Consider the following 72,089-nt stretch of genomic DNA (forward strand, 5'->3'; position numbering starts at 1 on the left):
ACAAGAGCAGCCATTTTCCCTTGTTGCCATGGGAACGTTAGGAAGTGACGTAACTACGCGACGTGAACATCATCGGACATTTTTTTCTCTTTTTCATCAAAATGCATTTTTAGCAAGTTCCTGCAATTTCATCGCATAAAATTGCATAAATATCCTGCATATTCCATCGCATTTTTTAAGAAAAGGTGCTGCATAACCAAGGATTTTTGCCTGCAACAATCACAAAAACTTTTTCTGGAAGGACTGTTTAATTCAACATTATAATGCAGCACTGCTAGCTGTCTGTGCAATATGAGCCATCACTGGACAACATTCTCCCACATATAACGCCTGCCAAAGACAATAATAGTACACTTTAAATAAAGTACAATAGGCCTACTTCATTCTGAGATGTAGCGGAGTACTAAGTATAAAGTATGATAACATGGAAATACCTCTGAATTATAATCAAGTACAGCACATTAGTAAAGGTACTTAGTTACATTCAACGATTGCACTGGTATTATCTCGTCCTATTAAAGGACAAAGGGTAGAAACGCTTTTCTTTTATTCTGAAGGGCAAAGGAGTGTAGCGGAAGTTGTTTGTGTTTCCGGGTCCCGGAAGATGCTACGACCTCCGTCCCATTGTTGTTTATTTCACTGCGTGATGAGGACGGCGGAGTAAAAGGCGCCAGTGTTTTGTCTCCTAAAGAGAGGAACGTCACCAACTCCTGGACGTGGTGAAACGGAGCTACAAAGAGCAGGTCTGTTTTCTTTCTCCGACCGGAAACTCGTTTACTGCTGTTGTTGTTGCAGGGAGTCCGCGCGCTAAGCTAACGTTAGCCGCAGCTAGCTCCTGCTAACGTATGTTACCGGATATGTTGTGAGCTCCGTGTTTTTCCTCAAATGCAGCTCGGGGAGAAGTTGAGGAGAGACATTTCAACATGGACTCTGAGAGGAAACTGTCAGCTGGCCAGCAGAGAGGTGGGAGACGTTTAAAATGTTCTATATTCTTCTTTACTGTGTATTGATAAGTTCCATTGTTCTATGAACTGGCCCCTGGGGGGACATGGGCAAGGCAGGGCAGCTTTATTTGTACAGCACATTTCAACAACAAGGCAATTGAAAGTGCGTTACAGTGTTTTTTTTTTTTTTAGCAGTGCCTGGGGGGGGCATGAAACGAATCTGACACTTCCCTGCAACACAAACACATTTTATATATGAGGCATATTTGCAGTTGTGATTTAACTGTATTTTTGGAGTTACTCTATAGGCCAACTTTGCAAATAACAATAAGCCCACTATTAATTACATTATCTTAATGCAGTGTAGCTACTTCAGCGTGTAAATAATGCAGCGTGAAGCGCGTGTGCACTCTAACAAAGCAGCCCTATTTCTCATACCGTGGGGGGCCGCCACGTTCAAATCAACATAAAAGAAACACTGCGTTATATAAAAACATTAACCCTTGTGTTGTCTTCAGGGTATAGATAGATAGATATTGATCCCAAAAATGGGAAATGACAGTGTTACAGCAGCAAAATATCAGTCACACAGCACCGAATATACATGAAATACTAGGATACAATATACATGAAATAATAGGATATGATATACATACATGCAATATACATGAAATGAAATAATAACAAATAAAATGATTAATTTTGACATTTTTACCCAGTACTTTTGTTACATTTTTGTATTCCCCCCCCGTTTTTGAAGCTCTTTCCGACATTTTTGTCACTTTTTTTTTTCAATGTTCTTTTATAATTTTTTCATCAGATGCTATCAAATTGAACCCTCAAATTCAATGAAAGTAGTGAACTGATTTTTGTATATTTTATTTTAATTTTTTTTACCTGTGTAGAGCGTTGCATGGAACTATCCAGTTTTTTTTTTTTTTTTTTTAAAAAGCTGGTTGAAAGAAACCCAAAATTCTGATATAGAAACTTTGACCCGAGGACAACAGGAGGGTTAAGGAGCAGTTACGCCGCTAAAACTTAATAAACATACAGATGAAATACAAGAATTAAAGTTAGTGTAAGAAATGGCCAACTAATTCAAAGAAAGGCAGCATCGATTTACCCATAAATTTAAATGGACTGAGAGTTGCTGCAGTTTTCTGGGAGGTTGTTCCAGATATGCGTAGCATACAAACTCAACGCTACTTCACAGAATTACTGCAGAATTACGTCGTAACCTAGAGCGTGTAGGTGCAAGCTTCTCTGTCCTCTCTGCGCGTTTCCCAGAGAGCGGGGCTCAGCGCCGACCACGCCGAGGTGCGGCGCAGACGGAGGACGTTTGCTGCAATATAACACAATGGCGAGATCGCAGCGCAGTTAATGTCACACTTTCGTGACAGACAGGCGTTCTGTGTTGTCTTAGCAACCGGTAGCAACATGCTCGTTCATGACCTTTATCTCCTGTGTCTCTTACAAGTGGCGAACTCATGAACTCGCCGTTTTCTTTGTCTAAAATATTCACTAACGTTAAACATTATGTTTTTGTTGTTCCCGATCGTTTACATGCTTAGTTAAATAAACGATAGATGTATTTAGCTAGACAACCAAGGAGATTGAATTATGTCGTGCTACTAGCTAGCTAGCTAGCTAGCTACTAGCTAGCGCTAGCAGTTAGCCTGCAGTTTGGTGAACAGAGCTCATCCATGGCTTCATCTCTCATCCATGTTACAAGCTTTACAGCGTACAGCCCTCGGATGTATCATAAGAGAGAGCCAAGGCCATGTAATCACTATGTCTGTTGTAACGTTATGCAGGCGTGATCTTAATACAGCCATGCTAGCTAACCCTGATGTTAGCAGCTAGCTAGCTAGCCGAAAGCGCCGCCAGAAACGCTAATGACGTTACATCCACGTAACAGGCTTTACAACATACATACATCCCTTGGATGTATCATAACTTCATAAGATAATACCACGGACGTATTAATAGAACACATGGTGAATTACAACCATTAGCTATATCCATTATTACAGCTAGCTACATGAGCTCGGGAGAACAGTCATGTGAGCGGATGTGCGCAGTCCCATGGGTCTGCTCGCGTCCATTATGCACGTTCATCATTTCAAATTTGATAATTCTGGATTCGCTTCTAGTGAATGTCAAAAATGTTAAAAACGTAACGTTTTAAACATGACCCTTTTTAGTGTTCGGGCTGGTAGGTTGATATACCCTGAAACAAATTATCTGCTGAAATATAGACGTTTCTTTCGCGATGTAATGTCTATGTGAAAAGTCTTTCTGGGCCATGGGGTGGAGTACCACAGTTATCCGCTAAGCCCATGTTGGCATATAGACTTAGCGCTCCTCCTGGGGGCTTGGGCAGAAGCAGTCATTTGCCCTGGTGACAGACTGATAGGTTGAGTTTGTAGGGCAAGGTAACTTTATTGACATGAAAATAAAAAAAGGATACGAGACAAATAAAAGAAAAACAAGTTGTAGTGTAAGAAATTAATTATTTTTTCTATAATAGGTTGGAGGACCTGGTTTGGGAGGAGAGAGGGGTGCTGCTGTTATTAGGTCTAAAGAGGTTAGTTATACAGAAAAGAAGCCACTTGAGTTTACACATCATTTAAAGGTCTCATGACATGGTGCTCTTTGGATGCTTTTATATAGACCTTAGTGGTCCCCTAACACTGTATCTGAAGTCTCTTTTATATAGACCTTAGTGGTCCCCTAATACTGTATCTGAAGTCTCTGTTATATAGACCTTAGTGGTCCCCTAATACTGCATCTGAAGTCTCTTTTATATAGACCTTAGTGGTCCCCTAATACTGTATCTGAAGTCTCTTTTATATAGACCTTAGTGGTCCCCTAACACTGTATCTGAAGTCTCTTTTATATAGACCTTAGTGGTCCCCTAATACTGTATCTGAAGTCTCTTTTATATAGACCTTAGTGGTCCCCTAATACTGTATCTGAAGTCTCTTTTATATAGACCTTAGTGGTCCCCTAATACTGTATCTGAAGTCTCTTTTATATAGACCTTAGTGGTCCCCTAATACTGTATATGAAGTCTCTTTTACATAGACCTTAGTGGTCCCCTAATACTGATTTTAATGAAATTGATTTTAGAAAAAAGGTGACAGTCTTATTGTGATACAAGGGACAGCCACGTTGGCGCATGTACTGTGTGAAACCGCTCCGTGAACTAGATGTGACTAATCGCACAACAAAATGTAAATGTCCTCTCTTGCCAAGTTTCATCCACAATCAGACACCACACCCGTTATGATCCGAAAGTTTGTGAATCAGGGTAAGGACTCAACAGACCCGAAGTGCTTGTCTTCTCCACTTTAGTGCTTTTCTTTGGGTTGATGGACAAAAAAGATACCTGAGGAATACAAAAAACTAGACAAATGTACTAATGATAAAATAGCTTAAAGTGCCCATATTATGCTTTTTGGTGTAAAATGACATGTTCCCCACCCTCCAGGTCACTGCAGCAGTTACTTTAGACTTGTTTCAGCCAATCACAAGACACACCTCTGCACAAAACACAAGTTTGATGCCAGCTCCGATGCCGGCTCAGCAACGGTGCTCGGTTACTGCTCTGTCGGACGCGTGTCGGGCTCGGACAGAAAAAATTCGGCCCGATCCGCACTCTAGTGTGCGTGTTCTAGACACCTAAAAACCAGTCATTTTGACCTGCATAACAGAGGAGTCACTGCAGCTGACTCAATTGACTGTTCAAGTATTATCATTGGACTTCAGTGTTTAAAAAGGTTAAGAAGATTTACTGAAGTCAAACAATAACACAAACGAGCAGATTCAGGCAGCAGTAGGGCAACAACTATGTTCTGAAGTGGGGAAACTATTCTAAAAATAGTGTACACTTAAAGGATTTTTTGGAATTGTTTAAAATACATGTTGCTGCTGACTAGGCATGGGCCCGTATACGATTCTGACGGTATGATAACCTTCAGCAAAAATATCACGGTTCCGAAAATTTTTTCAATTAGCATAAAAAAAGCATATTTTTAGCTTTACGTAGTTGATTTCTCGCATAAAAAAAAGTCTCAGAATTGAATTTGGTAATGGAATAGCAGAGATCTGCGCGACCTAGATTCAGAAGACTAGTTGACCTCAGGTCAGTTGTGTAGCCTATGTAAATGTTGGGGCGTGACAAAGACTAGAGACTAGAGCCAGATGAGGAGGAGCTGCCAAGTTGACCGTAGAATTGAATTTTCCCGTTTTCAGAGGCAGTTTCAAATTGTGAGATTTGCAGAGGAAAGAGGTGTCAATGGGATTTTGAGGTTCTATGTATGTCATAGTTACTCTCCAAACTGTCATTTTTCAACTATGACATGGTAAAATTGGTTTTGCTTTCTATCACCCCTTTTAAAGCCACCAACAAAACGGAGGCATGGAAGGAGATCACGGATTCTGTGAAGTCTGTTTCTGGACAACGTCGCTCAATTTGAAGATGTAAAAAAGAAAATAGTTTGACTTAAAATCAGAGACCAAAAAAAATCCATTGCCAAACATAAGAGACATATGTTGACCACTGGTGGGGGGAAAGCAGGCCCTGAGTTATCTGAGATTGACCATTTTGGCCCTATAAATTGAAATGTTAGTGTTTCTTTGCATACTATGATTTTTTTTTTTTTCTTCAACAAATTATCAGAAATACGAATGACTTCTACAAACGACTGTAGAAATAAATAAAATGCAGTATCCAATTATCTGGAGCAAACTGTCATCACTCAAATGTGCGTCGTGCTCTTGAGTGTGCATAGATTTTGTTCTTAGCTAAGAACAATTCCAAGATAAGAAAACATTAGGCAATGTCAGAATCTTCGTTAAAAAAAGTGCCTAAGTGGGGTTTAAGAACACATTTCTTCGTGAGAACGGTTGGTGAACGAGGCCCAATCGCTCTAACCTTAGGTGTTAACGGACGATTCAGGCCCATTGGAGCACGATTAGAAATTAGCTTTGAAAGCCAAAATTTCTGTTTGTAGTGAGTGCACAACACATTTGAATAAAACATTCCTCTGAACTCAACAGTGCAGCACATAACCCTTCAACGTCTTTAGTGTTTTGTTGCAACAATGGCAGGTAATCATTTTTGCAACCTAACGTTACCGACACCGCCCGTTACCCTCCTCGTATGAGGCTACATTGCATAAAAAAACGATACTAACGATACTTTTTTCAATACCATATGTTTTAAAATCCATTTCAACATCAACAAAAATACATTGAACACAAATCTTTTATTTTCCAACTTACAACACTTATGAAAATGTAAAAATTCTGGTAACACTGCTCACTCAGAGTAACAGTAATAAAGTTTTCTTGCCTTACAAGCTCCGCCTGTCAGTCAGTCACCAGGGCAGAGAAACCACCGTTGTGGCTGCTTGCCTAGAGCTTAGAGGAAGTGTAAGGTCAACAGCACCGCGACCGCTTTCGGCTCGCCGTTTGGGTGAAGTTTTGAAAAACCGTAACGACACTTGAAAGCCCTTTATCGGCATTGCTGTGACTCACTATGACTTCACTAAAACTACAGAGCCAAAGACATAGTTTACTCTGTCCGCACCTCTCCGTGTAGGTGTGTGTGTCGGTTGGAGCTCTGCTCTCTGTCAGTATGCAGAGAGGACAGATAAGCTTGCCTTAAGCGTTCGGACGCTTTTGGAACCGAAATTTGGCACCGAAAAAGATTCATAATTTTTCAATACTCATAGGATCGCAACATTTTTTTCGGTGCCATAAAAGTATCGCCGTTCGGTGCCCAGCCCTAAATCTGATCATGGATTCCAAATTTTACATTGAAAAAGCCCAGTAATTGTCAATTTCTTTACATAATTGTGGTTGGTTTGTTTGTTTTTTAAATTTTTTATCTTTATTTGTCAGGGACCGTGCATATTACTAAACATTTCTGTAAATATGCCAGAATTGGCCAAAAGGCAATTCATTGCTAATAGTAGCTCCGGTCTTAAGGCGTGTGACTGTTAATTTTTGATTCTGTTTAGATGTGCCAAACTGTAAATATATCAGTGATTATTGGTCAGACTGTATATTTTTATTTTGTTTCAATAGTTAGTTGTTGGCACCCGACCCTAAACAAGTTCATTACAACAAAAATGACGAGGATGGATGCAGTTAGGAAAAATGTTATAATATAACAAAGGAGCGTTGTTTTCTTCATAGGCTGTTGTTTTTGTGTTAAGGCGCTGACACACCAACCCGATAATCGGTTTTCGGAACGTTCGGGCCAGGTCGGTGACTCGAGTCTGTTCGGTGTGTTCCGTGCCGTCGTCAGTCGGAGGAGCCGTCAGCGTTCATTTTGGCCGATTTGACTTGTTGAATCGGCCAGTAGGCAGTCAGACTCAATGACCAATCTGACTGGTGTAGTGCTAGCCCTTGACTAGCCAATCGGTGCACGAGAAAAACCGGAGCTGACGACGGCAGTATCTTCTTGTTACTAGCCATCGTATTTTCTTCCGTTCAGCGAGTAATGTCAACAAGGATACTTCTTGACTACTATCACCACACTCTCTGATGAAAATAATGACTGACGACAGCATGCTCTGTGTTTACGAGGTCTAGATAGATGTTCCGTCATTTCCGGTTTTCATTTTTATATACAACCAAAAGATGTATCCTGGGATTCATTCACAACTTTAAATTGTTTGCAAAAGTTATACATAAATAAATGTTTAAATTTGACTGAAAGAGACAGTTACATTGTTGATCGCAATTTATTTCTGAGACAGTTAATTGTACAGTAACATTTGGTATTGTAACAGCTCTAGAGTTAGCATGCAGAAAAAGACACAGGGTAACGTAAGCTTACTTGTAGCCTGCAGCTGCACTTTTTGAGACACCAAGGCCGCTGTCGGAGTCAGAGGTGACAGTGAAACAACAGAATTGAAAAAGCTTCTTTTTGTGACACCCTTAGTCCCCAGGGTGAAATGAGCTAATTAGCAAAGAATTGTTAAGATTCACATTAATTACTTATTTGTTTGTGTTTCACCTTTACCTTCAGATGTCCAGAAAGTGATTGTTGGCGAAAAACATCAGCAGGAGTGGAGCTCCAGTCTGGACCAGGAGGACACAAAGCCCCCACACATTAAAGAGGAACAGGAGGAACTCCGGATCAGTCAGGACGAAGAGCAGCTTCAACCGCTGGAGGAGGCTGATATCAAGTTCCCAATAACTCCTGTCCCTGTGAAGAGTGAAGACAATGAAGAAAAACCTATTTTCTCACAGCTTCATCAAAGACAAACTGAAGAGATAAAAACAGAAGTTGATGGAGAGGACTGTGGAGGACCAGAACCAGCCATGAACTCTCATCCAGATACAAATTTACAACCAGCTGATGAGGACTGTTCTGAACCTGAGACTGATGACAGTAATGATTGGAGGGAGACCAGAGAAACTCAGTCAGGTTTGAACTCTCGGAATAACAAAGTCTCTGATCTGAGATGTACCGGTGACAAACCATTTAGCTGCTCTAAATGTGGGAAACCATTCAGCACCAACGGACATCTGAAGAGACACATGAGATCTCATACAGGAGAGAAACCATTTTGCTGCTCAGTCTGCCAGAAATATTTTAAACAGAGTGAACATCTACAGACGCACATGAAAATCCACACGGGAGAGAAACAATTTAGCTGCTCACTCTGTAAGAAAGCTTTTATAGTGAGAGGAAATCTTCGGAAACACATGAGAATCCACACAGGAGAGAAACCGTTTAGCTGCACAGTCTGTAGAAAAGCTTTTACAGTGAGTGGGAATTTACAGAAACACATGAGAATCCACACAGGAGAGAAACCATTTAGCTGCTCAGTCTGTAAGAAGGCTTTTAGAGAGAGTGGACATTTACAGAAACACATGAGAATCCACACAGGAGAGAAACCATTTAGTCGTGTGGAGTCGGGCTCCAGTCTGGAAGGTAAAAATTATTTAAATGTGATGTATTCATTCTTTTCTGTATTTTCTGTCATATCTATAGTGTTATGTCGGATGTTCATGTTAAACGTTAGCCTGGGTAAACCCTGACGAACTTCCGGCAAATTTGAGATTTGCGCTGCAAGTCAGTCTGGCAAAGAGCCCATTCAAACCCCAAAATCGAGGCACCAATCACAACCGTGCAGGCGGGCTTTACGCGGCGACGATGGCGCGGCGACGATGGTGCGGCGACGATGGCGCGGCGACGGCGAGCAGCTTTTTGTTTACATTCAACATGACGGCTACCAGACCGTTGGTCTGATTGGATGAAGGACTATCCAATGCGCCCAGAGGCATTTGAGCGGCGTCCGTTGGTGACGCCCCTTTGGAAATGAACTGTCAATGAACCTTTCCCAGACCCACTCTCAGTTACATCTGAGAAGGGTCTGGTGTCAACCAGGTTAGTTAAACGTAGCAATGTTCAAATAATGAGGTAAACGTCCCAGGTAAAAAAGTAGTATACTTTAGTGTATTAGAAATATGAATGAAGTACATAAAGTATAAAACAAGTATGCTTCTACTTGTTGTCCTTTTATTTAAAGAGTATTTAATATGTACTTTTTAAAAGTATACTTCAAAATAAATGTAATTAAGTTCAACTTCAGAGTCCAAAAAGTAAGTATACTAATTTACCAGTAATCAAATTATTTTTTAAATGTACTTTTACAAAGTGTACTTTGTTTTTTAATGTATGTAAATTGTATAGAAGTTTATTTTTTTTAAGTGTATTAAATTTGACATACGTAGAGTGGCAATTCAGTGTACTTATGGGAAGTATATTTTTTGGGAAATTAATTGTTAGTATACTTTTTTAAAGTGTACTATGATCTCACTTCATTAGAAGTGTGACTTCTGTACACTTTATACAGTACACTCTAAAATAAGTGTATTTTTAGTGGCATATCAGAGTACTTTTATAAAATATGTTAAAATACAAAAATGTATAGTGGTAACTTAGTGTACTTATATTAACTACACTTATTTTTAATACAGTTAGTATCATTTTTGAAAGTGTACACTAATTTCTCTTCATCAGTAGTGTAATCTTAGTACACTGTAAACAAAGTGCACTAAATATAAGTGTACTTTTATTAGCATATCAAAGTACACGAAATAGCAGGTCTTTGAATTTACAAAAATGAATTTAGAATATGCTACGCAATTCATTTATATTCCTTTCAAGAACATGGTTCAATCATGTAGACTTCAGTTGTTTTTGTATAGATTCCTTTTGCGTTGATTGAAATTGATTGAATTGAACATTTTAAATGATCCAATTAAGTTTGGTCACTACCGGAAATGGTATATTTGAATCAAATGGCGCCAGGAAGTGTAGGTGGCACTTCCCGGGCACTGACACCAACCATGTATATACTGTCTATGCTGCCAACACAGGCTAACTGTTTCAACAAGGACATCGCCAAAACAAGAAAAATGTGAAGAAGAATGTTGAGCATGTGTTGACTGCGTGCAGGATTAATTCTACAGCAGCCATGTGTTGTCTCCTTCACGAAAAAGTAAGTTAACATCAATCAAAATGATTTTGTTCATGTTCATAATGTTTTTGTACTGCATGTAACAGTTACAAAAGTCCGTTCACTTGTTTGTGCATTCTATAAATATATCGGTTTTCTTGTAACTAAGTTAGCTAATAATACCATCACTAACTAGTAACTAGCCTACTTAGTTTAGCATTAATAATTGTGTTTCTCCCCCCTGACGGTCCTGCTCCTAACAACGGTATTTCAATGTAGCTAACGTAATGTTAATGGCAGCCGGTGAAGAGGAGCCAGTCAGCCTCATAAGAATGAGTGTTAAGTGGTCGGGTTTAGTTCGCAACATTTAGATTACATTGATGCTGTTGTAACGTTACTTTATGTAACAAAAAAAAGGTCCGTCGAGTTGTTTGGGCATAACGTTATATGTTGGTTTGCTAATAGCTAAGGTTAGCTAGCTAAGACCACAGGCTTACAAGTTCAATGTAACATTGGGTACGAATGAACGAGTGTTGTAGCTAAAGCTGTCGGTTATTCAGTCACAGACTTTGTGGGTGTGTGTTATATGCGGGAGGGTGCTGCTGACATGAAAATGTATCGGGGCAATTTAACGTTAGCACAGTGTATGGGAACCAGGCACGGCGCCAGGATTCCAGTTTTGGATGGGCCAGACCAATTGTGGGCCTTAAATTAAAAACGTTATATATATATATATATATATATATATATATATATATATATATATATATTAATATACTGTTATATTATATATATTATATGTGCTTACATAATAAAGATTGTAATAGCTTGATGCTCTTTAAATATGTTGTTGCATTGTAAAAAGTTTCGGTGCAAAGGACGGACCTATCCGCGATCGCTCTCCTTGGTTCTGCCCAAAAGAAGAGCGCTTTGGAATCTCCATTACGCACCATACCTGCCTGTGCTATAGCGCATCTCTCCTAACCTAAGGCCTATAGACTGTAAAAGTGGTCGGGAATCTAATATTTCCCCAAAACATAGTTTAGTTCTGCTCGTATAACATGGGGCCGAATATTTCACAATTCTTTTCAACTGTTTTAAGTTTTCAACAATACAGATCAACAACACTGCCCGACAGTTTCAATCAATACTCGGCCACAGAACGTGTTCATTGACAACATCATCTGTCATGTAAAACAAGACTCACGTTATTTCCTTACTTTAGTATGATGATTCATGTTATAAACATGTTTAACAAAAATAAATAAATCGCATTAATAACCCTAAAGCATTATTGGCCATAACAATAGAAAACCATGAGGGAACAACAACTTGACAACAGTAACAAGCTGTTATAGAAATAGAACTGCGCCTGCAGCTTCTGTAGCGGGTTATGAATTGATTATTTTAATCCATATATCTCATATAACGACATAATACAATACAGGCAGAGTAGCCTAGCATACCGACAAGCTACATCCGATCCGAACCTCACTGTCTGCTGAACTTGGGCAGAAACATAAAAATAGACATGACCAGTTTTTTTAAATTGTTTTTGAAAACTAAACATTTAGACAATTTTAGCACAAATTATGAGATTATTTGCCGATTTTTAATAATTCTTCACCAAATTATAATATATTCATTCATTAATTTTTTTTTGAGGAAATGTTTTGGGTGGGCCTGTTGAAAAGTGGGTGGGCCTAGGCCCGTCAGGCCCACCCATAACGCCGTGCCTGATGGGAACTCTTTGTTTATCATGTCATTTTCCTAAATCTCTCTCCACTCCTGCACACTAAAGAAGCCCTCCATATATCATTAAGTTTTCATATAAATGAAGCAGCGTTTTTAAGGTCGGACTCAAACTGGATTTTTAGCCCACCTTTGTGTCTTTGTTGTGTGCTTTATTTTTTGTGGTCTTTTAATTATTGAGTCAATGTGCTTGGTTCACCTCACTGAATCTAAATGTTTTCTTTCATAGGGTCCTATTTGAACAGCATATACAATCAAATGCTTTATAGTGGTAAGTGCTGTCATATTTCTTTTTTCTTTGTATATTTCCTAAAATAATTGAAAGTTACAGAGGGAAACATTTATTTGTTTCTCAATTGTTTACAAATGAAAATGGACCTACTCTCACAGATATCGCCATTTTAAACTTTAACAGTATCAGAAACATTAAAACACCAACTGGTTGTTTAGTGTTATTGCTTTTTTTGAAAAACATTAAGATTTTAGAATTGTGGAAAGGTTTTGTAAAATATTTTACATACCACAATTTATTGGCAAGAACGGCATACAAATACTATTTATTTTTCATCTTTCTTCTACTATATTCATCTTTTTGTCTCAGTTTTAACCTTTCCTCCATTTATTTTCTTACTTATATTCATATTTGTATCTTTCTTTGTCTTTACTGTCAATCTCTTTCCTACGTGATTTGGAGTTGACAGCAAGGCTAGTACCTTTGTAGTAACCATGTTGTAATATTCTTAGAGAAATATGTACCCATATGACAGTGTACACCAGTAGTTGACTTCAAAGTGTAGTGTGTTTTTAAAAGAACAATGCAATCCACATCTTTATTACAGTTAATAATAATTAAATAATATAAGTACTAAGTGTGGTAAAACATATTTTTGCAATCTGCACTTTAGTTTGTGATTTGTTTCTGACTTTCATATGAATGTTTACACCAAGCTTGGTCAGTGCTTGTGATTGAAGTAGATAAATAAAAGATGTCATTCATATAAATTCATGCATCACTTAATTTCATCATCACATACAGGCCTGGCTTCCAGGAAATAACAGTTTGTTTAATCTATCTAATCTTGTGTACTATACAAGGATGTATTACTTGTCTTTGTTGAATAATACAGAAGACAAAGAGCTTAAAAAATTATTGCATATTAAATTGCAATCACAATATTTGTGGAACAAAATCACAATTAGATTATTTTCTAAAATCCTTAGCCCTACTTACTATTCCCTTATGATTTAATACTTGTGTATTTGTTTCTCGATTGGTCTTATTGACTGCCTTTTTTTTTTTTTTTTTTTTAATAGGGAATGGATGAAGATGCCATTGAAGAAACCAGTGTTGGTATTTATGTTCTTAAAGAACATTCTTCAAGTGATGAACCAGGGGACATTAGTATTGTCCTTGAAGGCATCAAGATGTTGCAAGATCTTTATATTGTAGCATTACCTGTTGCTATGCAGTTTGGACTAATGTACAGTATGCCCTGAACTTCAGCTACCCTGCTCGCTCGATCCAAAAGATTTGCATGGAACTTGATGGAGGGAAACTTATCAACAAAGCACTTGCTCTAAAAAAAAACAGGCTCTTCCAGTGAAAGGGCCAGAGAGACTGCGCTGTCAACCAAACAGCGTAGTTGTCCCTAAAGGCATCGTTGGTATGGCTGTACTCTTTGGACTAGTTTTTTTTGTTTTGAATTAACTGGACAGGATTTGCATGGAGCTGCATGGAAATTTTGCAAACCAAGCAAAAGTTTTCTCTTTACAAAACAGACTCCTTCATTAAAGACCAACAGGCATCTTTGGTACTGCTATACCAGATGGAATTTTTCTATTTATTTTTTTTACACAGGGTTAACATTTTTTGTTATTTGAAAATCTTCTTTGAAAACAGAGTGCACAATTTAAAGGGTAACTTCGGGTTTTTCAACTTGGACCCTATGTTCCCCTGTTGTTGTTGTTACTGATGGGAACAACGATCTTTGACATTGGTCCAGTATAAAGCGAGTAGGCCTGTCACGATAACAAGTTTTGCTGGACGATAAATTGTCCCAGAAATTATTGTGATAAACTATAATCTTGTCGTCCTGAGACCATTTTCATCTTATATAATGATAATGGCATAATAATGCAGGTACACTTTTTCAAAGATAAATAAACTTTTATTTCTAAGGAATTTTTAACACTAGAACTGGAAGATATTTTAATATCCGCAATATGTCTTTGATCTCCTTTAGTAGGCTATGTCGTCTTTCACACTGTTGTACAGTTGTGGAATTGCCATTTGTGGCACGTATGTTCCCCCAGGCAATTGGTACTGACCGTCAAATGTTTGCATTATTCCTCGAGTGTTTGTGCGATAGACTGCAGACTCTGTACTGCTGTTAACAATTATTTATTAAAAACTAAATATTACATTTAAATAATAACCTAAATTATATCTATCTATGTGGCTATCTGCCACATGGCGAGTAAATATTTTTACCATAATAGTTCTGTTTTTCAGTCTTAATTTTGGTGAAGGTGCAGATACTTTCTTCTGCTCCTCTGCAGGTCGGAGCTTCGCGGGGGTGGGCCGACACACATGCGCGCGCACACAAACCCTGGCGCCACTTTCCTGGAACCGCTTGCAAGACATCGTCCACAGCGGCGTTTTTTTTTCTCGACGCTGCCTTAACTGTTCAAGGTTCCTGCTTTTGCCAATATCTGCTTTTGTGTTTTACTTTTGTGTCAATAATAAAGATCCTTTTCTGAAATGCAATTTATAATCTGTTGATGTAATGCACTTGAACTGAATTGTAATATAATACACTTGTAGTGTAATAGCAACATTCATGCTTAAGTATAACAAAATGGGGATAAGAGTACAGATAAATATACTTCAAACAATTTGTTTCTACCTAACACTATAATAACATTGCACTGAAAGTATGTGTTTATGATGTTTAGGTTGTAGTTGAGCTTCACTTCAAACACATTATTGTCATAGTGGGACACTTTAAAAGCACTAAATATAGTTATGAAGTGCATTTGTAGATCACTTGAAATATCACAGAGGCATACTAAATTAACAGTTTAAAGTAATTATAAGTATGATAGCAGTATGCACAAAATATACTTAAACACAACTATAAGTTGCGCTGCAGTGCCTTTTAAGTGTTTTTCAATAAGAATGGCAGTGCAATTGTACTGTAAGTGTGCTTAATTGCTCATGAACCTTGATTTTCATTAGTGTATTTTAGTGCAATTGAAGTTTAAAAAAAGTTGTTCCATTTTAGTATACTATTTACACTTGAAGTGTAGTCAAATAGATGTTAAGTTGAAGTTAATACATAATTGAATACACTTAACTATACTTGGATTTGACGAAAATAGTACAACATTTTGAAAATATACTTAGTACACTTTATTAAAGTATATTTTTAATAGAATTCTTTTTCACCTGGGGTATTTCTGAGAAATCCCTGTGAGCTAAAAACGTTCAGATTTCCAACTTTTTTAACCCCCACCCACGGTTTCAACAATTTTTTTTTCTACTCTCGGCTAGGTGTTACGTAACCCTTAGCCGCAATTTCCACCAACTGCGGAACGTCTGCGGATCGGCTCCGCGGCGGCGGCGTCATTAGGTTTCCATTGAAGCCAATGTATGTATTTTCAATGACTGCGGAACGGCCGCGTTCCGACTCCGTCTCAGCTCCGGCGGTCCGCAGCCCTCCGGAGCAGATACGCACGATTGTGTTTTTGCCGGATGCCAGAGAGCTCCCCAGCAATTCAGCACAGGTCCGATTGTGCGGGACAGGAAGTCGAACACACAGAAACAAAATAAAACCCCTGGTTAATTTTCAAAAATAAAATACACCGTGCTCATGGTGAATCATATTTCCCTGCGCCACACCTTGAAAACGTCTTAATGGGCGGAGGCAGGCCTGAAGTCAACAGTTCACCTTGTTGACACCATGGATGAGGAGATGCTGATTCTGGAAGTACGAAATCACCAAATCATTTATGCCCCGTCGCATCCTTTTTTATAAGGACAACCTTAAAAAGGATATGGTGTGGAAAACAGTAGCAGGAGTAATGGGCGTGGATGGTAAGTCACTAATTTTGTCCAAGAAATGCAGATAGAAAGCAAATAGTTTATTCATGTACTTGTAATGAGGAATTCTCTAGCTATACATGTTGAAAACCCATTAAAAACTTTGAATTAAGCAGCCATTGCAGGGTTGTTTGATTTGCATGAAGAACTTTATTAACACGTATTAGGTTATGTAATGAAGTAAGTTCCATTTGAGTTAAGCTATACATATATTAAGCTATATCTATAATTTAACCATTTATTTAATATTGTGTTTGACAACAAGTGACAAAAATAACAGTTAAATCTTTGCTGTGTTACAACAATACTGTTTAAGTTAAGTCTATTGTGGGGGGGATGTGCTGTAGAGACTAGTGATGGTCAAATGAAGCTTCGCGAACCAGTGTCTTTACTTTCTGAGCTCACTAGATGGTGCTGTCTGTTTTAACAAAGGGTTTGAAAACCCATTGAATTGCCATTCATTTAACCTTTTTTTTTAACAGAGAGCGCCATCTAGTGAGCTCAGAAAGTAAAGACTGGTTCGCAAAGCTTCATTTGACCATCACTAGTAGAGACTGCCTCACTGTTGGTGTACTGACCACAGGGCCATGTAGGTGGTACTTTCACACTTGCAAATGAGGGTGCTGAAAACAAGTGGCCAAACCAATGGTTTTTCAAACTTTTTATTTTCAATACAAATCACTCACAATTTACAGAACTTAACATTATTACAGTACAATACTTCACACCAGAAAAAAAACACTAAACATACACAATACAAATCTAAAGGGTTTCAGTCAACGGTAATGACAAGTCGTTTCACACCATTCTGTCCTGTCAGGACACACTGCCTTCGGGCGAGGTAAAGAAAGTGGCAAAGCTCTCCCTAATGGCCATTACGTACCAACCAGTCGGCGCCAACGCGTCACGTGGGTCTGGCTGCTGTTTCCGTATTTTGGATTTTTCAACCGACTCATTCAGAATCCAATCTCATATTCTACTAAAATAGTTCACCAAAACGTGTTTCTGAAAACATTTTAAGCGAGAAATAGGCCATGCAGTTGCTGAATCTGTCTTCATTTCAGATCGACAAAGGTCAGTTTAAAAGATTTTCGTCAGATTTTGAGAGGCTTATCCCACGGTTATCACGGTCATCCCACTTGCCATTTCCGGGTGAGTCCCGACTGCCCTGTCTCCAACTGAACATGTGAGGTCGGCCAAAAATGAAGCCCGACAGCTCCTCCAACGGACGATGGCATGCAACACACACAACAGACTCGAGTCACTGACCTCGCCACACTGTCCGACGGCCGATTATCGGCTCGGTGTGTAGTAGGCTTAACAGCACAGGCGTCTCGTGATGCCCTGTTTCCCCCCCATGTTTCTCACTGGCAGGATGCATGCTGCCACCACAAGTGTGTCCACATTTTTGGGGTACAGGTTAATCCTGCAATGAAAAGTCCTCCAACGTGACGGCAAAAATGCTGAAGGCATTTTCAACTACCATCCTTGCTCTCGAGAGTCTGTAGTTGAAAATCCTCTTCCTGTGGATGAGGTTCTGTCCTGGGTAGGGTCTCATTAGGGAATGCTGCGTCACCCACCATGACGTGGTACATCCCTGAGGTGAGCAGCACCAGGCAGAGAGTAATGTTCTCCATTTCCTTCCCCAAATCTGAACCTGCATACACCCCACCATCAGAGGTTCTTCCAAAGTCCCCCCGTCCCCCATCCCCCACCTGAATGCACCTGAACCGGTTGTCTACATCCCCAAGTGCCAAAAGCACGATGCAGAAAGTCTTTTTGTAATTAAAATTACTGACTTCCGGACAGGGGTGGTGCTTGAATCACAATGGGTTTCCCATCAACTGCTCCCAGGCAATTTGGGAAGTTCCATTTATCCCAGAAGCATTGTGCTACCTCCTTCAATGAGTCTGCAGTCGGCCGGGGCAAAAAATGTCTGCATCATGGCCTTTTAAATTGCAGCACACACCATATGCACAGAGTTCATCACTGTTGTGTGGCCAAGGCAGTAGTTAAATGCAAGGCTGATCAATGAGTCGCCAGAAGCCAAGTATCTGTGAAGCATATAAACAAAAAAAAAGATAAATGTGTGATTTATTATTTTAATCTGTCTCTCTTCTTTTTTCAGTTGATCTTTGCGAGGCAAAATGGCAGTCACTGAGGGAAAGTTTTTTAAAGAACAGAAAAAAATTGTTTGCCGGCGGCTCAGCAGGAGGATCACAAAAGGAAACGGACATCACGTCCTTTACTGTACCCGGGAAGGTCTGTATGAAATTATATAACAGTATTGATGACAATAAACCTCTTTAAATTCAATATCCACATTTCAAATAAAGTGATAGATAATTATTGTGTCATAAATGTTTCAGAAGGTCTAAACTTTGTGTTTTTTTTTTTTTTTTGTATTTCCAAAAGCAATTTGAGTGGTGTGTTACAGGCAGAAGAAGAAAGCTCTTCAACGCCACTGTCAATGTGTGGATCTGATGAGCCGGGTCCTTTGAGTGCATCAGTGCCACAGGACAGCCAGGGACCACAGACTGTTTCGCCATCACTATCCCCATCGGGGCCCACTACATCTGGGGTGAGAGACAGGCCCCACAGGTCCCGGAGCCCAAGGGAGAGGTGGCCTCAAGGCCGTGCTGTGACACACGAGGAGTTTTCGCAGACCGCAGACATCTGACGTGGAAGAACAGCTTCTGTCCATCTTACAGGAGCCGCTTCCCAGACCGGAATCTGAGCTTGATGAAAGTGAGCCTGGTTCCACTCCTCCATAGACTTGACCACAACAGGAGGCAGCAGGCCAAAATTGGTATTTCGAACCTGCTGCAACACATCGAGCGCAGCACAGCCTCAAGGCAAGAACCGGCAGCACATTCAAGTGTATTTTAAGGCCCGGACACATAGAGCCGATAATCGTCCGTCCAAGGGCCGTTGGCCTTCATTTTGGCCGATTTGACATGTATAATCGGCGGGGCGGGCACTGCCGGCAGTCGGACTCAAATGACCCATCTGATTGGTAGAGTGATAACCCGGAAATGGGGAGCGGAATGAGCGTGACTAGAGTCTCTCAAAATCTGATGAAAATCTTTTAAACTGACATTTGTTGATCTGAAATGAAGACAGATTCAGCAACTGCACGGCCTATTTCTCGCTTAAAATGTTTTCAGAAACACGTTTCGGTGAACTATTTTAGCACAATATGAGATCCGATTCTGAACAAGCCGCCTGTCTTTGAATTTCCGGAGAAAACCGACCCACGTGAAGCGTCGCCAATTAGCTGCCGGTTTTCATTTTTTGGGCAACAATACAGATTAGCGCTGCCTGCTGTTATGACGTATTACGTCTCGTCTCTTCGGTGTGTTCTGAGGCATTTGTTTGACCACCTCGGGGAGACCGATCAGTCCATCTGCCTTTTCTGCCAACGGTTGGCCGTCTGGTTGGTGTAAACAGCTTTATACACACCCTCCCCCTATGTTCCACACCCCCACTGCAACTTTTCCTAAGACAGGTACTTTCAGGCCATTAACCCAACCCCCCACCAATAAACCCAATCGGACCATTCACACAGATGCTGGCCTCTGATCAGGATACACAGTGGGGGTAGGGCAGCACCCCCTACACAAACTTTCAATCATGTCACCTAATGCTGTAAATAGTTGTTTTGCTGTGTTTTTTTTAATTTATATTTCTGTATTTGTTTTAAAGATTACTCTTAACTTTTTTTACATTTTTTCTTTTGAGCTGCTATAGCACAGGGATTTCCCCAGTGTGGGATTAATAAAGTCTATCTTATCTTTTGTAAATCTGTTTTAACTTTGTATGTCTTGTAATTTTGAAAATAAAAGGTCAAACCTATTGTGATCAGTGTTCATTCTGTATGTAATGTTAAGCTTGCCTCAGTCCAACAGCCAGTCTCTGCTTTGGTTCTATGGCAGACCTGTAGTTGGTGTTTTATCTGGTGAGTTCAGGGCCAATGATTGAGAGAAGCTCATCCATTTTCTCTGCACTCATCCTTTAAGTAATGGTGATGGCGTTGACTGTCCAAACACAGTTCAGCCACAAGATGGTAAAAATCTCCTTGTTGAGGCCTGCGCTGGTTCAGTGGATGGACCCAGTACTGGCTCCTTCTCCTTCTACCACTCCTGTGCAGTCTTGCAAGCAGAAGTAAAAAAGCAATCGTTCTCCTAGCAATGGGCACTGAAATGCACAGAATAATTTAGTGAATTACCATAGTATTACTGGGTTAAATAAGAAACAAAACCAATCCACAGCCATTCCGCAGTTGGTGGAAATTGCCGTCTAGCCGGCCTTCTATGGGACATGGGATTGGTCATCTGTTCCAGGCAGGAACTACTGGAGTGTTGTATGGTGTTAACATTGTCGCCTGTAATGAATGTAATCTTGGCGCCAATGTTGTTAAATTCTCCCCAATTTTGGGTCGCATTACTCGTGAAACATTCCGGTTATGTAGTATTTGGTTTAAAAGCCTGTATCTGTGATTTTTGACTGTAGAAAGTGCTGCTAACGCCAGGGAAACCTCTAATTCATGGCTGCCAATGTTAATAAATTTCTTCCCAAATTCGGGTTGAACCATCACCTTATCGTGGTGGAGAGGTTTGTGTGTCTCTGTGAACCTGAGGGCTGTGTTGTCTGGAGCTTTGTGCTCCTGGTAGGGTCTCCCAAGGCAAAGTGGTCTCAGGTGAGGGGCCAGACAAAGAATGGTTCAAAAACCCCAATGAAGAAGCAAGGTAGAGATGGAGTGACCCTGCCCGGAGGAAGCCCGGGGCCCCGTCTGGAGCCAGGCCCAGACGGGCGGGCTCGTCGGCGAGCGCCTGGTGGCCGGGTTTGCCACGGAGCCCGGCCGGGCACAGCCCGAACAAGCTACGTGGCTCCCATCTCTCCAGCCCATGGGCCCACCACCTGTGGGAGGAACCGTTGGGGTCGGGTGCGATGCCACATGGGTGGCAGTGAAGGTCAGGGGCCTCTCGACGGACCAGACCCGGGCGGCAGACGCTGGCTCTGGGGACGTGGAACGTCACCTCTCTGTGGGGGAAGGAGCCGAACTGGTGCGGGAGGTGGAGCGCTACCGGTTAGATCTGGTGGGGCTTACCTCTACGCACAGTCTCGGTTCTGGAACCATACTCCTGGATAGGGGTTGGACTCTTTTCTTCTCCGGAGTTGCCCAGGGTGTGAGGCGCCGGGGGGTGTGGGGATACTCACAAGCCCCGGCTGAGCGCCGCTGTGTTGGAGTTTACCCCGTGGACGAGAGGGTCGCCTCCCCACGCCTGCGGGTTGTGGGGGGAAAACTCTGACTGTTGTTTGTGCATATGCACCAAACAGGAGTTCGGAGTATTCGGCCTTCTTGAGACCTTGACTGGAGTCCTGCATGGGGCTCCAGTGGGGGACTCCATTGTTCTGCTGGGGGACTTCAACGCATTACACGTGGGCAATGATGGAGACACCTGGAGGCGTGATTGGGAGGAACGGCCTCCCTGATCTAAACCAGAGTGGTTGTTGGACTTCTGTGCTAGTCATGGATTGTCTATAACGAACACCATGTTCGAACATAGGGATGCTCATAAGTGTACCTGGTACCAGAGCACCCTAGGCCGAAGGTCAATGATCGATTTCATAATCGTTTCATCTGATCTGAGGCCGTATGTTTTGGACACTGGGTGAAGAGAGGGGCAGAGCTGTCAACCGATCACCATCTGGTGGTGAGTTGGGTCAGGGGTGGGGAAGACTCTGGACAGACCTGGTAAGCCCAAACGTGTAGTGCGGGTAAATTGGGAACGTCTGGAGGAGGCCCCTGTCCGACAGACTTTCAACTCACACCTCCGGGCGGAGCTTTTCGTGCATCCCTGTGGAGGCTGGGGGCATTGAACCCGAGTGGACAATGTTCAAAGTTTCCATTGCTGAAGCTGCGGCGAGGAGCTGTGGTCTTAGGATCTTAGGTGCCTCAAGGGGCGGTAACCCACGAACACCGTGGTGGACACCAGTGGTCAGGGAAGCCGTCCGACTGAAGAAGGAGTCCTTCCGGGATATGTTATCTCGGAGGACTCCGGAGGCGGTTGCAGGGTACCGAGGGGCCGGGGCTGCAGCCTCTGCCGTGAAAGAGGCAAAGCAGCGGGTGTGGGAGAAGTTTGGAGAAGACATGGAGAAGGACTTTCGGTCGGCACCAAAGTGTTTCTGGAAAACTGTTCGCCACCTCAGGAGGGGGAAGGGGAACCATCCAAGCTGTGTACAGTAAGGATGGGACACTGTTGACCTCCACTGAGGAGGTAATAGGGCGGTGGAAGGAGCACTTTGAGGAACTCCTGAATCCGACTAATACGCCCTCTATGTTAGAGGCAGAGCTGGAGGATAACGGGGATTGTCGTCGATTTCCCAGGCGGAAGTCACTGATGTAGTCAAACAACTACACAGTGGCAAAGCCCGGGGATTGATGAGATCCGTCCAGAAATGCTCAAGGCTCTGGGTGTGGAGGGGCTGTCCTGGTTGACACGCCTCTTCAACATTGCGTGAAGTCTGGGACGGTGCCAAAGGAGTGGCAGACTGGGGTGGTGGTTCCTCTTTTTAAAAGGGGGACCAGAGGGTGTGTGCCAATTATAGGGGTATCACACTTCTCAGCCTCCCTGGTAAAGTCTACTCCAAGGTGCTGGAAAGGAGGGTTCGGCCGATAGTCGAACCTCGGGTTGAGGAGGAACAATGCGGATTCCGTCCTGGTCGTGGAACAACGGACCAGCTCTTCACTCTCGCAAGGATCCTGGAGGGAGCCTGGGAGTATGCCCAACCGGTCTACATGTGTTTTGTGGATTTGGAGAAGGCGTATGACCGGGTCCCCGGGAGATACTGTGGGAGGTGCTGCGGGAGTATGGGGTGAGGGGGTCTCTACTCAGGGCCATCCAATCTCTGTATGACCAAAGTGAGAGCTGTGTCCGGGTTCTCGGTAGTAAGTCGGACTCGTTTCAGGTGAGGGTTGGCCTCCGCCAGGGCTGCGCTTTGTCACCAATCCTGTTTGTAATATTTATGGACAGGATATCGAGGCGTGGTCGGGGTGGGGAGGGGTTGCAGTTTGGTGGGCTGGGGATCTCATCGCTGCTCTTTGCAGATGATGTGGTCCTGATGGCATCATCGGCCTGCGACCTTCAGCACTCACTGGATCGGTTCGCAACCGAGTGTGAAGCGGTTGGGATGAGGATCAGCACCTCTAAATCGGAGGCCATGGTTCTCAGCAGGAAACCGATGGAATGCCTTCTCCAGGTAGGGAATGAGTCCTTACCCCAAGTGAAGGAGTTCAAGTACCTTGGGGTTTTGTTCGCGAGTGAGGGGACAATGGAGCGGGAGATTGGTCGGAGAATCGGCGCAGCGGGTGCGGTATTGCATTCAATCTATCGCACCGTTGTGGACGAAAAGAGAGCTGAGCCAGAAGGCAAAGCTCTCGATCTACCGGTCAGTTTTCGTTCCTACCCTCACCTATGGTCATGAAGGCTGGGTCATGACCGAAAGAACGAGATCCAGGGTACAAGCGGCGAAAATGGGTTTCCTCAGGAGGGTGGCTGGCGTCTCCCTTAGAGATAGGGTGAGAAGCTCAGTCATCCGTGAGGAGCTCGGAGAGCCGCTGCTCCTTTGCGTCGAAAGGAGCCAGTTGAGGTGGTTCGGGCATCTGGTAAGGATGCCCCCTGGGCGCCTCCCTAGGGAGGTGTTCCAGGCACGTCCAGCTGGGAGGAGGCCTCGGGGAAGACCCAGGACTAGGTGGAGGGATTATATCTCCAACCTGGCCTGGGAACTCCGATCCCCAGTCGGAGCTGGTTAATGTTGCTCGGGAAAGGGAAGTTTGGGGTCCCCTGCTGGAGCTGCTCCCCCCGCGACCCGACACCGGATAAGCGGACGAAGATGGATGGATGGATGGATGGTTACTGCTGAAACATGTCTGATTGGGTAGTATTTGGGTCAGAAGCCTTTATGTGCAACTTTTGACATTAGAAAAGTGCTGCTACATTTGATTACAATCTAACGTTAGCCTACTGCTATCTATTAAGTATCTGCATGCTTACACCAGATAGCTGAAATCTATGCGGCCAATGGTGGTCATTTCCCCCCAATTCCAAGTTACTGCTGGGACGTCCGGTTGTGTAGCATTTGGTTTAGAAGCCTTTATTGGGGATTTTTCATGGTACAAACTCCTGCAATATACACTGTTGCATTAGCTCCAGCTGCAACGGGTGAAACAACTGCTGAGGCTAACAGAGCGGAGATTCCAGGAGATGCAGAAACGCTGGCCAATCAGAGCAGACTGGGCTTTGCCGGAGGGGGGGATGAAAGCTACAGGCACTCCTACAGAGCATCTCAGACAGAGGGTGAACACAGGAGCAGCAGCAGTCGGCAGTATGAGAAAGTGTTTTTTTTAACCTTAAGTCATGTAAGCTATCTGGACAGAAACTGTTTTGAAGCATCAAAACATTCACATTAAGTAAACCTTGTAAATAATAATCTCAGACCCTCTATGGTGAAAGTAGAGTGACAGGCGAGGGCAGACTGGCCATCGGGAGTAACAGGAGTTTTCCCGGTGGGCTGCTGTACGACTGGGCCCATAAACCACAGCCTACAGTGTTAAAATACTGTCCAGTATTTTGTTTTCTGTATAATTCAAAACTCTTAGTTTTTCCTCCCATATTCATAGCAGGAAATCTTTTTTACTTTTTATTTCACCTTTATTTTTTAACGGCAAGTCATTAAAAACACGTTCTTATTTAAAATGGTGGCCTGAAAAATCTACAGTATAGTGCTTTGAGTTTAGCTTTTCTAGGGAGGCGTGTTGTGCTCAGTATTGTATGATGCACTTCGGGGCCAGAGGTGTAGCAGATGATCTCATTATGAACCGGTGTCCTGACATGATGTGATTGAATTTAGCTAATTAGCAAAGTATTGTTAATATTAACAATAACAGCGGTTTCTTTTGTGTTTCAGCTTTTCCTTCAGATGTCCAGAAAGTGATTGTTGGTGAAGAACAGCAGCAGGAGTGGCGCTCCAGTCTGGAACAGGATGACACAAAGCCCCCCCACATTAAAGAGGAACAGGAGGAACTCTGGACCAGTCAGGAGGGAGAGCAGCTTCAAGGCCTGGAGGATGCCGATATCTCAAAGTTCCCTTTCACTCTGGTCCCTATGAAGAGTGAAGATGATGAAGAGAAAACTCAGTCCTCACATCAAAGACAAACCGAACAAATGAAAACAGCTGATGGAGAGGACAGTGGAGGAACAGAACCAGCCAGGAAGTCGGATCCAGATGCACATTTGCAACCAGATACCTGCAAGATTGGGTACTCTGCAGAACCGGAGACTGATGACTGGAAGGAGGCCAGAGTAACTCAATCAGGTTTAAACTCTCTGAATAGCAAAGTCTCTGTCTTTGATCTGAGATGTACTGGTGAGAAACCTTTTGGCTGCTCTAAATGTGGAAAAAGATTTGGCATAAATGGACATTTGAAGAGGCACATGAGGTCTCACACGGGAGAGAAACCATATAGCTGCTCCGTCTGCAAGAAATATTTTAAACAGAGTGGGCATCTACAGACACACATGAAAATCCACACAGGAGAGAAACAATTTAGCTGCTCAGTCTGTACGAAAGCTTTTACAGTGAGTGGAAATTTACATAGACACATGAGAACCCACACAGGAGAGAAACCATTTAGCTGCTCAGTCTGTAATAAAGCTTTTACAGGGAGTGGTAATTTACAGAAACACGTGAGGATCCAAACAGGAGAGAGGCCATTTAGCTGCTCAGTTTGTGCGAAAGCTTTTAGAGAGAGTGGACATTTACAGAAACACATGAGAACCCACACGGGAGAGAAACAATTTAGCCGTGTGGAGTGGAACCCCAGTCTGCAAGGTAAAAATAAATAAGTCTCTAGAAGTGATCTGACATCAGTGGGTCCTTAACTAGTCTATAATTCAATAATTAGAATTTAATGTTTGAATTTTCTTAAATGATTTTGACAGCCCATAAAAATGAATTTGGATTATGAAGGTAACGTTACTGTTGTGAAATTGCGTTATAGTCAGTGAATCATTTTATATTTATATTGGGGTTATATTGCTCATGATGTAACAGAATTATCGAAATAAAACCATCATGGAACCAATGTCCACTAATGCAAACTTTGCAACGGGGTCAGAATTAATCGCAGCACACCCAGCTTGTGTGACACAATGTGGTGTGTGGGTTAATGTATCTCCTAGATTATTTTGTGCATGTGTAAAAGAAGTTACTTCTAGAAATAATAAGTTAAAAAAGTTTCTGTTAATGGACCTTTTTCACAGCAGACATTTTGACTTGTCATAGTAGGAAAAGCACAGCTGAGATTGATAACCTTAATGATGGCTCAATTCCATCAAGTGTCCCAGTAAGCTATTTCAGTGAGTCAGCATGCACAATACCAGGACCTCTCCTAAGTGGAATGCAGCCATCATTAATGGTTTTGAATACACCTGGGCTTTTCCTACTATATGTCAACATGTCTGCTGTGCAAAAGGTCTATATTCCTTTCATTCGAATAGGGCTAAGTGCAATTTCAACGAGATCTGGCTCGAGAATGGAGCGCTTTTTGCTCTGTTAAAGCCTGTTGAAAAGAACAAATTGCAAGTACACCAAAAAAAAAAAAAAAATAAATGACGAATTGAAGAACTTTGGGTACTAGTGCAGTGCCTGTTCAGGCCAATTGCTTAACCTGTGGTATTGCTGCTTGTAGCTTTCTCCAGAACCATTGTAGCCCCAAAATAACAACAAGCAGACGAACCCGCACTTCTCCGAACTCTTAAAAAACGGACGCTTGGGCAGCGGCTGTCAGCGTCGAATACGATGCAAAAAGCACCCTTCAGCGCGTGTGTAGAACGCACCGGGCAGAGCAGCAGCTAAGCGGCGCTTTAAGATGACATAGTATTAAGAGCGACAACGGTAGCGAGTAGTATTAAAGCCCGAAATTCCTCATAGGGAGGCTGGTTAAAACTGCCCCATTTTAGCTTCACTCCTTGCAGGGATGACGGCAGACACGGGGAGATGGCTAACCAAACTGTCCATCTACCAGGATTTTATCTGTTCTCTACCGCAAAGAAATCTCACTTGCAGTTAGCGGTAATTCCACCCAACGTGCCTTCATGTACTTGGAAATGAGCTGAACGAAAGTTGTCGCTTATCTGGCGATAGCATTGTGCTTTCCTACGCTGTGACGAACCGGTAAATGTTACATTGAGTTACATTTTACTAATGTAGTGGCTTGCCCGCATGCTAGTTAGTTAGCTTGTTTGCTAGGGGGCTCTGTTGTCTCGCACCAGCCACGCAGCAGAGAGAGAGGTCTAAAGCCCGTTTTACAGTAGCCGTAGCCAAGCTGGTAAATCGTTACGCCGATCCCATGACGTCACATTTGCGCGCGCCAGCTTGCCAGCTGTTAGTAACAGTAAACTAAGGTGTCTACTTACCATTAGTAAATGCCTTGACTAACTGTTTATATAAGTCTATTTTACCATTAGTTAATGCAGTAACAAGCCTTAACTAACTATGAGCCTGTTATCAACTTTACAATAAATCTACCAAAGAGCATTAATAACTGTTTAGTTATTGCTTATTCAGTATTGTTATACATTAATTAAGTGTTAGTTAAGGTCTAACACTTTGCTTAACTAAGACTTCGCTATTATTATATACTTTGTTAGTGGTGTAGAAATCTCTATTTCAAGGCTCAAAATAGCACCACACTCCCACGGTAGCATAATGAGGGTCCCTACATGTAAACTGAAGCATTGAGAACTTTGTGAGTGTAAAGACAGTTTATTAAAAAGATAGTTAGAGAGTTAGACAGTACCATTCGCGTATACAGGCGGGCGCCATCTTGGGAAAACAGTCATGACCTGTTTACATGTAGGGACCCTCATTATGCTACTGTGAAAGTGTGGTGCTATTTTGGGCCTTCTTAGTGGTGTAGAAATAGCGATTTCTTTAAACTTTACCCGTGCCCCGATGACTGGCGTTATAAGCTAATTAGCGCTAAAAACTGGTCACATTCGATTAGCATGAAAACATATCCCAGAGAACGGTCGACTCTGTACACGTGTTATTAACCCCTAGGTTCACTATGTACCGGATTTATCCTTTATGTACCACAATTAAGACAAAGTCTACTAGCTTACCTGAAACAACTGAAGAACAAAACAAGTTGGCACCAAGCTATCTACAAGGACTGAAGCTACCAGCTTCACTCAGCCTGCAGGATTGACAATAGAATCCCAGTTCTCTCCCAGCCTGGCTTTACCACAAAGATGATATGGCGAGCTAACGAAAGGATTTCTTCCTGTAGTAATGTAACCGTCTGGGCAGGTGTTAACTGTTTAACCTCTGTTAATGTACATGTATTGACTCAATGTAATGCCATCTAGATCTATATTGTTGTAATGTTTTTTTTTGACACTAATGTTCTCAGTGGCTGTGGATTATCTTTCTCTATTTCTGTGATGGCCGCGATAGTTTTTAGGTTGCACACACTAGGGGTGGGAATCACCAGAGGCCTCACGATATCATCACGATATCTATGTCACGATACAATATTATTGCGATTTTAAACATATTGCAATATTCTGCGATACAGTATATATTGCAATGTATTACCTTTTTTCCAACTTCAAATTTTTCCCAATTGCAAATGATGTCCCCAAAGGAAAGATTTGTCAACATCTGTTTTATCTAAAAAGATAAATTTCTGTCTGTACATCTCACTTCACTTTTATTGCTGCAAAATGGGCTTGTCAAGCAGACAGACTGACCAACACATATATCATAAAAGATCAATACTTGGCATCTGTGTATCGATACAGTATTGCCACGAAAAATATCGCGATACTATGCTGTATTGATTTTTTTCCCCCACCCCTAGCGCGCAGACACACCCAGCAGCACTTTGTTGTTGCAGAGGTCACCTCCGTTTGCATTTCATCTCCATGTTTACCAAATCCCCATGCTACACAATATTCTACAAGTAGTAAATGAGAAAAATTTAACATGGACTGTTTAGCCTGCCATATTAAATTCATACAGAAACATTAACACAGACTTAAAGGGTAACTTCCGTTTTTTTCTTTTTTCAACCTGGACCCTATTTTCCGGTTTTTTTGTCGAAGTGAATGATGGGAACAACAATCTTTGACATTGGTCCAGGATTCCAAGCTACAACGTGAGTTATTGGACAATTGTGCAGCTTGTATTTACCTTCACAGAAGTGCTCGTTTTGCCACTGACAGGCTCAGATTATTATTCCAAGTGTGTGACAACATTATGGAAAGGAGGTCGACCTTTCTGTTAAAGAGTAAGATCTTTTTTTTAAATACGAAAACATCTGCGAAATTGCGTTCGCTAAACCCACCAGACTCCATGTAAATAAACAATAATTTTAGCCTCGCAAAATACACTTCATTGAAAGTCAACCGAAACAAAATAAAACTATGAAAAGCAGTTTTTGGTGGTCTTCCTACTCTTCCAACCATCACAACTCTAGTTTTGGTTGACATAAACACATAGTTTATCGATTTACATGTGAAATTATCTCTATACACACGCTAAAAGTATTGTTTATTTAAATGGAGTCTGGTGGGTTTAGCGCTAGTGACTTCAGAGCTGTTTCTGGTTAAACAGAAAGGTCTTAAAGAGGTTTTTAAAAGGTATTTCTTTAGGGATCCTTTCCATAATGTTGTCAGACCCTTAGAATAATGATCTAAGCCTTTAAGTGCAGTAGCAAAATAAAGCACTTTTTTATTTTGACACTTTTTCCTTAAGTTTTCACTTAGGTTTGTAATGCATCATCTGCACCATTTAAGGGCCCCTAAAAAATATTTCAATGACCAAAAACATAAAAGCTATCCCACAATTTATACACTTTTTGTCTGGATTCCTAGGGTCAAGACAAACCTTTTCTAACAGCTTCTTATCTAAAATAATTTTTCTGTTCTCTTAGATTCAGCGTTCTAGCGTTTTAATCTTTCAAATGCTTCATCCAATACATCAGACCTTCGTTGGTATTTTTAGGCGGAGTTGCTGCGTTGGCTCTTTTTTTCTCTTCCTTTGCCCGGGGAGGACCGGCCTGGTTCGGGCCAGAGGACGTAGAGGCACAGAAGCAGATTTTATTTTGTATATTTTAATTCATAGCTCTTTTTTTTTCCTCGCTTTTGCCCGCTTTAGGCCACCATAGCCGTAGACAGTAAAGTCCATCTATCATTCTTCACAGTAATCTAATCAATGATGTGGCTGTAAGCAGTCCAACAAAGGGCTGCTGTGAGGGACCAAACACTGAGAGACGCACAAACACACCGTGATGCGCCCAAGATTGTATTGCAATGATTTATTCCTCCACACGTAAAATACAACTAGCACTGCAGTTACAAATGTAAACTTACTTTGTAAGTCGAAATAAGTGCGTTAACAAAGTGTTCGCTCCCAGGCTCACCCCCTCTCTGTCAAAGCCCAAAAAGAACCAGGTGAACAGCTGAAGCAAACAAATATGTTATCACTTCCGCTCAAACCGCGATGAAAACGCCAACCACCTACAATGTCAGTGCACAATATAATAATTAACAATATAAATGAGGCCATACACAACACACAACGTGGCTCCTACAAATGAGGTTATTAATAATGTGAATGCCAGTGTGACGGGGGGAATATGTGATGGTTGGTGTCCGGCTGGCTGTGAGGGTCTGTTTTTTATTTTTTCCCTCTCAGTTTGTGTTGGCTCTGCCTCTCTGTCTCTCTCTGTTCCCCCCCTCCCCTCCTGCCTGCTGTGCCAGCCAGCTGATTGCGCACACCTGCTCGCCTCCTCACTACCACTCCTCCCGCCGTACACACCTGCCGGTCATCAACTTCAATCAAGCCCAGTATATCAACCCCGGTTTGACTCAACATCTTCGCTGATCGTTGCTCCGCTCTCATTGGTGACATATGCCCCAAGCTCTAAGATACTATCCTGTGTGTGTTCCTCCCTGTGCTTTTGTAACCCGTTTTTTGTCTTCTTGTTTCAGTTGCTACCCTTCCCGTCACCCAGCCTCCAGTCAGCTGGCTCCTCCATCCAGTACCTCCCTCACGGTTCCTGCACCAGCCTGCCCCAGCTCTCGCCACTCCGCGCGTCAGTGCTTCCCCTGTCGATCTCTCAGCCCCGGTCTCTCCGTGTCTCTGTTCCCGGCTCCAGCCCCCGTGTCCGTGCTCTCCTCGCTGCCATCCATTTTTCCCAATAAAGTATCTTGTGCTGAGCTCTGCGTTTGGGTCCGCTCTGTCCTAACCATAACAGGTTGGTCTCTAATCGCAAACATAACCTGCTCTAGGGCTGCTGGAATATGGAAAAAAATATAATCACGATTATTTCGGGCCAGGATTAATATCACGGTAATTAAACACAATTACTCGTTGTCTTCTGGAAGATGTTGCAATTATTGAACTTTCAAAGAAAAAAGTGTTAAATGAAGCAACAGTGAAAACACATACAACAGTGATCTTTTCTTATTTAAACTTTTCATCCAGAACACGAGAGAAAATGAGTTTACTTGCGTAATGACGTAATGAGCAAATCATTGGGAGCTGAAATTGTAATCGCGATTCCATTTCAATTAATTGCACAGCTCAGCATATATTACCATGGCGATGTAACCCGGCAACAACTGACCCACAGCAGTGATACACGCAACAGATTCCCACTCCCATCTCGCGAAATACGGACAAAATAATATATATTGTTGTATTGTCATGTGTTCATCACTAATGTTGCAGCTGGTAAAGGCGGAGCTCATTTGAATTACATTATGTGCTGCTAGGTAGTTTTAATCTATAAATATACAAAATTATTCATAAGTTGACTGTTTTGTTTTAATAATTGGAAACTGTAAAGTAACTAAAGCTGTCACATAAATGCAATGCAGTAAAAAGTACAATATTTCCATCTCGTAGACGTAATGGAGTAAAAGTAGAAAGTAGCCGGAAATGAAAATACTGAAGAACGAGTAGGCTACCTAAAAACTGCACAGTATGCTCATCATATCTTGTTAAAGGACACTGGGCAGAATCGACTTCTTAAAACGATGCTAACCGCTGTTTAACTCAACAGAAGACTTTCAAAGTGCTTTTATTTTGAAAGCCGGGAGGGGATGTAGCGGACGTTGTGTATGTGTTTCCGAGTCTCACGCGACGCTTTCCGACACAACACGGTTAGCATAGCAATGTGTTTGACGGCGTTACCTGAGCGTAAATAAGGACTAAGGAGTTTAATTTAGTCTCTTTTGACTACCCGAGGTAGATGCCCAGATTCCAGTATCTGAAGAAGCAGCGGAGGGAAGCAGGTTGGGTTTCTCTCTCCTTCTGGAGACATATTTATTGATAATGCTCCTTGCTAAGCTAACCGTTAGTTAAACTAACCCTATCCACACGCAGTCTGTTAGCAGCTAGCTCCTGCTAACACGGTGTTGTGTGTTCATGAGGCTTTCTGTCGACGCTTCGTATTATTAGTGAAGTGGTGCAATGCAACGAAGTACATTTACTCCACTATCTCGAGGTACTTGGTCTTTACTTCGTGTTCGAGCTACTTTCTACTGCAGTAGCTAGCTACATAACCTCAGGTCTGACATTAGTCTGCCCAGTCTATCATGCGCACCACCTTACGCCCACTGTTGGAGCCTTATTGGAGGGGAAAATATAATATGGGTTGACCATATTTTGATTTCCAAAAAAAGGCCTCGAGACACAAACCCAGACAGGCTTCTCAGAGGTTAACGAACGTGCTTTATTTTTATTACGCCTCAATGGTGCCAAAATAACTTCTGTAATAAAAATATAATATGTAACAAAATAATAGCTCTCTTTTAAAATAAATAAGAAATGTGACCTCTTCTGTGTTTAGAAAATCCAGCTTTCACAAAATATCTCTTAATACCTTTTCAATGTAATAAGATAAATAATAAAGACACTGAAACATATGTGCCAGCTTTGCACACAGTGCACTCCGCCTCCCACTTCCGTTGACAAATCCCACTATGGCCACGCCAAGACCCGCCCTACGAAGCAGATTGATTGGTTGGGGTTAGGCATTTCACCGCGAGTGGTTAAGGTTAGGGGTTAAGGGATGGGTCAGGGGATAGGACCTGTACATGTAAGCATGAAAGCCTGGCCAATAGTAGTGTGTGAATGCTATTGAAGTGTGGGTCTTGGCGATAGTGGGATTCTTAATATCGCGTCCGGTCCCGAATGGGACGTTACATGGGACATTTTGTTTTTGCTGTTCAACTGTGAAGCTACCCTAGCTGCACTAGTCTTGTTTTACGGCTGTGCGCGGGCTCCACGCAGAGCTTTCGCCGTAGCCTACGTAAGTGGCCTGATGTTTATACGTGTGCGTCGAGCCGGCGTGTGTGTGTGTGCGTGTGTGTGTGTGTGTGTGGGGAGTGGGTGATAGAACGAGGGAGAAGTGAGAGTGACGGCGAGCGAGTACGACTCTAGAGTCACAGTGAGAGAAACAAAGTGTCTCCCCTGTGTTTTCTGACCACGGCGGGAAATCTTTAGCAGGAAATGCTGCCTCAAAAAGTTAATGTCAAGCCCTGACTAAGGCCTATATAAAAGAGACTTCAGATACAGTATTAGGGGACCACTAAGGCCTATATAAAAGAGACTTCAGATACAGTATTAGGGGACCACTAAGGCCTATATAAAAGAGACTTCAGATACAGTATTAGGGGACCACTAAGGTCTATATAAAAGAGACTTCAGATACAGTATTAGGGGACCACTAAGGTCTATATAAAAGAGACTTCAGATACAGTATTAGGGGACCACTAAGGTCTATATAAAAGAGACTTCAGATACACTATTAGGGGACCACTAAGGTCATTTCGTGTGCAATGCTGCTCTGCTGTCTGCTCTGGTCCCTGTCTGCTCTGGTCCCTGTCTGGTCTGGTCCCCCCGCCCCAGACGCCCCGGACAGTAGGTAAAAAGTGGACATGTCCGGGCAAAATAGGACATTTGGTCACCCTAATGTAATATAATAATGATACACATCACATTCTCAGTACAGTACACACATTTAAAAGCATTAAAACATCCATAACCATGTGATACGGTGAAAACCAGAGCTGCTAACTATTACCGTTTCAATCATCAATTATTAATTTTATCGATACAGTGTTAAGATATAGTTTTAAAAAGGCTGACACAATTTCACACAGACAACATAATGTCCCTCCACAATGTACTTGAAACTTATCAAATATTCGGAATCAATTATCAACAAACAAAAAAGTTGCCGATTTATTTTTCCGTCAGCGGACATTTCTAGGCGACCAAAGTGTTCCGATTAGCCTCGATGAAGTGAAAACACACAGCGAGAGGGTCAAAGTCTAAAGCCGCTTTCCGACCAAGTATTTCCAGGAAGGTAGTTCTAGGAAAAGTCCACTTCTAAGCAGGAACTGCGGCCAGAGGAACAAAAAAAAATCCCCAAATTGGTCCAGTCGGAACACGAGAAAAAAAGGGTTCTAGGAATTTTATGTTCTAGGAACTGCAAAAATCCGTCCGGTCGGAAAGTGGCTTAAGGCTTGATTCGTGGTACTGCAGAGGCTCCATGGAGAGCTTTCACCGTAGCCTACGTAAGTGGCCTGAAGTTCATACATTGTGTGTTGAGCGTGTGTCGCTCTCAAGCTGTTTTTTTTTTTTTGTTGTTTTTTTTTTTTTACCGTGGCATCAAAGTATTTGGCACTTTGGCATTTTTTGTTGTTTTTTTTTAACATTAAAGCCTGTAAACATATTCTAGTACAAACACAAAATACAAGTAAAACCCTGAAAATGCTATATAATAGTTGCCCTTTAATTATCATAAGGGGCATCTTAAATTTGGACCAATACGGTATATGTAATGCGCAGAAATAAATATTCCAATTTATACCTGTGGATATTTACACACTGGGTCAAGAATTGACAGCATATTATATCTTCTATCACCCTATGGCAATTATGAATGAAGAAAAACAAAAAATCACATACTATATTTTTTCCATTTGATACTTTAACCTCTCTATGTTTCTCTTTTCATTCGCAGAATGACGAAGCCCCGGAAAAAGCCTTGCCCCTCCTGTCGGGCCCCAAATTCCCTTGGGAGGATGACGTGCGTGGAGTGCGTCTGCCCCCTGCAATTTAACGAAGGATTAAAAAAGAAGCAAGCCAAGCTGAACCACTGTAGCTGGGCATCCACTGTCAAGTCTCACAGGAACTCCAGCAGGAGCATTAGGTCGGCCCAGCTGTCTGTGAGTTGTACTCGCTCTAATTTAAAAAGGGGGTTTGGCCATGAATTTTTTATTTTTATTTTTTATCATTGATCAATTTGTCTGTTACACTTTAACGTTATCGCATCATGTATGAAATATCTAAATATTGTGGCGGAAGGCCCAAAGCAAAGCTGCTAAGAGCTGAGCAAAAAGTAATTTAAAGGTCCCATAGCATGAAAATTTCACTTTTATTTATTTTTTTTTACATTAATGTGAGTTCCCCCAATACAGTATTAGGGGACCACTAAGGTCTATATAAAAGAGACTTCAGATACAGTATTAGGGGACCACTAAGGTCTATATAAAAGAGACTTCAGATACAGTATTAGGGGACCACTAAGGTCTATATAAAAGAGAGGACCACTTCAGATACAGTATACAGTATTAGGGGACCACTAAGGTCTATATAAAACAGACTTCAGATACAGTATTAGGGGACCACTAAGGTCTATATAAAAGAGACTTCAGATACAGTATTATATAAAAGAGACCACTAAGGTCTATATAAAAGAGACTTCAGATACAGTATTAGAGGACCACTAAGGTCTATATAAAACAGACTTCAGATACAGTATTAGGGGACCACTAAGGTCTATATAAAAGAGACTTCAGATACAGTATTAGGGGACCACTAAGGTCTATATAAAAGAGACTTCAGATACAGTATTAGGGGACCACTAAGGTCTATATAAAAGAGACTTCAGATACAGTATTAGGGGAACACTAAGGTCTATATAAAAGAGACTTCAGATACAGTATCAGGGGATCACTAAGGTCTATATAAAAGAGACTTCAGATACAGTATTAAGGGACCACTAAGGTCTATATAAAAGAGACTTCAGATACAGTATTAGGGGACCACTAAGGCCTATATAAAAGAGACTTCAGATACAGTATTAGGGGACCACTAAGGCCTATATAAAAGAGACTTCAGATACAGTATTAGGGGACCACTAAAAAGCCTATATAAAAAAGAGACTTCAGATACAGTATTAGGGGACCACTAAGGTCTATATAAAACAGACTTCAGATACAGTATTAAAAGGGACCACTAAGGTCCACTAAGGTCTATATAAAACAGACTTCAGATACAGTATTAGGGGACCACTAAGGTCTATATAAAAGAGACTTCAGATACAGTGTTAGGGGACCACTAAGGTCTATATAAAAGAGACTTCAGATACAGTATTAGGGGACCACTAAGGTCTATATAAAAGAGACTTCAGATACAGTATTAGGGGACCACTAAGGTCTATATAAAAGAGACTTCAGATACAGTATTAGGGGACCACTAACAGGGCTCGACATTAAGGCTTGTCCGCTTGTCCGGGACAAGTGGATTTTTTTGTAGGACAAGTGGAAGAGAAATTGACTTGCCCCACTGGACAAGTTAAAACTCAAACAAAATGCCACTCATTTCGTCAATGTTACAGAATTGAAACAAATACATATTTTACCCCACAATCCCGGGCAGCGGGTCGGCGGGCCGCTAACGTTAGACCCAGCCCGCTGTTCAGCGCATTCTCTGTAAGCGAAGCAGCATGAAAGCACGGCGAGCTAGCCGGTGTTAGTTGGCTAACATGAGCTTGCTAACTCCACCTTAAAGTTACCTCCTCGCCACATCGTTCACAGAAAACAAGCTGAAAACAGAAGTCACTCGTGGCGATAGCAATGTGCTTTGTGTGGATGAAGCATTATATACGTTATTATGTGCCACTCATTCCGTTTATGTTACAGATTTGACTTTACCGATTTGAAACAAATACATTAACTAACTTTAGACCCAGCAGCAGCGGGTGAGCGGACCGCTGACGTTAGACCCAGCCCACTGTTAGCTCATTCTCTGTAAGCGATACAGCATGAAAGCACCGCGGAACCAGCAAGCCAGGCAGCCGGTGTTAGTTAGCTAACGTTAGCATGCTAACTACGCTTTAACGTTACCCCGTCCCCACATCGTTCACAGAAAACGAGCCGAATAAAGCTGTCACTCGTGGCGATAGTGCGGATGAAGCATGAAGTTAATTTGACTCTTGACGGCTGGCTCTCTGCCTCGTAACGTTACTAGCTGCTCCGCTACTCGTTTGTAGCGGATTAAATATCAGGTAATAATCAACTGTAAAGTAGCTACACCTTTTTAAAGGATCCCTTGGTAAGTGAAATTGTAGAAAGAAAAAAAAACGCTGACACCAACATTTAGTGGCAAAATCCATTGTTATGTCTACAAAATTATTTTAGATATAGTATAAGTTCAACACCACTACCTCTTGTCAAAATATTGAATTAGTATCTCAATATATTGACTCAGTATCTCAGAATATAAACAAAGAATATCAAAGTAATGAGAAACTATAAAATATTGACTTAATCTCAATATATTGGCTTAGTATCGTAATATATTGACTTAGTAACTCAACATATTGGTTCAGTATCTCAATATATTGACTTAGTAACTCAGAATATCTCAATATATTGACATAGTAACTTAGAATATTGACTAGGAATCTGAAAGTAATGAGAAACTTTAAAATATTCACTTAGAATCTCAATATAACTTCTGCACACCGGCGTGCAAAGTATAACTTTGTATTATGAGTCTGGAGATCCTTTTTTCTTGTTGAAGGGGAAATCTATTCTTGGGACACATTTGTTTCTACTGTTTAAACTGAATTGTATTAATGTTGATAGTGTTTGGATGCTTTCAATGGTTTCTTCAAATTCTGCATTAGCAAAACACAAAAAAAATTATAAAATGATGAATCTTTACCCGGACAAGTGACTTTTGTTCATGGACAAGTGAAACGTAAATGTACTTGTCCGAAGGACAAGTGCCTCAAAAAGTTAATGTCAAGCCCTGACTAAGGCCTATATAAAAGAGACTTCAGATACAGTATTAGGGGACCACTAAGGTCTATATAAAAGAGACTTCAGATACAGTATTAGGGGACCACTAAGGCCTATATAAAAGAGACTTCAGATACAGTATTAGGGGACCACTAAGGTCTATATAAAAGAGACTTCAGATACAGTATTAGGGGACCACTAAGGTCTATATAAAAGAGACTTCAGATACAGTATCAGGGGACCACTAAGGCCTATATAAAAGAGACTTCAGATACAGTATTAGGGGACCACTAAGGTCTATATAAAAGAGACTTCAGATACAGTATTAGGGGACCACTAAGGTCTATATAAAAGAGACTTCAGATACAGTATTAGGGGACCACTAAGGTCTATATAAAAGAGACTTCAGATACAGTATTAGGGGACCACTAAGGTCTATATAAAAGAGACTTCAGATACAGTATTAGGGGACCACTAAGGTCTATATAAAAGACTTCAGATACAGTATTAGGGGACCACTAAGGTCTATATAAAAGAGACTTCAGATACAGTATTAGGGGACCACTAAGGTCTATATAAAAGACTTCAGATACAGTATTAGGGGACCACTAAGGTCTATATAAAAGAGACTTCAGATACAGTATTAGGGGACCACTAAGGTCTATATAAAAGACTTCAGATACAGTATTAGGGGACCACTAAGGCCTATATAAAAGAGACTTCAGATACAGTATTAGGGGACCACTAAGGTCTATATAAAAGAGACTTCAGATACAGTATCAGGGGATCACTAAGGTCTATATTAAAGCATCCAAAGAGCACATTGTCATGGGACCTTTAACATTATTTGTGCTGATAAGCCTCACTTGTACATGGCTAAACTCCTGTTCTGCTAATGTGTCAAGCCCAGGTGTGAATAATAATAATAATAATATAGTAAATGTATACATCTTTCTTCACTGTTTTCTCGCAGGTTTTTAAACTCAGTGCCCTTGGCTGCTGCCCGATTCTTTTTCTCGGGCGTCAGGGCCGCACCGGGGACATTTGCGGGGACATAGTCCACCACATCCCTCTGACTGATGGGGTGGCCCAGGAGATAGTGAAGGAGATGAGGAGACTCTATGAGCACCTCCTGAAAAGTGAGATCATCCTTCTTAAGAATTAACAATCCCACTTGTCACTACATTCGACAAAGGTAAATATACACACGTTACGTCTCGGGCTGGGTACCGTTCACATTTTCATTGGTGCCGCTACCTGAAATTTCGGTTCCGGGTACCCAACGGTTCCTTTTTCCGGTACTTTCCCTCTGTTATAGCAAAAAAATAATTTCAGTTGTAAAAATAATTCCAAACCTATTTTATACACTCAAAAGAACATAAACAAAACTAAACTCATCCCTCCATCCCTACAACCTATTAAATCAAAAAAATATTCATTTCTTTCACTGCAACTTTTATTCTTGCATTTGTACAGTGTTTCCTGTAGGATATATATATATATATATATATATATATATATATATATATATATATATATATATATTTTTTTTTTTTCCAATTAACGTAGCTAGCACTAGCTCCAAAATTCGCAAAAAGGATAGATGATAGATGACGTCATACGCTCATTTGCACATTTGTGACGCCATTACACAATCATTTGCATTAAGCTTAGTGTTTGTGTCAGCAAGGTAGATAGAAGGAAATAGAAATCTTTAGCCAAATAATCACAAATTCAATACAGGGATTTATTTGACTATTGAGATTATTACTTAGGTAGCTTATCTTTGAAGTAAAAAAGGGAGGGAAAAAGATCGATAACTCCCAAAGAAGGCTGGCTTCTTACAAGTAGGCTATGGTTGGGCGATGTCCCCTAAATTGCCAGTTGACGATGTTCACAGTAAAACATCGTGATGGACAATGATATCGTTTATATATTTTACTATATCTCTTTACATAAATATTTTTTTCTACTACTATGGGCTAACAGTTCGATCAGACATATATTTCAATGCCCTCTGTAAATGGACAGTATGACATGGCTATGCTGCAGCCTGCTGGTAGGGGCAGTAATTACAATTTGACCTACTTTAACGGCACCGTAAAGTCTAGACTCAATCAGATGTCCGTGATCTGCGTAACGACAGTACAGTGGGACGTTTGCCTTCAACAGAGCGACAGTAACAACCTAATCTACCATCATTACTGAGATTAAACTACATTCTCAGTTATATTTATTATATTTGCACTGACTAACGCGTTCAATAAACAGAAACATAACTCGTACAGCGCACATGAACCGATGTGCAATATTAGCTCACACATAAAATAGCATCCTCGTGAATTAGCCTCTACTGTTGCTAACTCCTAAATCCTGCATAACATCGTCCCGTACCTACAGGACATCAGACTTACTTATTGATGCACAACATTGTCCATAAACTTAGTCCAATGAGGGGAGAAAGGAAAGTGTGACAGTGTTCCACGTTAACGCCTTTTCTCTCTCAACTACCGCATGCTTAATTGCATTAATAGTCCAGGGCTGCTACTGACAGAGATAGAGAGTATTACTAACAGCCAATACTTCTCCTCTTTTTTCAATACCCCTCTTATATTTTCAGTCAGAACCAAGAGCTTTACTTAGAGGATTGCAGGGACACAATTATTCTACTAATTAAATCACTGACAACCTTTTTCATTAACAGTCAAAATGCGTCTCGATTGGACTCTAAATTGGAATCGGAGACGACGTGCAGTTACACTGAAGCCGTTCCACCAAGTCTTCTATACATTTACCAGAGACGATGCCAAATGCTTTGTAACTTTAGCGAGAGAGAGTCGATAACTTTCACAAACGCATGTTCAGTGTCCTCATCCAAATCTACAGTAACATCCAACTCCACGTCCTCAACCGATTCCAGTAATGCCCAAAAAACTGGCTGTCATGCTGTTGGACACCGGTGGAAATTGAATAGTTTTACAACAACATCCGCTTTTAAGTCCTTGCACGAGAAGGATTGGTGCGTTTGGCTTTTATGCGCAGCATGACTCGCAACGTTCCAACACACACACACTGCTGTTTGATGTTTTGATTGTTTCTCTTGAAAATTATCCTTATTTTTTGGGAAAACATAAGTTACAATTTGTTAAATTTGGAAAGCTTTCACATCTTGCCGATTTTCAGTTTCCTCTGATTTGTGAGCTCTATAGAAGTGTGTGTGTGTGTGTGTACGTAAGCCACCCCGAGTTTTAAAAGAACATGGACAATTCTAATGAATAACTGGCACATTCACATGAAACATATTTCATAAAAAAAAGTCTGAGGGGGGCGGGGGTTGATCTTGGGCACAGCAGCCTCTGACACTGAGCTTCTTGACAGATCCAGCTGCTCAACAGTTTGTGCCATGGAGACCTCTTGTGAGTGAAAACGGACTTAACTGTCAATCACCCGACTACGCCACATTTGAGGGCCCCGGCCACATTCGCCGTCGTCCGTCCGTAATCATTTTAAGCTTAGATCGGAAAGCAGATAAATATTTTCAAACAATTACAAATTGTAACTGAATTGACTTGGATGAGCAAAAACGATATTATTGTCGTACCTGCCTCCAACTTAGAAGGTGCAAACGTGTTGTAATTCTACAAGTTAGAGCCTGATGTTAAACAGTATGTAACGTTAAGAGGGCTATGGCTAACTAAAGTCTAGTTGTACTGAAGACAATACATAGCACATGCAGACCTCCACTAGCTGAAGTGTGCTAGCAAGCATGAATGGCTTTGAAGTAGGGCTGTCCTCGACTAAAGAAATTCTTAGTCGACTAACACTTATACAATTATATATTATTAATATTTGTCGACTAATCGATTAGTTGTCTTAATTGAAAGAGCTGTGCGCTTTGAGAGGTTGTTAAGACTAGAAAAGCACAATATAAATGTAGTTAATTAACCATCTGTAAAACTGAGTTTCTCCACAATTAATCCTGCAAAAGCACCACTTTAAATCTTGTGTTTACCATAAATGTGCTCAGAAGTTTCTTGGAAATGAGTAATTAAGCATGAATAAGCATAAAAAATGACTAATCGACTAAAGAAATCTTAGTTGACTAAGACCAAAACGACCGATTAGTCGACTAATCGAGGTGACAGCCGTACTTTGAAGTGACTATAGATATTTTATGGCCAAATACTTAGGTATAATTATGTCATTTTTTTTTTTTTTTTTTTTTTTAGGCAAGAATCCCTTTTATATAACATACATTTACAAGGCCCTTAGTGTATTTATAGCAAACAAGTACCACATAACATTAACAAACAATTCAGGAAGAAATAACTATTTCACATATTTAAAAAAAAATCGGACCAAAAGATGATACAGGATGGTCGGTAGGGTTAACGTAATTATGACTGTCATGGCGCTAATGCTCTAGTGAGGCGCTGGCTGAGCGTTGATTCGCAAACGCTGCGTCGGTCGTCACTCGTCAGACAGTCCGCCAAAAATGCGGGTCTTTTCATTCATTTTTGGATGCCTGCATCCGACCGATAACCACCGACCGATTCAACCTTTGGAGAAAAAAATGAACACGGCGTCCCCTTGCGGCGGACGATGGACCTTTTTCACGGCAGACATTTTGACTTGTCATAGTAGGAAAAGCCCAGCTGAAAGTGATAACGTTAACGATGGCTCAATCCCATCCAGTGTCCCAATAAGATATTTCAGCGAGTCAGCATGCACAATACCAGGACCTCTCCTAAGTGGAATGCAGCCATCATTAATGGTTTTGAATACACCTAGGCTTTTCCTACTATGACATGTCAACATGCCTGCCATGAAAAAAGTCTATCATGGAACGGGAGTTCAGACTTGTCACTCCGTATTGCGGCGTGAGAGTCCCGGTAAAGTTACAGGATCAACATCACTGGCTATCGTTGCCAAAAAAAAACACGTTTTAGTCACAGTGAAGGGAAAAACAAAACCCAAGCGTTGAGCCACTCAGGAGTTTGTGTGACAATAGGTGACCGTGTCTTGCAACGACAAAGCAGAAGTCGCTTCAACGCTTGCTTCGTCTCTTTTCCTTGCCATCTTTCGCTGCTGCCTCCACGTGCGGTCGGAAATCTTGACAGGTTGAAAAACACAAAAACGACATTGCCCTTTTTAAGATTCACGTTGATGGCTGTTTATCGGTGTTTCAGGTTTACCTATGGATGTCCAGAAAGTGATTGTTGGTGAAGAACATCAGCAGGAGTGGAGCTCCAGTCTGGACCAGGAGGACACAAAGCCCCCACACACTAAAGAGGAACAGGAGGAACTCCGGATCAGTCAGGGTGTAGAGCAGCTTCAAGGACTGGAAGAGGCTGATGTCACCAAGTGCCCATTCACTCCTGTCCCTGTGAAGAGTGAAGATGATGAAGAGAAACCTGAGTTCTCACAATTTCATCAAAGACAAACTGAAGAGATGAAAACAGAAGCTGATGGAGGACCAGAACCAGCCATGAACTCGGATCCAGATTTGCATTCAAAACCTGATGACGAGACTGGAGACCCTTCTGAACCGGAGACTGATGACAGTGCTGATTGGAAGGAGACCAGGGAACCTCAGTCAGGTTTAAACTCTCTGAATGGTAACAAAGTCTATGGCAGTGATCTGAGATGTAGTACTGGTGGGAGTGAGTGTGGGAAAAGATTTGGCCCCAGTGGACACCTGAATTCTCATACAGGAGAGAAACCATTCAGCTGCTCCATCTGTAAGAGAGGTTTTGTAAAAAGTGGACATTTACATAGACACATGAGAGTCCACGCAGGAGAGAAACCATTCAGCTGCTCAGTCTGTAAGAAAGCGTTTACAGGAAGTGGAAGTTTACATATACACATGAGAATCCACACGGGAGAGAAACCATTTAGCTGCTCCGTCTGTAAGAAATCTTTTAGAGAGAGAGGAAGTTTACAGAGACACACGAGAATCCACACAGGAGAGAAACCGTTCAGCTGTTCTGTCTGTAAACGAGCTTTTATAGAGAGCGGTAATCTTAATAAACACATGAGAATCCACTCCGGAGAGAAACCATTTAGCTGCTCAGTCTGTAAGAAAACTTTTAGAGAGAGAAGAAGTTTACAGAAACACACGAGAGCCCACACAGGAGAGAAACTGGTCAGCCATGTGGGGTGGAGCTCCAGTCTGGAAGGAGAGCAGGTAACCTCATTCAGTTTGAAACCCTCTGAAAATAAATGCATTATTTAAAAGTGATATGAGATGCAATACTCTGTGGGTCCTTTAAAAGCCATACAAGTCTAAAATCGAATAATGAATAGTATTATGAACATAATATAAATTCACGGAATTCCAAAGATTAACTTGTTAATATTTTAAACTTAAACTGTACTTGTTTTCAAAATGGAACAAATAGCCAATTTATTTGACCCAATCCCTCGACAAAATGGCAGCTGTTCTGTAGTCACAAGGAACAGCCACCCCACTCAGTCTGCCAGCAGACTCCCCAGATTTAAAAAGTCTCTAAATTTGAAGCGCTGTGACGTCACCAGCCTTCTAAAGGCAACAACTGCCATTGTGCTTGGCTATTCCTGCACTCCAGATGTTCTTTTCTAGCAGATGACACAAGTGCCTGCTTACAGTAAACCAGTTATCATTGCTGACTTGGGCAAAGTCCACCAGCTAATCCGACACAGCTGAAGAACGAAAGCAGTTAGCATCAAGCTAACTACCAGGACTGAAGCAAACAGCATCATTCAGCCTGCAGGATTGGTATGCAGCACAACAGAGACTGCATCGCTTGACTTCAGAACCACAGTTCTCCCAGCCTGGCTTTCCCACAGGATTTCTTCCTGTGGTAATGTGACCAATTGGGCCAGCGTTAGCATAGCGACAGCAGCTAAGCAAAGATGTTAACTGTTTAGCTTAACGTATATGTAGTGATTTGATTTAATGCCATCCAGACCTATATTTTTGTAATGTTCTTTTAGTCAAGTTATTGGATAGCCAAACTGCTCTCCAGTTGATGTTAGTTTTGACACAAAATCTAGCATGTAACTAACATCCTCTTTCTAAACCTGGTACCTTAAAGGTGCAGTAGGTAAGCCTTATAAAACTACCTTTCTGTCATATTTGCTGAAACTGACCCTATGTTCCAGTAGAACTACATGAAGCAGGTCATTTAAAAAAAATCTGGCACCACCTACAGCCTGTAGTGCGATTTGCAAAAACCCACCGCTCCCTGTTAAGATGCACCAATCAGGGCCAGGGGGCGTGTCCAACTTCATGTCAGTCACTGCTCATGCACACACTCTCCCTTGTGGGGGGTGGGGCTAAGAAGTTGTCGATGTTCAAATTTTTTGGCTAAGTCCTGGATCTTCGCAATCGTGCCTAGGGCACCTTTAACGTACACAGATTTATTTTAATATCCATCCAGCCAACACACACACACACTTTGATAGTAGGCAAACCTTTGATTCAACTCTGACGCAGAAAATGCTGTGAGGAGACTCTGCCTTTATTTGTTCTCTTGTCCGGGCCAACCGATGTGGCCTTAACAAAGTGGAGTTAGCAACCCTTATAGCTGCACGGCTTCCCGGGAAGACTGCCTACGTGTTTCCTCGCAAATAGCTCTTCGATGCTCGGTCATCGGGGCAGAAATAAGAGCTTTTGAGACGGCTTTCACAGAGGAGGGACAGAACAACTTCCGGTTCAGCCGAGGACCGAGATGCAGTCGTGCTCAGCTCCAGCTAAACAACAGACTGATGTCACTAAGTGGCGTACGTATGACACGCCAATTCGTATGTCATTTTTGGTGCGTTATCAAGACGCATACTCGCTTTATAGCGTGTTTATCAAAACCGTTTGGCCCCCATTGACTTACGTTACCCTGCGATTGCGTGTGAACTGACGCCGTAGCGAGTAGTATGAAAGGGCGAAAATCCACGTAGGGAGGTTGGACGGGGGTCGGATGGGTCAAACACAAGACTTTCACCCAGGAGACCGGGGATCGTGTCCCGCGTGTCACTTTTCCTAAACCCAACCGTCGCTTTCTTTTTTTTCCTAAACCCAACCCCGTTCTTCTTTTCCTAAACCTAACCCCATTCTTTTCCTAAACCCAACCCACGTGTCACGTTTCCTAAACCCTTATCATAAAAAAACATTGTGTATGCATGCTCACAAATATCAAGAGAATACATTGCAATTGTACTTTTGAGATAGGGTTGTTGTTGGTTGTTGTCGGTATTAGGGCTGAACGATTTTTGAAAATCTAATTGCGATTTTTTTTTTTCAAAAATATTGCGATTGGATATGCGATTATTTTTAAAGCTCTTTAAAAAACTTGCAACAAATCATTGTATAGTATGAACAACACAAGATTAGATAGATCAAACAAACTGTTCTTTCCTGGAGGCCAGGTCTGTATGTGATGATGAAATAAATTAGGTGATGCATGAATTTATATGAATGACATCTTTTATTTAACTACTTCAATCACAGTAGTATATTGAGCACTGACCAAGCCTGGCGTAAACATTCATATTAAAGTCAAACAAATCACAAGTGCAGATTGCAGAAAAAGAAAAACAAATGTGGCTTTACCACACTTGGTAGTATTTAGATTATTTAATTATTATTTACCTAGACATATGTAAACATGTGGATTGCACTTTTTAAACACTGTCTTTGAACTTTATTAGACAGTTAAATAAGTAAAAATATAGACATTGGTGTATTTTCTTTCACAGCATACACCGAGAGGAGCTGCCTCCAGCCCCTCCCTCCCCTCATGAAGTTGCGGGCCGTGTGCATGGCACTTGCTCAGAGAGTCTATCGTTACTTTAGCAGTAGCATGCAGGTGTTGCCGTGGGATTAACTGTACTAATAAAACCGTTGAAACAACGCAGCCACGCCGCTGTGAAAGCTCTCTGAACGTCATTTATCAGTCTGGTTGTTCCCCCTCTCCGTGGTAGTCTCCTCCACTCCATATCTTTATAACTACAGTGGGGGAAATAAGTATTTGACCCCTTGCTGATTTTGCAGGTTTGCCCACTTACAAAGAATGCAAAAATCTACAATTTTAATCATATGTACATTCTAACAGTGAAAGACAGAATCCCAAAGAAAATTCCAGAAAATCACATCATATGAATTTATTAAAATTGATAACCATCTGATGAGGAAAAACAAGTATTTGACCCCATGGACAAACCGCAAGTATTCTGGCTCCTACAAGCCAGTTAGTCTTTCTTTAAGACACAACCCCAATCCGAACCAATTATCTACATCAAATACACCTGCCTCACCTCGTTACCTGTATAAAAGACACCTGTCAACACCCAAACAACCAGCATCCAACATCATGGGCAAGACCAAAGAGCTTTCTACGGACATCAGGGACAAGATTGTTGATCTGCACAAGGCTGGGATGGGCTACAAGAGAATCGGAAAGCAACTTGGAGAGAAAAGATCAACTGTCGGTGCAGTTATCAGGAAATGGAAGAAGCACCACACCACCGCCAACCTCCCTCGGTCTGGGCCTCCACACAAGATCTTGCCTCGTGGGGTGTCCCTGATCATGCGAACGGTGAGGAATCCTCCCAAAACCACAAGGGGGGAACTGATGAATCAACTGAAGGCAGCTGGGACCACAGTTACAAAAGAAACGGTTGGTAACACACTACGCCGTCATGGATTGAAATCCTGCAGCGCACGCAAGGTCCCCCTGCTCAAGAAGAAACATGTACAGGCCCGCATGAAGTTCGCCATTCACCACCTGGACGACTCAGAAGAGGCCTGGAAGAAGGTGATGTGGTCAGATGAGACCAAAATAGAACTTTTTGGCCTCAACTCAACTCGTCGCGTTTGGAGGGCAAAGAACACCGAGTACAACCCAAAGAACACCCTCCCCACCGTCATCGTGGTGGCAACATCATGCTTTGGGGGTGCTTTTCAGCCAAGGGGACGGGACAACTCCATCGTATTGAGGGGAGGATGGACGGGGCCATGTATCGTGGAATTCTGGACCGACATCTCCTTCCCTCAGTGAGAGAGCTGAAGATGGGTCGAGGATGGGTGTTTCAGCATGACAACGACCCTAAGCACACCGCCAAAGCAACAAAAGAGTGGCTGAAGAAGAAGCCCATCAAGGTTCTGGAGTGGCCTAGCCAGTCTCCAGACCTGAATCCGATTGAAAATCTTTGGAGGGAGCTTAAAATTTGAGTTGCCAGGCGACAACCTCAGAACCTGAATGATTTGGAGGCTGTCTGCAGGGAGGAGTGGGCCAACATCCCTGCCGAAATGTCCACAAACCTTGTCACCAACTATAAAAACCGTTTGACATCTGTGCTGGCCAATAATGGCTTTTCTAGAAAATATTAACATGCGGTTTGTCCAGGGGGTCAAATACTTGTTTTTCCTCATCAGATGGTTATCAATTTTAATAAATTCATATGATGTGATTTTCTGGAATTTTCTTTGGGATTCTGTCTTTCACTGTTAGAATGTACATATGATTAAAATTGTAGATTTTTGCATTCTTTGTAAGTGGGCAAACCTGCAAAATCAGCAAGGGGTCAAATACTTATTTCCCCCACTGTAAACTAACCACTAACCGGAGCTAACCGCTAACTGGAGCTAACCGCTAATCCGAGCTAATCGTTGCGAACCGAGCCTTCAGTTCCGCGTGCCTGTATTCATTAACTGCATGTGTGGACTGGAGACCAAATAAAACCCTTACAAGTTTTAAACTACAACTCAGAGTTGTTTTGAATGACAGAAATCAGCTCAAGGTAGCGGCGTAGCGTTAGCGTGCTAAGTTGATGCTTTCTCTGCGGCGTGCAGACTGATTTGCTGCCTTTGCGATTAGGAAATCGTGTTTTAACATATCGCGATATTATCGCAGATGCAATTAATCGTTCAGCCCTTAACTGGAGTCGGTATGCACTCCAGTTAAGGATGTCAGGCCTTGGGGGTTCTCGACTGTGAAAAATGTACTTGTTTTACAGCTCTGGTGGCCAAGTGGTTAAGGCGTTGGACTTGAAATCCAATGGGTTCCCCCCCCGCCCCCAACAGTGATTTTATACCACGTCATTCACGTAGAGCTTGAATTGTATTTGGAAAGCACGGTTTCAGCAGATTTATACCAGAGATCCCATCACTCTCGGTCCTTGTCATTGCATCACCCTTAAAAAGTTGTAATTCCGACTGGCCAATCTTTGCTTGTTTGTTTCTTAATACGTTTGACACTTTGGTAAGAGCAGCCACTTATAATGCTGTCCAGAAAACATTTCAACTTCAAAAACACGGGTGTCTTTCTTTTTGTATCACTGTACAGATTGGTTGCTGCTCATGAGATATGTATGTTTATTTCATGTCTTTCAATCCCGAAGCTCGCTTCAAGTTTTGGGGGATATGTCCAGGTTTTTTCTAACCCTTTAAAATATCTACATTTTATACAATGGAGTCTAATCTCCAAACACTATGTACATTTCATATTTGGCATATGTGACTTACAAATAAATCTTGCATATCTGCAACGAAGTCTATCCTGATTGAAATGGTGTGAGTCCACAGCCGGTGTCATTTTTCCCGGTTCCCAATCCTTTTTGTATGGGAGTAGCCTTGCAATGCATTCTGGTTGCGTCGCAGGGACTTTGGAGCAGCTCCTCATTTGCATAAAGTTGGCTGGATTCAACTTTATGCAAATGAGGTGCGGCCCGGCTCGGCTCGCCGCCTCTCAGAAGCAGACCAAAATCTTTTAAACTGAACTTCGTCGATCCGAAACGAAGACTGCACGGCATATTTCTCGCTTAAAAGGTTTTCAGAAACACGTTTCGGTAAAATATGAGATAGTATTCTGAACGAGCGGCCGTTACGGTCAGTTTTGAAATGCGGGAGCAGCCAGCCCCCACGTGTCGTGTTCGTCCAATCAGCTGCAGCCATCGCGGTTGTAGGAGGGTGTAGCCTAGTTTTCTGTGCTTGTGAGTGGTCAGTGAAGAGAAACTGGACGGCAAGCTCACTATCGTGCAAATGCCGGGAAGCGGGGGGGGGGGCGATCCCATCCGTGAAAACAACGCATACATACAGACACCAACCGCACCTGTAGTGCAGGAATGTGCCCCACCTCCTCAGTTCCAGTATCCACCGCAGAGCCACTGGCCTCCCCAAGGACCGGGACGAGAAGGCTTCACAGCACAATATCCACATGTTTGATCCAAAGTGCCCAATGACGACTGACGGTAACTTAAAATCACATTATGATGCCTAATAGCAGTGATTATTATGCATTATGAAATGATTATATTAAAATTATGAGACCATTAACTATGATCATGGAAAGAATATTGTAGTTGGTGAGTGATGAGTATTAAGATACTTGACCTTATAGGTCATTAAATGGTTTATAATTCGTTATGATAAAGCATTATGGTTACTCACTAGGGCTGGGCGATATGGAGAAAATCAAATAGCACAATATTTTTGACCAAATGCCTCGTTATTGATACCGCAACAATATTGTAGTGTTGACTATTGGTGCTTTCACAAAATATTTACACGAGATTTTTGATAAATAGTAATATTGATATGACTAAGTGGGTAAAGGCAAATAATAGAACAGTTACTACAGTCAGTACATTTAGAAAATGACATCACTTTACTGTAATGCAGCCCTTAAAACCAGGAAAAGACAACACTTATGTCATATTACAATAAATCTAAGACGATATCTTGTCTCCTATCACGATATCGATATAATATCGATATATTGCCCAGCTCTATTAATCACGAGTGCTTATAAGTATACATCGCTATAAGTAGATTTTAAAGTCATTGTACTTTTAGACACAAAGTGATGAGCAATTATAAAGTATTATTAAACTTGACCTTATAAGTCATAACATGCTTTATAATGTGTTATGATTATAGTTATGAAGCATTATGATTATGTTATGAATATGTTCTTTTACCTTTATTGTGGCCTTTTATGTCTTCTCTCTCTCTCTCTGGACTGGCTGTGTGTCATCAGGATGTATACTTCAACGCCCTCACAAAACTAACTTTCACGACTGCCTTTTTTCACCTGCCTGATATTGCACAAATTAGGCACATCCGGTCTGATTAAAAAAAGGTGCCGAAAACAAGTCCATGCATTTGTTACTTTAAGGCATCCCGGTTGTAATTCCTTATTAACAGGTTGCTTCAGTTAAGACTCTCCAGTTGATCCAGAATTCTGCAGCACAGGCACTGACAAGAAACTAGGAAAAGAGATCCTATTTCTCCCGTTCTCTGCATTGGCTTCCTAAAGTACATCGGTGTAGTCTACGTTATACGCAGGTCTACGCAGTATACCCACTAAGAAAGCTCCAGGATTTCCATATACCCACAAATGTCCAGTGAGACGTAACAACATATGTTCCATTGTATTTGTGATATATTTTGAAATTGTCATCAGTGTTTAACTTTCTTCACATAGGCTAAATAAAGGTATTTCCATCTGCTCGGTGTGCTGTCTTATAATAAGCAGAGCGAGCAGCCGCCGGACTCTAACATCTGTCGATCCGTGCAGGACGTCACTGTGGCGGACTGTTTAGAGACGATGTGACCGGCAGGTAACGTTAAAGGTCTGCAGCTACTGTAGCAGAGCTACAAGGAAACGCTGAACTGAGCTGTGTGTTGTCAGTGTTAAAGGTCCCATGGCATGAAAATTTCACTATGAGTTTTTTTAACATTAATATGAGTTCCCCCAGCCTGCCTATGGTAGCCAGGCTAGAAATGGTGATAGGTGTAAACCGAGCCCTGGGTATCCTGCTCTGCCTTTGAGAAAATGAAAGCTCAGATGGGCCAATCAGGAATCTTCTCCTTATGACGTCATAAGGGGAAAGGTTACCTCCCCTTTCTCGGGAAAGAGACTTCAGATACAGTATTCGGGGACCACTAAGGTCTATATAAAAGAGACTTAAGATACAGTATTAGGGGACCACTAAGGTCTATATAAAAGAGACTTAAGATACAGTATTAGGGGACCACTAAGGCCTATATAAAAGAGACTTCAGATACAGTATTAGGGGACCACTAAGGTCTATATAAAAGAGACTTCAGATACAGTATTAGGGGACCACTAAGGTCTACATAAAAGAGACTTCAGATGCAGTATTAGGGGACCACTAAGGTCTATATAAAAGAGACTTCAGATACAGTATTAGGGGACCACTAAGGTCTATATAAAAGAGACTTCAGATGCAGTATTAGGGGACCACTAAGGTCTATATAAAAGAGACTTCAGATACAGTATTAGGGGACCACTAAGGTCTATATAAAAGAGACTTCAGATACAGTATTAGGGGACCACTAAGGTCTATATAAAAGAGACTTCAGATACAGTATTAGGGGACCACTAAGGCCTATATAAAAGCACCCAAAGAGCACCATGTCATGGGACCTTTAAACACTGCTGCAGGTATTCATGCACGACTGTTGTTGGTGATCTACCGAGGTGGAAGACTTCCTCACATCATGTATTGCAGTAAAAGTAGAAAAAAAAAGTGTTGTAGAGTTACAAATTACTTGTCAGTTCCAAGTCCTGCATTCAACATCTTCCTTAAGTAATAGTGCAAAAGTATTGGATTGTATTATGATCCAATAAATTGTATTAAATATGACTGATAATTTAAATGAAATGTTTTATTTATTTAAAGTAGCCTACTTGTACATAATTATTTTCTAGGGTTTAAAATGTATACAGATTTGACATTTTCCCCTCATACCTTCTTAAAAAGGTCTTAAAAAGCCTTGAATTTAAGTTGGAGTTTTGTTTGTTAAACCTGACTTTTTTTAATTGTAGCCTAAGCTGTACAAACCATCACGAAAAATAATTATAGGAATCGTATAGTAGGCCAATTTTGGAACAATATTATAGTAATCTTATAGAAATAGGCTACTATAGGCTTACTATTTTGGGACATACTATAATAGTATTGCAATATTTTGGAGACCATTTGTTACGGCTGCCGATGGCATCCTTGTGTGTATGTTTGTTTATTTGAGTGATTTGTGAGATGCAAAGCAGGCCGTGCCATCCCATGCTGCAGATTGGTTGGACAAAGGAAGTCCCGCCCAGTTCCTGGAGGAGGAAGCCGATTGGTGCGGCACGCCACCACTGACCGGCCAAATTGAGGAAGGCTGCCTCCAAGGTAAAAGGCCCGATTGATTGCAGCTACCAGACCAGATTCATTTGGGAAAAATGTTTGTGAGAGTGTAAAGCTACGGAAGCTCGAGCTTGAAAGCTCTCGGGGGGCCGGAAAGCCTGCCTGCTGCTGCTCCAAGTACGTCAATCACCACCTCCTCCACCCGAAATTCGGCCAGTCCAATCCCCCGCAGCTTTTGACGTCAGCGAGCACATTGCTCTAGTGCCGTTGTTCCAGGAATCTGAGGTTGACTCTTACTTTAGTGTATTTGAGCGCGTTGCAGTTGCTCTACAGTGGCCCAACTGAGGTTTTGGTCTCTGCTGCTCCAGTGTAAGCTCCATGGATAGGCCCAGGAGGCCATGACAGCGCTCTCTTTAGAAGAGAGTTTAAACTATGAGTCTGTGAAGTCTGCTATTCTGCGCATGTGTGAACTAGTCCCTGAGGCATATCGTCAGAAATTTTGGAGTCCTACAAAGTTGTTTGATAAGTGGTCCGCTGCCTGTTCTGCCGATGACTTCAGTTCTCTGAGAGAATTACTTTTGGTTGAGGATTTCAAAAAAGTGTCTGCCAGAGCGTATTGTTGTCTACTTAAATGAGCAGAAGGTAACAACTTTAACCGCTGCGTCTTTCCGTTTGTCAGCTCTTTTGTTAATTTGCCTGATTCTAAATAAATATCCTTTCAAATACCAATTACACCTGGTTTTATGTTTCTGTCCTGATACCCCTAGCTACGGGACGTAACACTATTCTAAGACTGTAGGCTACTGTAGGAACATTATGGAGGGTAAGGTTATTATAGAGATCATAAGTAACCTGGGCCATGAGTAATGACTAGGTCATACCAAGTGATTAGTAAGCATGTGAACTAAAGAATACACTATACGGATGCCCAACCAGCCAAAATGACATCAAAGACAGCGGTAATAGCACATTTTTTCCGCGTGGGTGCCGCCGTGTTAATGAACCCGAACTTCGACAGTAAATCAGTAGGTTGCTGCTCAAAAAAAGTTTTTCAAGGTTGGCAGGTCTGCTAGTAGCATGGCATAATCTAGACAAAGGGCTATGAATTAAGAAGGACATTGCTGATTGTGACTGTGATCCAGCCTTACATTAACAATAATTCTATGCTTTTGTCTTTTACTGCTTGTCATCCCTTGCAGGAACAACGAATATAAATGAATTGGGCATGCATGTTTTGTCCCCTGAGAATTGTGATATTGACATTTTGGACAACGGAAGGACCGTCAAAGATGTCATAGACAGTAAAATAAAAGAGCTCGGTCCAGTGGTAAGTATCGGGGACATTGTGTCCCTAAAGTTTTTCCGAACTATGAATCTCTGTGTAATTGTGTAAAAAGTATTGTTGGATAGTCAAGATTCTTTTCAATATGTGAACTTTGCTTTATTCCTTTAGGACAATGAAGAGCCATTCTATGTGGCAAATCTAGATAGCATGTACGAGAGTCACCTCAGATGGCTTACTAGCTTACCTCGAGTCAAGCCTTTCTATGCGGTGAAGTGCAACAACACGGCCGCAGTTATGAGGATGATGAGGGCTCTGGACACAGGTTTCGACTGTTCTAGCAAGGTACTGATGAAGAATTTAAAAAAATAAAATTAAATAACTTGGCGTCTTGGTTTCTTTGTTATGGAGAAAGTTTGTGTCCTTCTCACCTTTTTGATCATTGGACACACGTTTTGGTCAAAACACAGGGCGAGATCCAGATAGCCCTGTCCCTCGGAGTGACACCCGATAAAATCATTTACGCACATACGACCAAACTAATGTCGCACATCAAATACGCCTGTGTTCATGGAGTAGATATGACTTTTGATAATGAGGATGAACTCCTGAAAATGTCTCTCTGTCACGCCAAAGCCAAGTAGGTGAACGACGACTGATACTTTTGCTTTCTACGTTGAGTGTAAATTCTTGTTTTTTTTGTTTGTTTGTTTTTTTAACCTGGACCCCTATTGTCCTATGTTTTTTTTGTGTCTAAGTGAGTGATGGGAACAACAATCTTTGACATTGGTCCAGTATTAAGAGAGATCGCTGCAGTCGGCAGCGGCGAAACAAGCTACAATGTAAGTTAATAGGGCAATTGTGCAGTTTGTATTTACCTTCACAAAAGTGCTTGTTTTGCCGCTGACCGACTCAGATTTTTATTCTGAGTGTCTGACAACATGGAATCCCTTCAGAGAGAGACCTTTAAAACCTCTTTGAAACGTTTCTGTTTAACCAGAAACCGCTCTAAAACTAAACCCACCAGACTCCATTTAAAAAAGCAATACTTTTAGCGAGTACAGGGCCAACATATTTTTACGTGTAAATCGCTAAACTATGTGTTTATTTCAACCAAAACTAGAGTTGTGATGGTTGGAAAAGTGGAATTATGACCCAAAACGGCTTTTCATAGTTTTATTTTGTTGCTGTCGACTTTGATGAAGGGTATTTTCCATCCATCCATCCATCCATCTTCGTCCGCTTATCCGGTGTCGGGTCGCGGGGGGAGCAGCTCCAGCAGGGGACCCCAAACTTCCCTTTCCCGAGCAACATTAACCAGCTCCGACTGGGGGATCCCGAGGCGTTCCCAGGCCAGGTTGGAGATATAATCCCTCCACCTAGTCCTGGGTCTTCCCCGAGGCCTCCTCCCAGCTGGACATGCCTGGAACACCTCCCTAGGGAGGCGCCCAGGGGGCATCCTTACCAGATGCCCGAACCACCTCAACTGGCTCCTTTCGACGCAAAGGAGCAGCGGCTCTACTCCGAGCTCCTCACGGATGACTGAGCTTCTCACCCTATCTCTAAGGGAGACGCCAGCCACCCTCCTGAGGAAACCCATTTCGGCCGCTTGTACCCTGGATCTCGTTCTTTCGGTCATGACCCAGCCTTCATGACCATAGGTGAGGGTAGGAACGAAAACTGACCGGTAGATCGAGAGCTTTGCCTTCTGGCTCAGCTCTCTTTTCGTCACAACGGTGCGATAGATTGAATGCAATACCGCACCCGCTGCGCCGATTCTCCGACCAATCTCCCGCTCCATTGTCCCCTCACTCGCGAACAAAACCCCAAGGTACTTGAACTCCTTCACTTGGGGTAAGGACTCATTCCCTACCTGGAGAAGGCATTCCATCGGTTTCCTGCTGAGAACCATGGCCTCCGATTTAGAGGTGCTGATCCTCATCCCAACCGCTTCACACTCGGTTGCGAACCGATCCAGTGAGTGCTGAAGGACGTAGGCCGATGATGCCATCAGGACCACATCATCTGCAAAGATCAGCGATGAGATCCCCAGCCCACCAAACTGCAACCCCTCCCCACCCCGACTACGCCTCGATATCCTGTCCATAAATATTACAAACAGGATTGGTGACAAAGCGCAGCCCTGGCGGAGGCCAACCCTCACCTGAAACGAGTCCGACTTACTACCGAGAACCCGGACACAGCTCTCACTTTGGTCATACAGAGATTGGATGGCCCTGAGTAGAGACCCCCTCACCCCATACTCCCGCAGCACCTCCCACAGTATCTCCCGGGGGACCCGGTCATACGCCTTCTCCAAATCCACAAAACACATGTAGACCCGGTTGGGCATACTCCCAGGCTCCCTCCAGGATCCTTGCGAGTGAAGAGCTGGTCCGTTGTTCCACGACCAGGGCGGAATCCGCATTGTTCCTCCTCAACCCGAGGTTCGACTATCGGCCGAACCCTCCTTTCCAGCACCTTGGAGTAGACTTTACCAGGGAGGCTGAGAAGTGTGATACCCCTATAATTGGCACACACCCTCTGGTCCCCCTTTTTAAAAAAGAGGAACCACCACCCCAGTCTGCCACTCCTTTGGCACCGTCCCAGACTTCCACGCAATGTTGAAGAGGCGTGTCAACCAGGACAGCCCCTCCACACCCAGAGCCTTGAGCATTTCTGGACGGATCTCATCAATCCCGGGGCTTTGCCACTGTGTAGTTGTTTGACTACATCAGTGACTTCCGCCTGGGAAATCGGCGACAATCCCCGTTATCCTCCAGCTCTGCCTCTAACATAGAGGGCGTATTAGTCGGATTCAGGAGTTCCTCAAAGTGCTCCTTCCACCGCCCTATTACCTCCTCAGTGGAGGTCAACAGTGTCCCATCCTTACTGTACACAGCTTGGATGGTTCCCCGCCCCCTCCTGAGGTGGCGAACAGTTTTCCAGAAACACTTTGGTGCCGACCGAAAGTCCTTCTCCATGTCTTCTCCAAACTTCTCCCACACCCGCTGCTTTGCCTCTTTCACGGCAGAGGCTGCAGCCCTTCGGGCCCCTCGGTACCCTGCAACCGCCTCCGGAGTCCTCCGAGATAACATATCCCGGAAGGACTCCTTCTTCAGTCGGACGGCTTCCCTGACCACTGGTGTCCACCACGGTGTTCGTGGGTTACCGCCCCTTGAGGCACCTAAGATCCTAAGACCACAGCTCCTCGCCGCAGCTTCAGCAATGGAAACTTTGAACATTGTCCACTCGGGTTCAATGCCCCCAGCCTCCACAGGGATGCACGAAAAGCTCCGCCCGGAGGTGTGAGTTGAAAGTCTGTCGGACAGGGGCCTCCTCCAGACGTTCCCAATTTACCCGCACTACACGTTTGGGCTTACCAGGTCTGTCCAGAGTCTTCCCCACCCCTGACCCAACTCACCACCAGATGGTGATCGGTTGACAGCTCTGCCCCTCTCTTCACCCGAGTGTCCAAAACATACGGCCTCAGATCAGATGAAACGATTATGAAATCGATCATTGACCTTGGCCTAGGGTGCTCTGGTACCAGGTACACTTATGAGCATCCCTATGTTCGAACATGGTGTTCGTTATAGACAATCCATGACTAGCACAGAAGTCCAACAACAAACAACCACTCTGGTTTAGATCAGGGAGGCCGTTCCTCCCAATCATCACGCCTCCAGGTGTCTCCATCATTGCCCACGTGTGCGTTGAAGTCCCCCAGCAGAACAATGGAGTCCCCCACTGGAGCCCCATGCAGGACTCCAGTCAAGGTCTCAAGAAGGCCGAATACTCCGAACTCCTGTTTGGTGCATATGCACAAACAACAGTCAGAGTTTTCCCCCACAACCCGCAGGCGTGGGGAGGCGACCCTCTCGTCCACCGGGTAAACTCCAACACAGCGGCGCTCAGCCGGGGCTTGTGAGTATCCCCACACCCGCCCGGCGCCTCACACCCTGGGCAACTCCGGAGAAGAAAAGAGTCCAACCCCTATCCAGGAGTATGGTTCCAGAACCGAGACTGTGCGTGAGGTAAGCCCCACCAGATCTAACCGGTGGCGCTCCACCTCCCGCACCAGTTCCGGCTCCTTCCCCACAGAGAGGTGACGTTCCACGTCCCCAGAGCCAGCGTCTGCCGCCCGGGTCTGGTCCGTCGAGGCCCCTGACCTTCACTGCCACCCATGTGGCATCGCACCCGACCCCAACGGTTCCTCCCACAGGTGGTGGGCCCATGGGCTGGAGAGATGGGAGCCACGTAGCTTGTTCGGGCTGTGCCCGGCCGGGCTCCGTGGCAAACCCGCCCACAAGCGCCCGCCGACGAGCCCGCCGTCTGGGCCTGGCTCCAGACGGGGGCCCCGGGCTTCCTCCGGGCAGGGTCACTCCATCTCTACCTTGCTTCTTCATTGGGGTTTTTGAACCATTCTGTGTCTGGCCCCTCACCTGAGACCACTTTGCCTTGGGAGACCCTACCAGGAGCACAAAGCTCCAGACAACACAGCCCTCAGGTTCACAGAGACACACAAACCTCTCCACCACGATAAGGTGATGGTTCACGGAGAAGGGTATTTTACTATGCTAAAATTACTGTTTATCTACATGGAGTCTGGTGGCTGAGGCGAACGCAAGTTTGCGGATGTTTTCATGTTTAAAAAAAGGATGTTTAACAGAAAGGTCGTCCTACTTAGAAATCCTTTCCATAATGTTGTCACACTTAGATGTTTTTGTGAAGGTAAATACATGCACATTAGGCAGCGGGGACCAATGTCAAAGATTGTTGTTCCCATCAGTCACTTAGACACAAAACCATAGGAAAAAAAAGGGTCCAGGTTGGAAAAAAAAAAAAAAGCCGTGTTCAAACAGGCCATTGCAGATGTTCAAAGATCTGGTGTCAGTTGGCGTTGCTTTGACACAGCGGTAAGTCAGTAAGTCAGCGTCACCAAACAGGCAAACATTGCCATTGATGCTCGACGCAGCAATTAGAACACAAGAAATGACACGAAAATTCTTTGGCATTTTTTTTTTTGGTTGATGATTCGCAGTTGTGTCGCAAACCGGTATGAGCAACTGTATTTTTTTTTTTCAAATTTCAAATATTGCACACATTGGCTATAAATGATATGAGTATTGTAACTGTCAATGTTACTGATAATACTTTTACTTTTAGTAAAAAAATTTTAATGCAGTTATTTTACTTTTAGTGAAGTATTTTCACTTAAATAAAAAAGGGCGTGAGTACTTCTTCCACCACTGGCGTGTGCTAACAGTATTACATTTTTGATTGATCTTTTTTTTTTTTCAGAATTTGCTTGGATTCCGGATGAGACTCTTGGATATTGGTGGAGGATTTTCTGCGGTCGGGGACTTTCAAGGGAAATTTGAAGAGGTAAAATTGAAATAAATGCTGCTGCACTTCCGTTATCCAGGTCAAACAAACCAAAAAAGGAGCAAAATTTAATAAAATGGACACGTAGGGGAGACCAGGGATCGCTCCTCTCTGCCTTCAGTTCAGCTGGCTGTGGAAACCCAGTGTAGGATTTTCTAGTAGGGTCAGGGACCAATAATCAAACTGTGGAACAGTCTCGTTTCTGTTAAAATCCTTTTAAAAGGGTGTAAAGGAAGGGGTGATTTCGAGCACAGACCCGTCCAGCCAGCAGTTATTACAATAAGTACACAAATAATCACAAACAACTGCTATTTAAGTATAATAAGATTTATTAACGTCACGATTATCAGTAGCCAATCAGCAATCCTTCAATAATAAACTTATATACCCTTTTACAATATCACAATCAAAACAAAGCAAAGAACACAACAGCGTGGACACCTCTGTGTCTGTGCGGCGTGTGTGTGTGTGTGTGTGCGAGAGTGAGTGAAAGTGGTGTCAAAATTTAGTCTAACACAAACTACTAAAATGGCTACTCCAGTGAGCTGCACCTAACTATTTAGCCTCAAGAGGGCGGTAGTGGTGCTGGGTGCACCAGGAGGAGCTGAAGAAGCCGAAGGGGGTGGGGGTTGCGAGGCAACGCGCACGTTTATGCTAAGTCAAGCGTTAGCTTTTAACGTACTCCACGTCGGTAACCCAGCCGCGTTAGCTCGGGAGCTACGTAGCTAGCTTGGACGTGTGTGTGTGTGTGTGTGTGTGTGTGTGTGTGTGTGTGTGTGTGTGTGTGTGTGTGTGTGTGTGTGTGGTGAGAGAGAGAAAAGGAGGGAAAACACGATTTTTGGAAACAAACACTGAAAACCTTGATCTCTGGGGTAACGGGACTAACCGCTCTCTTCGTTTTACTTGAGATTCTAACTTAACATGGCGTTAGAGCAGAATCTATTCCCCGGCACACTCTACGAGCGTGCAGCTGACTCAGCTTGTACAGTAATTCCTTCTCGGCGGGAGTTATCAGCTTCAGTTCAACACAACTTTCAACAATATCTTGATCAGTGATATTCTTCACAACAGCACATAGGACGCAGCGGTCCGATCACACATTAATGGTAAACAAAAATAGCAATACCTTTTACTCATTAATAAACACCCTAGTTCTCAGATCTGCCCAGAACTATAAAAGCCTCTTACTTTTTGGTGTACAGTCCGTTGCTTAACCGGGGGATTTTCCGGTGAACAAAACTGAGTTAACTCTCGCCAGAAATTAACGACCCGTACCGCCCAAGGCAGTGGCGCGGAAACGCGGTCCAGTCGACTTGCAAGAAAACGCGTTGTCTCTTTTCCTCGGGACGGGGCTGATTTACCCCTCTGCAGATTTGGTGAGATACGGGCTTCGTATTCACCAGGACCCTGTTGTATCACGAACGATACAAATATCTCACTCGGCCAGCGAATGATACGATGTTGATTCTCGAACAGCGCTGAACGATGCGTCTCCTTGCGGCAAATGGATTACCTCGAAGAACCCCGGGCTGTGACCTGCGGCTACTTTTATCTCCCCTCCGCCACCTGCTGGCGGCGAGTGGTGCGTTCAAGGAGCCGCGGCCAATCAGAAATCCCGAACTCAACGAAGGTGTGAGAATTCGTCGTTGCAGTTCTCAAGCCCTCCACCAGTCTGCCATTTTCCTCATGTCTTGGAGGTACGATCTCCATTTTGGAGACTCCTTTGTTAGGAGTGAGGGGTCACAGGCTGGTGACTTCCCTACAGGCCGCTCTTTGGCCTCAGGGGAAGCTTCAGGCCTCACAGAATAGTCTTGATCATAACTGTTAGGTTCCAACACCAGCTTAATGCCTGTGGAATGTGCAATAATTAACCCACTGTGGTTTTCCCTCCTAGCATTCAGTCGTCATTAATGAAGCACTGGATGAATTCTTCCCGCCTGACTGTGGGGTGCAGATTATTGCAGAGCCAGGCCGCTACTACGTGGAATCTGCCTTCACCCTGGCAGCAAATGTCATTGCCAAACGAGTAATCTGTGATGAGATGGATGAAGAAAGCGGTAATGTATAGATATGTCTTTTGACACCTCATTAATGGCCATTCAGCCTCTGTGTGAGCACAATCCGGGCTCGTAGGGTGTTAGTAACTCACTTTTTGCAGAGCCGAAGATACCTGGTTGTAATTGGTGGGCCATAGATAAAATGAGATTCCTATAATTTTCTTTGAAAAAATATTGCCCACTTGCCATTTTAGTAACTTTCATTATTACGCATGCGTTTTTGTTCTCCAGACGGTGAGGAAAACCGCCCTGACAGAATGATGATGTACTACCTTAACGATGGAGTGTACGGCTCCATGAGTTGTGTTGTCAATGACCCTGCTCACTGATGTGGTCCTGATGGCATCATCGGCCTGTGACCTTCAGCACTCACTGGGTCGGTTCGCAGCCGAATGTGAAGCGGTTGGGATGAGGATCAGCACCTCTAAATCGGAGGCCATGGTTCTCAGCAGGAAACCGATGGAGTGCCTTCTCCAGGTAGGGAATGAGTCCTTACCCCAAGTGAAGGAGTTCAAGTACCTTGGGGTTTTGTTCGCGAGTGAGGGGACAATGGAGCGGGAGATTGGTCGGAGAATCGGCGCAGCGGGTGCGGTATTAGATTCAATCTATCGCACCGTTGTGACGAAAAGAGAGCTGAGCCAGAAGGCAAAGCTCTCGATCTACCGGTCAGTTTTCATTCCTACCCTCACCTATGGTCATGAAGGCTGGGTCATGACCGAAAGAACGAGATCCAGGGTACAAGCGGCCGAAATGGGTTTCCTCAGGAGGGTGGCTGGCGTCTCCCTAAGGGCGTTTTCACACATGAAAGTCCGAACCGAGGTCCGGACCAAGGTTCATGTTTTTGTTACATTGTATACATTTGATCCGGTAAGTTGTGGTTTCACACTGCAGTTTTGCAAGCGCACTAAAGATCTATACGTGACAAACCTACGTCCTGCCGTCATCACATACGTGAGCTACGTCTCCAGATACTTCTAACTGATTGGTTTGTTGAAGGGCTTCCTCGTCCTCTCATATGCTGTCTCGGTGTCGGAGTTTTTCCAACTGACTGCTGCTCTCCCCCTACTGACTGCTGCTCTCCCCTACTGACTGCTGCTCTCCCCTACTGACTGCTGCTCTCCCCCCTACTGACTGCTGCTCTCCCCCCCTACTGACTGCTGCTCTCCCCCCTACTGACTGCTGCTCTCCCCCTACTGACTGCTGCTCTCCCCCTACTGACTGCTGCTCTCCCCCTACTGACTGCTGCTCTCCCCCCTACTGACTGCTGCTCTCCCCCTACTGCCGCGGCCCTTTTTGTTTGTTGTGTTTTGTTTAGAAGCAAGACAGGGGAACTTTCTTTCTGGAGCATTTATTCAGAGACAAACTGAAACCTACGCTGTACATTTACCACTTAACAAATAAACTGCTGATGTATTCTCTGCTCTGATAGCCGACAGCTCTCTTCTCTGAACGCATTCACTGTCACTCTCTCTCACTAAGCACCTTAAAGGAGCTTCCCCGGTCTTGTAACACAAGGAGACCCTGCCAGAGCTTCTTGTATTTGGTCCAAAAGTCCGAACCATCCAAAAAATGCTTTCACACTATAAAAGAACCGGACCATGGTTCAGTTTGGTCCGGACCGAGACCACCTCTTTTTATCGGACCAAAATTTGGTCTTTTTGATCGGACCACATGGTCCGGGGAGGTTTCACACTTGTAATTTTGGTTCGGATCAAACTAAAAAGTCCGAAAGTCCGGACCAAACGAGGTATGTGTGAAAACGCCCTAGAGATAGGGGTGAGAAGCTCAGTCATCCGTGAGGAGCTCGGAGTAGAGCCGCTGCTCCTTTGCGTCGAAAGGAGCCAGTTGAGGTGGTTCGGGCATCTGGTAAGGATGCCCCCTGGGCGCCTCCCTAGGGAGGTGTTCCAGGCCCGTCCAGCTGGGAGGAGGCCTCGGGGAAGACCCAGGACTAGGTGGAGGGATTATATCTCCAACCTGGCCTGGGAACGCCTCGGGATCCCCCAGTCGGAGCTGGTTAATGTTGCTCGGGAAAGGGAAGTTTGGGGTCCCCTGCTGGAGCTGCTCCCCCCGCGACCCGACACCGGATAAGCGGACGAAGATGGATGGATGGATGGATGAAAGTGTTATTAAAAATCATAAATACACCGTCTTTATCCACTATGGTTTTTTGTGGGGGTCTAATGTAAACATTGGGGATATCCTAACCAAGAATATTTGAAAATACAGTGTCCTGAAACGTTTTCCGCCATCTTGAATGATGTTCTTCGACACGAGCAACCAACGTCAACCCAGTCTCACCTCAGTTCGTGATGGCATCACGAAAATAAATCCATTAGACCGTAATACCATCACGATATTATGAAGATTTACATGTTGGCGGCCACGTTTTTTAAACTAATGTATTTCAATGGGAAGCATCTTACGTGATCACACGAAACTTTCTGCCAGTGGGGCTGCAGCAGAGAAGCTGGATACAGCTTTGATATTATTGGTATTTTTAGCCCAATAATCGCTGTTTTAATCAACATTTATTCACCAGATATTATCACGGTTTATATGTCTTTCTTTTAATGTTATCATTTCGGTCTATTTTGGCCAGGGAAGCTGGATTGCTTTGTTTATTGATATTTTTAACGCTACATCTATCAACATTTATTTAGCTGTTATCATGGTATGCATTTCTTTATTTTAATATTATTTCGGTCTTATTACAGGTGAAATATTACAGTAAATAAGACAGAACAGTAAGCTACGATATGAGCCGAGCTGGGCGCATTCAAAGCCGATGTCCCACAATGCAATGCGGGCATTCATTCACAGAATCGGACAGCAATCAGCAGGTCTTTAACGCCAGTATCGCTTCAGTGTACGTAAGGGATAACGTAGAGCGAGGCGATTGTTACAGCGAATACAACAAGGACCGGGTGATCAGGACCCCGACGCCAATCTTCTTTCAGCGGATTGGTTGATAGCTCTCCTCCAGAGTGAACAGCACTGCGTCCATGGCAACGCTCTGCTATGCATGGCAACTGTGTTATACTTATGCACCGTAATAACGTTTAAGTAAGGGATAATGTAGAGCGAGGCGGTTGTTATAGCGAATACAACCCCGACAGGGTGATCAGGTCTTGAATCAGCCTGAAGGCAATCAGCCTCTGGGGACAATAAAGTATATAGTATGATATGCGAAAATGAAAGCCTTGTCGTAGGACTATAGCAAACACATCGTTGGAAAGGTCTCAACCTGGAGAGTAACATATGTCAGTCTGAAGAGGATACAATACTCCTGCTTTGAAATATTGACCTCTGAACCTTGAACCCAGTACATCTTTGAAGGCTTGTCATTTAGCAACAGAAGGTGCTACATTGTGGGACATCGGGTTTGAATGCCGATGCTTATTCACTGTAATATTTCACTGGTAATAAGACCGAAATAATATTAAAATAAAGAAATGAGCATGGCGTTTCTGCTGTGTGGCGGCTCTGTGGCGTTTTCTAGGTCTTTGCACACCAGAAACGTGTCCGATGCGGTGCTGCTGCTGCTGCTGCTAGCCTCGTCTGTACACATGGATGTTTCCCATTGATAAAATGAAATGATAGTGTGTTCTTCAACTTTATTTTGTCAATATTTTTGTGTTATTATATTACACCCATCTCGATTGTCATTGTTTATAAGGGCATACAAAATCTATTAATCTAATAAGAATTTGTACACTTTTTTTTTTAAGTTTAATTTAGTGAAATGTTATTTTTTTTTAAAAGACAAAAGTATTGCACATTTTTGTTTATGTATTTCTTCACATGCTCGTTTAACTTTGTATCTTAAAGTTGAATAATAGTCGACATTTTTCACAATTTTTATGGCATATTTTCAGCATTTTCCTTGATAATCAAATCCACGGACCTGACCCATTGACCTATATATAATGGACCAATAGACCCCGTTGCTCTGGACGGAGACCAGTGAAGGCTATTAGAGAGGGTGACCAGATGTCCTGGTTTGACCGGGACAGTCCCGATTTTTAATTGCTTGTCCCGACAAAAGCCTGTCGGGACGCTAAAATGTCCCGGTTTACACCAGGAGCGGCGTCAGCCGATTTTGCTGTGTCTTCAGCCCCGAATGTTTTGAGTGTAGCCCCGAATGTAACTTTGTCCACTTTATTTTTCCGAGGCGAATAGACGGGTTTCCTGTTTACAAACATTACAGGGTGCGTGCGCATACCAGGGGCAGAAAGACAGATTGGTGAGCTGGTCCGATAATGCAAACGCATTTTTGTCTCCGTGCACATTGTCTTAGTCCCTTCATTTCGTCATGGCATTTATATAACACATACTCTATGGTCTTACAAAGCTAACGTTTTTGACCGATTACAATTTAATCATTTTTGAGAAGCTAGCTATAGCTCTGTTTGCCATTCATTCGGGGAAACATCGCTGCTAGAATTTCGACATGCATTCCGGTGGCGTATTCCTTTAAGCTTTCCTTATTGTTTGTATATAACTGCTGACTCAATAACACATGATTTTAGTTGGATCTGTTGTCGGTCTTTAATTTTGCAGTGTTACTGTGATATATATGTATGGCTATAATTATCATTTTAGGCTAATGTAATAGCCCGTGTTAGCAGCAGGGTTACTCCTGAGTGTACCTTTTATGCTTTAAAATAATGGCCAGGATTTCTGGGAAAAGGTACGACAGGTTAGTTGCAAAACATCACTGCAGGTTGATTGTTTTTCGCAGCAGAGGTTGATTGTGGGCGACAGGGCGACAACACTGTCTTGGTTAGCTCGCCGAAGCTCTACTGCCACTGTCTCGGCAACGTTAGCTAATGTAGGCTAACTATAGCCAGTTAGCTTTGTATGTAACGTAACAAAAACCCACCCATCTCAGAGGAGCGAAGCTTAATATTTCATTCAATAAAGTTATGTCCAAAATGAGCACTAACGCCACAGGTCTTATGTTGGCAACGTGGACGCAGATGACTGCCTTCGGAGTTTACTATATCGATATAGTAAACTCCGAAGGTGTTAAGAATATCTAAAATACGTGTTCGTTCTGATTTCTGGAGGAGGAGAGGCTGGGGTCGAATTGAATGTTAAGCAAAAGGTTTAATAAAACAACATGAAAACGACAGTCAAAACACAATTAAACCTAAAACATGAAAACACTGCAGCTGACAGCGGACTGAATCCATGCTTCTCCTTTTGGAGTCACATAAAAACAGTCCTGAATCATTCTCCGGATTACACATTTATACCCTTCCCTCAGGATAAGGACACACCTCTGAATTTAGGTTTACTACAGGTCAAAGACTATGGTTGATTATCATGGAAGTGTTGATTCCACAGTAATATGCATTTCCTAGCTCAACAGTTACCTTTCCTGTGGGGACAATGAGTCTCCTACAGTATGCTAAATAACAGCCGTGACCTAATCAATTCTTTAGAAGCTACAGACGGTAACACTGTTGCGCTAACGTTAGCAAAACATCTGCGTAGCTTTAGCTAGCTGTCTAAACTTGTCTCGAGTCCGGACATTTTATTGTCTATGGTCCGGACTCGAGTACCACAGCTCTGACAGGTAGATATCACTTAGCTGAACAACCACAAGCTGCAACTTTTCTGATTGATACAATGGGAGCCTGACTCTTGCACATGACCCCAATCTGCCCCTCTTATGGCTTTAAGCCATAATCTCCGCCGGTTTTTGGCGAAAGCATGCTTCCCCCTAGGTATGTTAAACATCAGGCACCCATCACTGGCTCTGTTTGTACAATTAACTACGCAACAACTCCTTGGCATTTTGACTTACGCTATGCCTCTACTAGCTAGCTAGCTAGCTAGCTACACAAAACACGTGTTCTTTCTGCCCCCCGGTTGCGTGCGCAAGCAGTGATGACGTTGCCGAGAAACCCATGTATAGAACGGGCAGCTACGTGCGGGGTCCGACCATGCTGTATTTGTTGCTATCACCTAGCAACCGTCTCTCCGTGAGGAAAGCTGTGAAAGCCGGGTGAAGTTTTCGGAGGAATCGTAGCCAAATCAGTCTAATACAGTGATGCCATCAACACAAAGTTTAGGAGCGCAATACTAATGATTTAGTTTGAAGTTCCCGTGACGTGACGTTTCCAGTCTACGGTTCAGACTCAACCACACAGAGCTCTGAAGCAGACCTGTGGGTCTCTTAGTGTCCACTCTCTCTGTAAAATGCAGCGCAGCTTCAGGTTCATGGACGCGCTCAGCTGTGGCCATGCTGCGGCAGATGTGTTGCGTTTGTGCTCCGTGTATTTCTTTAGTTTCGGGTTTCCACCTCCGACGTAGAGCAGCGTACAGTCACTTCCATAGCTAAACTATTTGTCTCATTCAGAGACCAGAGACCCAAACGGGGCTCTGTGTCTGTCAGAAGGTCTGAGATCTACCGTGTCAGCAGAGCAATCACGTAATGCACAGCAGACTATGGTGCAGGTATAGATTATTTTCTGAAATATAGCTTGTGATTTTATTCTTGTAATAGCCTATTATCACTTTATTTTTCTGAAAATATCACGACTCCTCCAAATCACAGAGAATACTACTGTGTTTATATACTTTGAATGTGCACAAAGTTTTGGACAAGAGCAGTAAATCTTGCTCAAACATCTGAAATATTACAGTCCAGGGGTTTATTAATAAATTAAAATGAATGAATGTATCATTGAGGTGAATAATTGTCATATGCACATTAAGGAGGTTACTTAACCAACAAAAGACGCAAAACAGGAGGGAAGAGTAAATGATGCCTATAGGCTACATGTGTGCTGACTCAGATATAATTGGAAAAGTCCATCCAAAGGAGAATAAATAGTTGAAAGCAATACAGAATGCCCGACAGCCTTACTGCAATATATTCCATTATGTTTTTATATTTGGATTGTAATCTGTTTCTCTTTAAATAAAGATATTTGCAGCATACATTGATTCAGAAAAAGGTAGAAATAGGTGCATAAAAATTCACCAGAATGCAGGAAATTAAGTGTTTAATGCTCAAAATTTTCAATAAATCATTTTAATTACTTTGCTGTTATTGGAATAAGTAACACTTAAAAAAATCTTTTTTAGAAAAAATCTCAACATAAATCTCACACTAAACTGAAAAAGGCTGTTACTGCAATTTTGTTAATTTCACAGGAAAAAACACTTATTATTAGACGAGGAGCCTAGGATCAAAATAATGAAGTTACTGTCTGTGTCTGTGTCTGAACAGGGCTGGCACAGGTTCACGTTAAAAAAGCGTGTGCGTGCACAAACACACTACGGTCACGCGCAAAGTGTCCCGTTTTTAGCTCCAGGAAATCTCGTCACCCTACTATTAGAAGCACTTTTCCGGTGATCTCTTGCTTTACTGCGCAGCCTCCAACTGACAGAGACAACGTAAATGTGACGTGAGCAACGTGTCTGAAAGTTGTAAGTCTTCTGGTAGCTGTGCCAAGAGAAATCTCAATCATTTCCAGTCTTACAGAGATGGAGAGTGTAGGTATATGTAAGGAGATAACATAAGCACAGGCTAATTATTGCTAACTAACATGCTAGTTAACATTAGTAATTAAACCTAAACAGCTAATGTAAGTCCAAACTGCCTGCGAGCTTCTCCTGTACTATACGGTAATTCCTCTACTGTGCGACAGTAAGTCACTTGGTTATGACACAATCGTTAGCGTATTTTTATAAAAGCGTCTGCTACGGAGCCATAACGTGAGCTACAAAGTAATGGAGCCTTTTATACATTGTCGTGTTTCTTTAGAATTAAACAATGGACAAATAGAGTCTTTAAACGCTTCAGATGTAAAGTTATTCACAGTCAAGTGACGTAAAAAAATGGCGGTCAGTGGAATGCTAACAAGAGGTGATCGCTTTGTAGCAACAAAATGGCGCCATCGGAGGTTCGCGTTCTGAAGCGAAGCTTACCCCCTTGACCTGACCCAGGAGGCGATATTTACTTCCCCACACTACTATTGGCCAGGCGTCCATTCTTAAAGATTCCTGACCAATCCCCTAACTAGCTGTGAAGACGTCACCACACCTGCGCGACAACGGGTTAAAATTCGCGGAGGATCTCTCTAAAGAAGACCGAGAACGAAGGAGCAAACTTTGGCCAGCGATAAAAAAAGCTCGAGAGGAGGGCAAACCAGCCTTCTTCATTGGTGGTCGCGGATTTGTCAACGGATCAGAAGTCCCTCTGCCCACCTAAGAAACAGTCTCGCCTGCTACCTGTTAACACAAGGACACCCACTGGTTTGATTTGAACTACTCTCAGACTCTACTACATCTACTACATCTACTCTGTTCTGTTTTTTTAATCCGTTTCATGAACGCTGTGCTTTTTAGTTGGCCGGAACTTTATCGTTTTCTCCTTACGTACTTTTGTATTTTTTATATGAAGCAGCACTCGGTCCCCTTATCCAGTATTACCCTTCTAACCAATTGGTTATTGATCGCTTTCTCCTTGTTCGTGTTCGTTAATAACTTTGTCTTTATCTATTGTTTCTTTAAATGCTAGGGGACTAAGACAGATTTGTAAAAGGAAAGCCTTATTTTTATTTGCCAAACAACTTCGTACAGATTTTTGTTTTTTTCAAGAAAGTCATTCCACATCTGCTGATGTCAATTTTTGGAAATCTCAATGGGGTAACGATATTTGGTTCTCTCAGGGCTCAGAAAGATCTGCTGGAGTAACCACGCTCAAAAATACTTTCTCAGTAGATGTCTTACACTCAGACTGTGACCCCCCTAGGACACTACGTATGTCTTATAATTAGAGTTGACAACATTTCTAGCATTGTTATTAATATTTACGGTTACAATAACAAACCTTAAAAGACTTATGGGAAGATTTAACATTGTAGATGTATGGAGAGAGATATTTCCTGATGAAAGATCCTTTACTTGGAGCAACAGGTCAGGATCCAGCCAGTCTCGCATAGATTGTTGGTTATTATCCAGTAACATTGAAAAAAAGAAAGTTACAGTAACTATCCATGCCACACCCCTTACTGACCATAGAGCAATTCATATAAACATCCACTTTAGTCTATCTAATACGTTCCATAGATCGTGCTACTGGAAATTAAACAATTCCCTGTTAAAACATGAAAAGGTTAAGACTGAAATGATTAGGTTAATTACTCATTATTACAACAAGGCTAAAAAGGAAAAATCCTACAACACTAACTGGGAACTGCTTAAGTTCGAGTCAGGAACATTTTTGAGACCGTATGGAACCTTTGTTGCTAAAACCAAAAGAGCAGAAGAAGATGAAGTCATAAATACAATTTCATCATTTTATCAGAGACCACCCGAGGAAGTTTCAGAGGAGGATAGACTACTTCTCTTACAACTCCAAAACAAATTGGACGAATTATATCGACAAAAAGCAGAGGGAGCCTTTGTAAGGTCTAGGAAAAGATGGCTGGAGGAGGGGGAGCAAAATTCTGCTTCCTTTTTCCATCTTGAAAGATACCGATCTAAATTCAATTCCATCCATAGTTTAGATATTAATGGGGTCGTTACTGATGATGCTAAATTAATTGCAAATTTTTGTTCAAAATTCTATAGCAACTTATACAGCTCAAAATATAATAAAGAAGCTACGTCTCATTTTCTTAACTCCTTAAGTAATGTAAGAAAGATTGATGTGGCAGACAAGGATTATTGTGACACCCCGCTTACATTGGCAGAGGTCGCTGATTCGATTGCTCGACTTAAAAACAATAAATCCCCCGGCACTGACGGG

The 72,089-nt window shown here is 42.6% G+C and overlaps 2 protein-coding genes across 2 annotated transcripts; both read left to right on the forward strand.

Moving 5' to 3' along the window:
• Window positions 1-245: 245 nt before the first annotated feature.
• Window positions 246-29,572, forward strand: LOC114550702 (zinc finger protein 184-like). Its single transcript, XM_028571475.1, has 5 exons — window positions 246-743; window positions 892-963; window positions 7,990-8,901; window positions 25,257-26,180; window positions 29,459-29,572. Exons 2-5 carry the CDS (start codon window positions 924-926, stop codon window positions 29,482-29,484), a joined length of 1,902 nt encoding a protein of 633 aa, XP_028427276.1. The 5' UTR covers window positions 246-743; window positions 892-923; the 3' UTR covers window positions 29,485-29,572.
• Window positions 29,573-32,467: 2,895 nt separating this feature from the next.
• On the forward strand, window positions 32,468-45,586 carry LOC114550716 (zinc finger and SCAN domain-containing protein 31). The gene is made up of 4 exons (XM_028571498.1): window positions 32,468-32,656; window positions 35,395-35,599; window positions 39,435-39,600; window positions 43,651-45,586. The coding sequence occupies exons 2-4, from the start codon at window positions 35,396-35,398 to the stop codon at window positions 44,694-44,696; spliced, it is 1,416 nt and encodes a 471-aa protein (XP_028427299.1). The 5' UTR covers window positions 32,468-32,656; window position 35,395; the 3' UTR covers window positions 44,697-45,586.
• Window positions 45,587-72,089: the final 26,503 nt, after the last annotated feature.

The sequence above is a fragment of the Perca flavescens genome, chromosome 24 (genome assembly GCF_004354835.1).
Source record: "Perca flavescens isolate YP-PL-M2 chromosome 24, PFLA_1.0, whole genome shotgun sequence".
NCBI lineage: Eukaryota > Metazoa > Chordata > Actinopteri > Perciformes > Percidae > Perca > Perca flavescens.

Coding starts and splice junctions, on each gene's coding strand:
- LOC114550702 (XM_028571475.1), top strand. CDS start 924: ATGGACTCTGAGAGGAAACTGTCAGCTGGCCAGCAGAGAG. Junction 8,902..25,256: donor GTCGGGCTCCAGTCTGGAAG/GTAAAAATTATT, acceptor TTTGTGTTTCAG/CTTTTCCTTCAGATGTCCAG. Junction 26,181..29,458: donor GTGGAACCCCAGTCTGCAAG/GTAAAAATAAAT, acceptor TTTTTGTCGAAG/TGAATGATGGGAACAACAAT.
- LOC114550716 (XM_028571498.1), top strand. CDS start 35,396: ATGACGAAGCCCCGGAAAAAGCCTTGCCCCTCCTGTCGGGCCCCAAAT. Junction 35,600..39,434: donor TTAGGTCGGCCCAGCTGTCT/GTGAGTTGTACT, acceptor GTTTTCTCGCAG/GTTTTTAAACTCAGTGCCCT. Junction 39,601..43,650: donor CTATGAGCACCTCCTGAAAA/GTGAGATCATCC, acceptor TCGGTGTTTCAG/GTTTACCTATGGATGTCCAG.